We start from the raw sequence: 72,089 nt of genomic DNA, 5'->3' as shown, positions 1-72,089 counted from the left end.
TGGCGCTTCCATTGCCTGGAGGGTAGGGAGAAGTGACCTGGAGACCCAGGGAAGCATCAAAACCTGGATAATTCCTAAGCACGTTGGTGCCTTAATGATTGTTATCAGACAAAGGAAGTGATTCTCTATTGATATTGTACAGCCCTGCTGAATATGATGGCGCTATATAACAATAGATCATAATATGGCTGTAAAGCATGCCAAGTAGTGAAATGTGGCACCAAAAAATGTTACCCCTTTACTACCCTTTGCTACATTAATGTACCTTTTTGAAGCTGGAATGGGTCTTTTTGCATAAAAGTTTAAGAATTTGACAATTTATTTCTTTGATTTGGCACATAATTATTTTAGTCATTCTACCCCTTTAAGAAAAATTCAAACGTTACGTGCAGTAGTTGCGATTTTAAGATTCACTTGCAATGCAGCTAACTTCAATACACTGATTGCAAAAAGCTTAAGTTTCCCAAACCAGTTAATATTAATCAGAGGGAATCTTCAAGTTTGAGTTTCAATCAAATTCAACTTTTCTTGATGAGAACTATTTGAAGTAATAAGATGCAGCACTGAGATGTGATATCAGTCTGCCTTTGGCTCAAAAAACAACCCCCCCCCTTGATAAAATGAAAATATTGTTAGTAAATCTGTGTTATATATTACGATATCGAATCATCAGCCAATGCATAAGGTCAATGAACACCTCTGAGGCTGTACCAGGTCTTTAAATGTCCTTCTTATTGAATATCAATGCTCTTTATATGTAATATATTTTAAAATTCCATTATAGCACCAACCAATTTCAGAACTTGATTCCTATTAACAGTCTATGGAGGCACCAGCAATCATCAATCCCACATTCTCTGCTATAAAACAAGGATGGCGGATCCTAAAATTAGTAATTACATATCCAAACCTTTATTATTTTTTTTATCTATTAAAAAAGGGTGACAAATTCCGTCGCCCTCTACCATAGGGGGTTATCGTGACACCTAAAGGGTAAGAAAACTGACGGAAAAATATGAATAAATGCAGGGACCCAATAGTAGGGGGGGAGAATAAATATGTAAATAATTAAATAAATATGTCATTGTTGGGTAGAAGATGATGGGGTTGGAAAAGCAAAGCATATAAAAGCACCTCCTACACTTGTAGCATCTATTGATATGCATATCATCCTATTGGTTGTGTAATTTGCATTTGATTACTTGTACCTATATGCAAATGAGATGCAACTCAAGATTCCACAAGCGCATATGGGGCTGTAATGGGGGAGGGGTAGTCATTTTGGTGCAATATAGAAAAAAGGGCTTAAAACCCCCAGTAACTAATGCAGTAGTCCTATATGAAGAAATGTTCCATTGATATATATGTGATATGACCAGTTTTCAATCACAGCCTAGTAGATGAAACACAATAATCTGGCTAGAGCTGTGATCAGAGGTATCGATCAGCATTAAGCTTCTGTGGGGGTGGGACATTATTTTATTTATTATTATTATTATTTATTAATTTTATGTTTTATTTATTATTTTATTTATTTTTTTAATTTAATTTAAAAAAAAAAATTATTTGATTTATAACAGCCTAAAATACAGTAAGGTCATTTAAACAGATATGGGATTGGAATATGGCTGTCCTGAATCTAAGACAAGTCCAAGAACTAATTAGTGTTTGAGTCTTTACATCAGGAAAGAAATGGCAGACTAGATGGGGCCGAATGTCATATCTAGTGTCACATTGTATGTAGAAACACTGGCCTTTCTTCTTTGCCTATTTTTTAAGACCAACATATGGGATAGTTATAGTCTAGTTTTTGACTATTCATCGCCATCATTTGGTTTTCTCAATTATCATCACAATACATCTTGTCATAAGCCTATCTACGTGGAAGCATAGCCTATGTGCAGACTCGATACCATTAAACCTTTTCTTTCCCGGTGTGTCTGTAAAATTTCTAGCCATCAATTCTATAAAATGTAAATTGTGTTTTTTTAAAATATTGAACAAACGGGTGCCCCAGTTATGCCACATCCAATTTGTCATAAAAAAGTATAAAAATGAAGAATAGTTGAATGATGGGTGAAATCAAGCTATTAAAGAAACTTTTGTTTTCTAGAAAAAAAAATATTCTTCTTTGTGACACAGTTTGACATATTGTTATCACGCCCTCATAAAAGCAGCACAATATCCCATGGCTACAAAAGGCTGTTTATATAAAGCAGCTTATGATGACAGGTTATTATAAGGCTGTATCGGATGAGCACCGATAAAATGTAGCTGAAATAATACTGGAGCTGGGGGTCTTGTCTTGATAACCACATGTGAAGCCCCAAACGTAAATGCTAATTTTTGTAAAAAAAATAAAATAAAATAAAACAAAACTGAAAAGCAAGAGATTATTTTACCTTTACATTCTTTTTTACGCAGGAATTTTATTCTACTAAAAAATTAGACAACATTGAGTGGACACAAGATACATACCTTCACACGACCCATGATTAAAGGACAAATAGATCTGATTGAAATGTAAAAAATTGACTAAATAGATTTAGTTATAAAGAAAGTTGGTTTGCTCTGCCACCAGCACTTACAAATTATTATTAGTATATCTACTATTATAGTCTATCTATTATTGTATATCTATTTATCCATCTAACTCCCCAAGCCATCTTTTTTATTGTGTGTTTTGTAGACTAGTGACATTAAATTGCTAAGATTTCAATTTGGAAAAAAAAAATACTCACTTTGAAGATGAAAGTAAGTAAAACATAACTGCAAAAAAAAAAAAAAAATTAAACTATACAAAAATAAATTGCACTATTTTGCTGTATATACTGTAAACCTGACCTGTGCATTCACATTCATACGGATTTTAATTTTAATGAAATTTGTCAATTTCATTCATTCGTACAAGTGCCCAAAAAATGGGGAGGGAGCCCCCACAAAAACAAACAGGAAGATCAGAATTTTCCTTTAAATTTCATTTTTATCGCTCACTCTCCCTCGCGCTCTCACACCCAGTGTCTCCCTATCTTGTCCTTCTTCTTTTTGTTCTCTGTTTTGTCTCCCTCTTCTTTGCGTTCTCAGCTCCTTCATTCTTGTTTCTTCTCTGGTGATCCTTATAATGATTAATGCGCAGGTCTCATGATATATCCAATTTGTTATGTTCATAGTTCTTACATTATTTGATATACAAGTGACTCTGAAGTTGTGCATTGGGAAGTTGGCAGTATGAGACTTAATGCATATTTTAAACCTACTTTTCTACGCTCACAGATGGAATGAAGTTAAAAACACACAGTACTACATAAAATACCTATTCCTGAATCTATTTTATGTCATCCAGATATATAGACATTTTATGTTTCACAGGGAGATATAATGAATCCGTTCCTATGGAAGTGACATAAAATGTACATACAAAATAAATTAAAAGGAGAAATGAATTGTGTCATCACGATAACAGAATGTCAACTACAGTAATATTGTATATACATGTAGAAAAGGTGACAAAAACAAAACCTTTAAAAGGAATACAGTGTGCTTTTAACTCTGCATTTGGTAAGGAAAATAGCAAAACATTTATAGTTATAGTAAAATTCATAAATCATTATTTTTTTAGATATTTACAGTTTGGGAAGTTCTTCTGTAAATGTAGCAATCCAAATTTTCTTATGGAAGAAACCTAAACAAATCATACAAACTTTATACAAAATGTATGATATAAAAGAGCGATTCACATCCTCTTTCCGGTGAAGCTCCCTTTGAACTTGATTTCTCCAACCAACTTACTTATTGTAAGTACCCAAGGGGAACCTGTGCATTTTGTCGGTGCAAAATACTATAAAAAAAATAAAGGAAGCTTTGAAGTTTAGCCTGTGAAGAAGGCTGTCCAATCTATTTTAAATGCATGCATGTTTCCAAATGCATCCAGTTTTATAGGACTCCAGCACAACAACAGGAATTCTGGGTATGTGCATGCAAATAAGGTCAACATTTATCACCTTTGCCTCAATATCCACTTTAAACATGGATCCCTTGAAAATAGTTGCTCACTGTACAAGGCAGCTCATGAACAGCTGTTTCATCCTTACTAAGAACAACCAGCATGAGACCGCGTTACTTACTTACCACTTGAGGCTTGGCATAGTACGAGAAATACCAATCACAAAAGTTATGGTGAGTAAAGGTGATGGAAACCTTTCCGCTAAAATTAAAGGGTAGTAGAAGCATTATTAAACACTCATCTACAGACACCAGACAAACCAGAAGGCTTGTTTTTCCCTCAGAAATCTCATGGTGTTGCCACAACCACAAGGGATTCTGGGTAGGCGCATGCAAATAAGGTCAACAACAATCACCGAGAAAATGTATCAACTTCAACATACGTCTCAATTGAATCTTGGACTCATATGGCTATATCCATTTTTCCTATTGATCTTTAGGAGATGGTTCACAAATTGAACAATAACTTATGATGATTTTAAGAGAATATTTATTCTTAGACCAAAGAGTTGGTCGTAACATGGCCATGTTAACCGCTGGAGCCAAACACTCATCCACAATCCTGTTGTGTACCTACAAAGTCAGCTACCCTCATAAGCTTAAACAGATATTGATCCCTTTAAATTAATTAATAAATAAATGCATACATTTTAGAAATTTATACCAAAAAGACCCATGTATTTCCTTTTTAAGACATAATTAGTAAGATGACAGCTACGTTTCAGTTTAATTTATGCAGAACATGCTAAATTTGTTGACATATGGATATAATGTAAATTGAATTAATGAGAACTAAGTAGCTGTGATGGTTTGATTGACTTCCTTGGGAAGGAGACATTAATTGGTAGTCCAAAATATAACACAATTAATTGGATATTATTAAACAAATAAACCAATGGCGTTTTTAAATAAATGGTAAGGTTACACGATATTTGCATATATTTTATGCTTATAAAAACCTATTTGGATATTGGTTCCGTCTTACTTGCCAGAACAGACCGAAAAGGCGTTCGGCGATAAGATTTGTCTTTCAAGTCAACAAGTCTCATTAAGGAATCATTCTGAAATTCTACATCGCCGATAGAGAGGTCAATTATATTAGCATATTTGAAAAGGAATCAGCACGGAAGCTTTAGAAATCACGCTTCTGAAATAATTTCATTAGCGAAAATTGTTTTATAAATCAGTCTTTTCCCTCCTTGAGCTTAATTAAATGAATATTTAAGAGAAAATGATTTAGGAAAGTACTTTTTAAAAAAAAACAATATGAGCATCAGATATGTTAAATGCCAGCAATAATGCCAATATTTTGCTATGGAAAAAAAACTATACATTTGATTGAATTTTTACTTATTGCCGATGAGACCATTGGAATTCTGTCTTATTTCTGAATTAGAGAAAGAAAAGCAAATAATATATGCCATACTGTCCTAGGTAAAGCTATCATAACCTGTCGTTCTCCTCCTTCCCATGACTAGAACATTGTGAAATTAAATTGTCTGAGTCTTTATATAGTACAGATCTTCTCTGTGGGCTACCAATTTATTTTACAAAGAACTGTGCGCATTATTCATAGTGAGCCAGGACAGAGTGTGTCCATAGGGATAACACATGGCTAGATAGCTAGGAGATAGAAAATAACACTGTTTGTTGAAGAAAAACTAAGAAATTAAACAAACGTCAAAAAAAATTAGAATGGGGAGGCTATAATTAATGTTGGTGCTGCTCTGTAGTAACATCAATTGACATGAAGTTATAAGTTGGTGGAAGATAAGTTGGGGACAAGTGAACTGGGATTGTTAATAAATATCTTGTCGTATGACCCAAGAAGATCATGTGGAGAAGCCTTATAGAAACAGCTCACAAAGAGTCAATTTGTGGGACATTATTGTATTTTCAAGTCAAATATATTATGGAGCATACACATAAATGCCACACAGCCAGACATTGTAGAAAACGTGGTTTGGTGGACATTTGGGAGGACAGAGAAGTAGTGGCATGATTATTAATTTCTTTGTTTGCGCCCTAGTTGGTCCAAACATGAAGTCACATCTATAACCATTGGCCAGATCTATGTGTATTGTCCAGTATTCCATTAAGTTTGTCTAATAATCCAAATACTTTGGCTATAGTTTTCCTTGCAATGTAAAAGTTGGTAAGCAATATATAAAAAAAGATTTACTAGAGGTGAGTGGAAAAGGAATTACAGATTTCAATATATAGTTCCTAATGAACTAGGAACTTCCAAAGGAAAGCCAAGTAGTTGTTTCCCACTTCTTTGGGGGGGGGGGGTGTTTGGATAACGCCAGATAGCGTTAAATTAGCTGAGAGGGGAAATAGTTAAAATCCGGTCCCTTGCCCCGGAGAGCTAAGAAAGCAGGGCTTCGCCCAGTGACTCCTGTTCAAACCTGTAGCATTTTTGTTCTACTTTTCTACGTCCCAAGGAATGCATTTTCTGTTTGTTACAAAATATCAAAATGCATTAAAATGCACTTTCTAATAACAAAGCCTATCGGGTACAGCTGCACGGGCCTATATTTATGTAATATTTAGAGTTGTATTAAAAGAAGCCATGGAAAATTAAATTGTAACACCTTTTGGAGTCAACAACAGCTTTATGCCTATAGGCTATTATTAAAATGGATGCAGATGGTATCTACATGCATTGAACAAGAACGTCGAAACTCTGAATCAATAATTGGACAGAATTCGATATAATTCTCTGCCTCACAGTCATAAAACGTAGCATGCAATATAACAGTCTATTTGGGACAATCCTGCGCTCATAACGAACAATGTATGTGTCATTTTTAATGTTGAAATATGTATTTGCATTAATACTGATTTTTCAAGTGACTACATTGCCTTAAAAGCCTTAAAAAATGCAGGCTATACTCAAACTAGAAAGACGAGATACACTGACCTCCTCAACATGTTACCCGTTGCCTCAACACACTTTTGTTATTGCTCCATGTTTATGTTATGTGAACTATTATAATTATGTTCCCCTCTTCCATTACTGGTCGGTGACCATACACGATGGCGAAACAACATGGCTGCCTTCTTCTGACCCTCCATTTGATTGGATCCCTTGCTGAAGTCTGGTTTGTAGGGGCGCAGGATATCTATGGTATATTTTCTAGCAGCACAGTGTAGCCACTATATATATATATTGATGTTCTTCGCATATCCTTAGCCTCCATAATGTGTCAAATCTGGGAGGTTGAGTACATCCAGGTATCTCTCAAGTGAAATAACATCAGTCTGTGCTGATGTACCTAATCTTGTGAAAAACTAATAAAAAGTATTTCACACAAAAAATTAAGGCTATTATTGTTGCGCACGTTAACTCATTTGAATACATTTTAATTGTAATGATGGGGAAATTACCATATTTTTTTCATTAACGCTACATGTGTTATGTGCAAGCTTGAATTAAGGCATCCTCGGTAAATTAATGGATAATGCCTGTGGTATCTTAACGGAGTTACGTTATCCATATGTGCCGTTTATTTCTAACTTCTTATTTTCTTTAGCTAAAATCTAAAATAAAAAGTTTAAACCACCTTACTTATTAGTCCTTAAGGAAGTTGGGGGTGAGGTCCGTCTTAAGCACTCTTTGCATACCCAAAGACTGCAATCTTTGAGAGATGTTTTCTTTACCTGTGCTGGCTCCATCGATGATCAACATAGCCCTTGGGCCTCCAAAGCTCAAGATGGTCATGAGAGCAATGTGTTGGAATAGACTAATCCCATCAACTCCCAGTAGATTCTAAAATGGCGACTGTTAGTGCAGTTCCAAGTGCATCAAGCATGGTCGGTCCGTTTTCTTCTCGTTATTTTGTCATCACATTGGTTGACGCCTCTTATCCAAGCCATAATTCACTGGCTTAAAGTTGTGCATCCTTCTGACTTCCTTAATCGAAGACCGATTTAGGATAGAGAATTCCGGGGAATGTTGTGTTCAAATTTTGTACATATTTTATCATAGAAGTGCAATTTTAATCCATTTTTATAAATTCTATTATACTTTCTCCTTTATCATTTTGAAGGTATCATTGGACCATAACGTAACATCACATGTAATATCATGTCACATGGCCTTGAACACTACTGTGTCTGTAAGTGCACCACATACAATATGGAAACAAGTTTTTTTATTATTACCAACTAAACGATTATGTTTCTATTATATTTTATCTCCCTCGATAACTAAACGCCCTTCCCTTGTTTGGAATATGTATTCCATCCTCCATTGACTATAACGGATCTAATAGACACAAGCACCTGCATGAGAGGACAAATGCTAATTAGGGGTTGCAGTCAACCAAATGGTCTACCATGAAATTTATATACTTCTTAAAGGGCTAAAACGGATTCAAATATTTAGTCTAATTAATATAACAATACAATTCATAACTGTGGGTTTGTATGTTATGGGGTGAAATTCCCAGTAGCCTCATAGCCTACTTTTTTTTCCCCATACATGCATTTAGGTTGCGGTAGAACACGAAGCATTCCCCCCGAAGTGTCTGAACTAAGTTTCATGCTAATGAAAATTTCCATGTCAGAATGAAATAAAAATGCAGGAAGAAATTACGTATTAAAATAAACCAAGCATTATGCTAACGAAGCCACAGGCAAATCTGTTTATAGAAACAGAATCAAAGTATATCAAACACAATAATGCTTTTTAAACAGCTGTAGTTTAATCACATTTCAGGTGCTCCAGGCAATGGTGAAATCTATCGGTTTATTTCATTGTGTGCTGTTGTACTATCGTTGCCCGAAGTAGCTTATTAGCTCAATAACTCTCCAACATATCGTGAACTTAACCCTGATTTGTTTGTCAGCTGCACTTGAACAGGTGTATGTTCCAAATTGCTGGAAACCAAAGGAATCCAAAAGCTATTCAGGCAAGAAACACAAAAAAGGGGAAAAAAAAGTATGGCATGCAGCCCATCTTTAGAATTTTTTGAGTGTTAACAGATTTATATCAATTATATATAGCATGGCCCTGGGACTTTAAGGCCAGCAGCCTCCTTATGACCATCGCTGGTCTGTGTGTCACCATGGGTGTGATGCATTGAGGCACGAACAATTGTCCGTCCGCTTCCCCTTCTATGACATAAAACTCCCACCTAATGATGTCAGCAGGACCACGCGCTGATGTCATCCACGTGCTGAAGAGGCATTTGCCTGGTGTATACTTAAGCAACTTAAGTCGGTCGGGAGGAGATCAGATGATCTCCCCCAACTGGTCCATGATCTCCACTGCCCATAAAAGTAGGACAGTCGGGGAGCTACATGGGATAGAGGGTCGCTGCCCAAAAATGGTGACTGGCCACTTACTCCTAAACCATAACTTTATTTGCTTTTGCATTTTTTAGAATTTACCACGCATTATGTGGTGGACTTTATAGTCATTACTTTACTAATTTTCCCTTAGCAAACATTGAATACATAAAACACATTGTAAACTCACAAGAGCAGAACTCCTTTCTCCTTCTGTATTAGGATATTTTAATGTGGGTTTTATGTGTCAATTTTAAATTGTCTTTGTTAAATGTTTTCAATGCCCCCTATTGTAACAGTGCTCCGGAATCTGATAAATGTAATGTAATTGAATACATTTCACCTTAAATCGTGTAAACACCAGTTAACGCCACATAACTAATAAAAATGGAAAAATCCCATACGCCATTGATCTTGCCCTAATGTGACCCATCTACTCCAGAATGACAGAATCTTTGAGTCTTCGCAGGGAGGGGGTTGAGACATTTTTTATATAGACACAGAATGATTTACTACATACTGGGATCTCAGATCAATAAAACAAATAGAAAGCGCAAAAAAAAAAACTCCATTTGTTGTAATGCTGAAACAGAGGACGTGATGACATATTTAAGACATAAAAGGACTTTGTCTTTGCTGCATACTTTACTTTTTGGTTTTGAACCCAAGAATAAATTTAAATGTACAACCCCCCCCCACAAAAAAAACATTTCTTGATAAATATAATTTTTTTATCCAATTATTCCAAATAGCTTTACACAGACTCACCTAAATCAAAGGTTTACGGGAACACAGTTCTACAGATTCTAATCCCTGTACAGAGTCATTTCATACTTAAACCCCCAAATACATTTAACCCTCACATGAAACTCCACGTATATATCTTTTTTATATATATATATTTTTTTAAATTTATTTATTTTTTAATTAAACTGAGCAAAAAAAAATTTAAAATCAAACATATTTTCTTTCATGGGGTCTTTATTGTTATCTTGTAGTAGAGTGTCCCTCTCAGAAGATTCATTTCTAATAAATTATTTTTACAATGAGTTTTGTTGAGTGATTAAATCCTTTGTTTTGGGATATACATGTATCTAAATCATAACCCCGGTCCAGTTGATTTAACATAGACATTATTGTTTACGTATAACTTCTGGCTTGTAAGTATGATAACAACAAGGGACTTTCATTCTCTGGAAATCTCTCCTGACAATGCTGTCGAGAAAAGCGGCCTATGTTGGTTGGACCTTCAGCGCACCATAATTCAAATGTTTTATTTACATAGTATTTACTGGGTGTGCATTGATTCCTTGCTTTGCTGGATATATTTTTATTTGTATGCTGTTTCAGGGTGTGCTTTTCTTCCTGGGTGTGCTTCATGCATTTTTTTTACGTGTGTGTGTATATAGGTATGTGTGTATGAATGTGTGTGTGAATGAACATGTACATGTTATTCTGTATACATTTTATACACTGTGCACCTAGTGTGCCACCATAATCATTAAGTTTAAAAAACGTACAATAGTATGTAAATGTGAGATCTTTCTCGCATGACATTTCAGCCACTTTCTATCACCGAGTAACGTGGACGGTGATTATATAGAACAACAGGACGAGCTAGTAGACGGGTTCATTTCTGGAGTTTTGCAGTGATATCAGATTCTGTATCCTCAGCTGTCATATAGTCCCTTTTTTCTGTCAATAAAATCTTCTAGGTATGAAATGGGAAACATTCAAGGCAAAGTCAGACAGACAGGATGGGAAGTTTGATGCCTGTCAAGGCCCCGTGTTTGGGATGTCACATTTTACATTTTTTTTTGTCCTTTTTGCTATATTCAGAGCTCTGTGACGTGTTTTTTTTTCTTTACTATCGATTCCAGTGCTGCTCAAACAACTAACATTCTGCCTCAAAGAAGATCCAACGTTAGTATCATCTAAGGGCTATGAAATATAACCTTATTCTATAACTCTATTTTTTAATCAAGGCTTTAAAACTGATGATGAGGAATTTAGAATAACAATATTTAACCTTCTTCGGGCTAAATTGAGTTTTAATATAAAAAATATATTTTACCTAGAATTAAACAAGCTTTTTTTTTGTTATTTTTCATTTGGTTTTTACGAGACAATAAATTCTTCGCTTCTTGATAAGTTCGCAGCGTTTGACTCGGAACTGCCATTGACAGTTGGAATTCTGATGTGCATGCATAATTATCTGAATATTCTTTGCGATATTGGTGTGTACAGGGTGTCCCTGGATTATGTGTGGCAGTCTGCCATAAAAATAAGAGGAAAAAAAAATATGTGATATCATTAAAATGACAAATGATGTGGTAAATAATGGAATATCGTTAAGATAAGGTTGATAGACTTGACTTGCTACATCCCTTCCATTGTGACAGCTCTGAATAGACTAAAAAGCACATTTCTCCAAGCATCACGACTTACTTAAAAAAACATTTTCTGATTGAATGAAAGGTGCTGTCCTGCCTAAATGTTTTCCCCAACTTTCCTAAATGCATAAATTATGAACTATATTTGTATGCATGTTAAATAATCATATTACTGTATAATAATGTAATATTTTCCTGAAAACCTTTCAACAGGGCATCTTAATATGTTCCCTCTGCACTGTTCTGCTCTGGGTGCCTGTAACCCCTTCCCTACCGGGGTTTTTAAGTACCATTAGTACTGTACGATTTTTTTTGTACTTTTTTGTGCTTTTTTTCCAGAAAAAATAGGGCTTTGATTTAAAACCATAGAAACACACAAAAATAATTGTAATTAATTTGTGTATTTTTTTCAATTTTATTAGAATATCTTCTACACATTAGGTGCTGCTAATGAAAAAAATACCCAATTTATGGTCAGCAACATCCCCTGATTACAGACATGTAGTGCTAGGGCAATTGCTGTTCTCAGATGCACTGTTCTCACAATGACACCGTGAGCTCGTTGTATTGCCTGTTTATTTATTTTCATTTTTAATAATTTTTCATTTTTTTACTTTCTTTCCCCTTTGTGGGAAGAAAGAGTAACGTTCTTTTTAACTCTCTTCCCTGCAATCCCCCCTGCACGCTGTGATCAATCTCTTTTGATTTGCATTGCTAATCGCAATGTGTGTGATTGGCCAGCAGTGGCGCAATCGTATATCCCAGCAGGGTTTAGACAGACCCTCCAGGGGATATCCTATCTTCCTTTCTGGCTGACATCACCAGTGACCTATCGTTGAAGGGGATCCCCCAGGCATTCCTGATGTAACCGCGTACCGCATGATTGGGCATTTCTGATGTAAGGGCACCGTTATAAACGTCTGGTCAGCAGGAAGCCAGCAATGCCGACTTCTGGGGGCGGGGGGGGAGTCCAGGTTGTCAAAAAGCCTGATAACCCTGCTGTTGCAAGAAAACCGGCATGCACATGTACATCCTAATTGGCATATTACCACAGCTTTTTAGGACGTACTGGTACATTAGTTCAGACTGCTATGATATAATACATAGAGGAGGCTTTTTGGAGAATGACAGGATTTTGCTGCACTTATCTGGTGACGCAGGCAGCCCAGGTGGAACAGCACCTTAAAACACAACAACAAACAACATCTATGCCATCGCTATCCTACATTATCATCCTTGGGGTTCTCAAGACACTGTTTAGACTTTATCTCTGTGTTTTAATACACTTCTGATCCAGTATGAAGTACTCAAAGTATGTCAAACGCCACCACTCTACCCCCATAAGCTATTCCTGTGATGACAATTTAAAACTTTTGGCCGATGATATTCACAGATACTTTGATTTGTTTCATTTTACATAAATGCGTATTTAATGTCTGAGGAAATTCAAATAATCTCCAACTTGGCAGAGTCAGCTCTATTTTTTGCGTGCTCTTAAACATTGTCACTTTATCCCTTTTCTTGTTCTCATTTTTTCAGTTTGCTGTCTTTTTTTTTTTTTTTCTGGGCCTTCAATATTGTACAGTGATGTGTGAAATTACTTACCTAAAAAAATTGTCTCTAAGCTTTTATTGCAAACTTTTGTCGTTTGTCCAGCACTGGTTTGTTTTGAAGCGGGAATGAACATAATATTTGGAAGTATGACTCGGAATGAAATATTTGCACAATGCTGAGTCATCAACAAGTCAAAAGTTAAAAAGGAATCTGTTTTTTTCAAACAATTGTCGCAGGGTATAGGAAAGAAAAATTAAAGGGTAAAGCTAAGGAATTTGACAAACTGTTCAGTACCGATAGGAAACGCTGATGACAACTGTTTTTGACCTTTTGCAATGAAATAAACCGATCAAAATATTCCAGTTATATAATTTTGTTTCATTCGAAATCATGAATAATGGACACTTTTTTTCCTTTCATAAATATTATTGTATTGGCTTAATGTTTCCGTGATCTCACAAAGTCACAAGTCCTACAGCCAATTATATTAGAGTTTATTATATAATTGTTTAAGTAATTAATTGTTTAAGTCATTTAAGTAAAAAAGATGTGATTTCTATACACAGATTGGATTTCGGTTCAGACAAATTTCTGAGTGCTCTTTCCATTTGTTGTCACTCACCCTCATTCACTCTTTTACACACTCTTATGCTTTCTTACACTCTTTCACACTCTCATTCACTCTCTCACGCTTTCTTAATGTCTCTTAATTTCTGCAGCTCTGCTTGTTCTCTCTCTCTCCTTGTTGTTCTGTCTTCTTTTTTGGTCTGCTTTTCTTCGGTATCAGCTCTGTTAACCAGGTCTCCCTGAACCGCATCAGCTAAAAGGGTGGAGCCAATGCGCACACCTTCTTCTCTGATTGGAGGATGAGAAGCGGACCAAGAATAAGGCAGAAGACAGGAGAACAAAAAGAGGCAAGAGAAGAACCAGAGCTGTGGCAAAACAGATGGGGACATGGAAACGGTCTGTAAAGGAGGTAGAGAGACATTGAGAGAGAGTATGAAACAGTGTGAGAGAAAGGGTTGTAAGGCCAATTTAGAACAATGGGTAATTTAACAGGAAAATTTAATGTTAATTAATTATCATCCAGATCCTGAAAAAAAGATGTTAACATGACTGCTCCTTTGCTGTACTCATTAGTTAGTCTATAGATCTATAAAATGTAGGGGTTAAGAAAATGACAGATCTGCTTTTTAATCAAAACGTTATATCTTTATTTGGGTACAAGATTCATTGAGAAAATTGTGAAACAATTAATAAATCTGGACTTGGATTATGTAAACTTTTTTTTTGTATATTGTGGCCATTTTGCACAATATGGTTCCCAAATTTACCAATATTTATTATTCTTTTTTGTTAAGCTTCCATTTAATTCTTCAAATTTTACATCACATCAATGACATTCACATCATTTGGCTCATTAATTTTCTTTATATATAATTGTATCTTCTCTTACATTTTACTGCTATCTCTGAACAGATTTCTTTTATATGAACGTTCTCAAATTAAAGTAAACGACTGGGACTTTCTGGAGAGGAAAATTACTCTAAAAAAAAAAAAACTCCAAAGATGTTATCGCTGTGAGGACAATGTTCATCCTTTTTTTTTCTTGCTTGGTAGGGATTCTTGCATATGAAATATTTTTAATCTATCATTAAATATATGTTAGTGTCAAGTGGTTTAATATTATAGTTTTTATGGTGTTCGTATTTATAGAACTTTAATGAACTAAAATGTTCTTTCTAATGTCTTTGAATATGACTTGTGACCTACTGGCATTATTTACATAAATAAATAAAATATTTTGAAGAAGATGAAAAATGTGTGTTGTATAGGTAGTGGCAAAAAATAAGGCGGTTATTCCACTTTATAGAACTTTGGTCAGACGTCACCTGGTCTCTCACAGTTCTGGAGATGCCATCTTCAGAGAGTTCAGGTGAGGGCAAATAAAATGATGAATCATTTGCAGGAAAAAAAATATCAGGGAAGACTTCAGGATCTCAATATAGCTTCGGAGGAGAAAACGAAGAGAGAGAATGTGATAGAAATTTACTTTAGATGTGTTTGACCCTGCAGTTTTTAGAAGTGTAGCTAGATATCTATATATACTTTTACTATTTTGTCTTTTGTATTTCTCTTTATCTGGTAGCTTCTTTGGCTCATTTTTGGGGGGTTCCATACCTTTGATCCATTTAATTGTTAAAAATAAAAGTCCTGTACCTCCAAGCTGTGAATAATTTCCTACTTTGAGATTAAATACTTACTTTTCTACACACTTTTTGACTTATCTGTTGGTAGTCCCAATGAACAGGCGCATTGCTTTAACTACGCTTGCTTTTTATGGAGTGGTCCTGAGCAATGAATAAAGGGATTGTACTTTATAAGAGGAAGAATTCCTATTCGATCCCAAAAAATACTGTGCTTCAAAAAAAAAAATCACTTTTTGAAAACGTTATGACTTTATGATATTTATGGTTTGCACTTGGACAACATATTTACCTGAAACAACTTTTATGATATCAGGTCAGAATGCTATTTTTATTTTTTTCTATTTAAAATGTTTCATTTCTCTGAACAATGTCCATGGCAGCTTGCATATTCTTAACAAAGCTCACAAGCAAATTCTGGAAATTAAGAATAGAGTAAATAAAAGCGCTTGAAGGCCACATGGAGACTTTTTTGAATATGCGTTTTTATATTTACAGTACAGTGGGCGGCGAACTATTCTTCCAAGAAATCATACAGTATGGTATAAAAGTTTATTATTGGGGATGAATGGGCTATTATTCTGTCAAAAATGCTATAAATGGGTAAAATTAGCTTGGCTTCTTATGAATAGCATGCAGACCTGTTAAAATACTTTCATGTTTACGTAAACATCTTACCATTTACAAAGCCACATGTCACAGTCGTATTACTATTATGTACTAAATGTGCTGCAATGTTAAATTTACAAATGCAATCATCACCATTGGGCCCTGGGGAATGACATGGTGAGATATATGATTGCGTGTACCAAAATAAATGATGTTTTATGTTGTTTCCTTTTGTTACCTATAGCATGGTATGGAAATAGTGAGTCTGTGTGGTCCTCTCTAAAGGGTCTTGATGGTAGCTTGGATGACCTACTGTGTCTTCTAAGAAACATTGTTGTCATTATCATCTGTAGCAAAGGGACCAGGAACCAAAGGATTTACACAAAATTAAACAATAATATGGACAAGTTAAAACATTCTGAAGGAGAAGACCTCCCTACTCCTATGAGCTTAGAACCCAGAGCCGGAATTGCGATGACGAGCCAGACTTTAAGGCGTTTTTAAGCCAACATAGTGTGTGGCCGGGGTTATATAGCCACTAGCCACATTCGGCAACACCCGATCTAATGCCGAAGAGGTGTGTAACACTGTCGGCCATCAGATGGCCAGTCTGGGCCTGATATAATATATAAGGTAAGTTCAGGCACCTCTCCATCTTATTTTGGGCTGTCATACAGTGTTGCATTCAGATATGTTTCTTATTTGATCACCGATATCCCTCGCACAATAAAGGCTGAATCTTGCTCTGGAGCACATGTTAATTCCTAGCTGAGATGTATTGGAAAAGAATAATGTCCTTCAACTCTAACCATTGTCAAACTGTGTCTAAGAACAAATAGGATGTCAACCTCGTGTGACCCTGCTGAAGATCCATCCTCCAGGAAGCACTCAAAACATCTGTGTTTTTAGATCTTAAGCAAGATCTTCTCTTAATTTGTCCCCTTCTTCCTAAAGTTAATGTGTGTTGTCGTGTGCTTTATAATCTAATGTCAATCACAGAGTTCCATAATGTTTTGTTTTAGTCTTCCATCATAACATGCGGTTGGGTTGTACTACAGCATGTAATTTAGTTTTGCCTGCTTAATTATGGAGAAAGTGACACTGCTATTCAAGTGCAAGTGCATTGTATTCTCTGACAGCCGTGCCATCCCTATCATTAGTAAGAAGAGGCTGTGTCAAGGTTAAGCAGCTTGCAGATGTGATGCCGAAAGGAACTTAGGTCTTAATTGCTGCTGGCATTCCTCAGCTCTGAATGTATAAAGCACTCCGTAGGTCAGATGTTCTACATGGTGTGAAAGCTCGTCAACAACGAACAAGCAAACTTCCATACTACATCAAGTGGTCCACTCAATAAACATTGAACTTGGGGCAACTTCCTGAAAATGAGTGTTTGGCAGATTCATTTATCTCTCTCTCTCTATATATATATATACTGCTTCATACCTAAGAAGACTCTGTGTTCCTCTTTCAAAGAATGAGAAAACTGTTAAAACTGTTTCAGGAATAGCCTCCACTTGGAGTAGGTTGTTGAGAAAAGGCTGTTCTAAATCAATCATATCAGGCTTTTTTTTAGGCTAAAATAGTGTAATGTATAAAAGGTCGTTGAACGTTTTAGCCTAACATATAAAGAAGTTACTTATTTAAAAAACGAAATATGTTTTTTTTTAGTATACCCCTCCTTGATATCAATAACATTTTAAAAAATAAATCTTTGAGAGACTTGGATTCCAGTGGAATAGAAGTCCAAAGTTTGTTCCTGAAACCAGACCCCTGCAGCATTGATGATGTCATCTGTGATATCAAGATATCTCCTCTTAATTAAATTAGGGGATAGATGATAATCTGAAGGGTCCAAGTTCATTGAAGAAAGAGAGTGTTGTAGAAACCAAGTCCTTTAATACTGTACATTGTCTTGTGAATCATAAGGGCTGCTGCATTGTTGTACAAGAAAAGAATACCACTTGTCAGCGCTCCTCGTTTTTCTTTTTTCAATTAGAGTTTGCATAACAACAATGAAATTGCAGGAATTCATCTTCCAGACCTTGTTTCATCTTTAAAGTCCTATTTTTCCTTTTTTTTATGACATCAACCCAACGGTGGCATAAGATGGACCTTGCTCCCTTATTGTCTTGGTCACATCTTTACATAGGGTCACATCTTTAGGGTGAACCCTTTCAAAAAAAAAGTGATGCCCTAAATTTTGACCTTCACAAACAGAAGTTATCAATTAGAATATTGTAAAATGTAATATTTACACATATGTAGACAGATAGATCTATAGATATACTTTATTATTATTATTATCACCAGGAATTAGTGTGAGCCGGTAATGGAATTGAGGGCAAGTGGTCAAGCTACAGAAACTCGCAGCGTTTCTTAAGAAAAGTCTGCCTAATTTTCTACTCAATTTCAAATATGATAGACAATTCTGATTGTAGGAGAAGAGTGCGCCATGTTGGTCTCTATAGATTGCCCCTTTCTACTTTAGTGTTCAATGTAACTGTCTATACCTAGTGGCAGAGCTGTACAATATCTTGGCTGAGTGCTGCCCTAGGTCTACCCCTGCTGCCCTCCGTGGCGACCATCTACTGAGAGCTACCACCCTTGAAACTGCCCCCCTAGGTGAGAATGCACCACTGCCCACTGGATTCTCCATCCATATCATAACATATACAGCGCTATTCATGTATGTTGGAATATCATGCAGAGGAGCTTTAAAGATAATTGAATCTATTCCTAGACTTTGTAAAAGTACTACTTCTACTGGCTTATTTATACTCCATTATTTATTTTTTTAGTAAGATCTGTCAGAACAGAAAATGATTTCTTATATAATGTTATCATTTAGCCAAAACTGGCAGGTTATGGGTACTAAAACTACCCATAGAAAGAGAAGATAATGGAATAGCATTTTTAAACAAGCATTGTGTTACATTGGACATCTGACTAATGCAGAATTAAATTGACTTGAATGCATCTTTTATTGCAGTGAAATGGTTGGGAAACAAAAAAATCTGTTCAAAGATCTCACTTTTATGCTCTTATTGCTTCAAAAATATGTCACATTCACTCGCCGTAAAAGACAATAGCCCCATTTTGACATCTACGGCTGCTCTGAACTCTGAATGATAATCAATTATTTCATAAATCACCTTGAAGTGTATCTTCCTTTTCTACTGAAATAAAAGGGAATTTGAACAGAAAACTAAATAAAGAGGAGGGGAAAAAGACTTTGTTAATAAGCAATTCACTCTTTAAAAACATTATTCTGCTACCGAAACAACGATCAGGGAATTACAGAAATCATTGAGAGAAACAATCTGACATTATTTTGGATTGTTAAGTTGTAAAACAATGTATCAAAACAGAACAGACATAACCTTCACAATGATAACGAAGAACGTGTCAATCAATGTTCCAAATTATTTAGCTCTAAAATATGAGCAACTTTTGTTGGATTCCAAACGATCGCAGGTTGTGCTCGTCTCTCGGGCGTTTTGTAAACAAGAAAATTGTTAATGATTTTTTCCAAAAACATGTTTAATAGACATTTGTCCCGTTGTTTTTGGGCAATTCATTTTGTTCCCTGCCCATTCAGTTCGGCCGAAAGTTCAATTTTTAATTTGTAAATGAAATACGTTGTCCGGTGCCCACATTCACCTTCATTCACTCGCTCACACTCTCGTTCACGCTCTCTCTCTCACGCTGTTGAAATGTTTCCCTACTGTCTCTGCTGACCACTACTTCTTCATCTTCTTATTTTTCATCTTTTCTCTCTAACATTGTTTTATGACACGTGAAAATAGGCCAAATACAAGTCAGACTAATTTTTGGGTTTGTTTTTGGCCCATTTCTTTTTTTTTCAGGTGCATTTTAATTCATAAATTAAATTTGTTCTCTGGTACCCGGATTCACATTCACTCCCTCACACTCTCACTCACTCGTTCACACTCTCTTTCTCATGCTCTGTCAATGTTTCTCTAACTTATCTGCCGACCATTTCTGTATCTTCTTATAGCTTCTCTCTTTGTCCACATCCCCGCAGACAAATCCAGGCAGGACCTTCCGCCAAAATTGGGATATCAGGCAGAGGACAACTCTGGATGCGCTGCCATATTGCCCTCAGTTCAAGTGAAAGAAAAATGACAACTCCGCCATTTTGCCCTCAGTTGGCAATTTTGGTGACTTCCATGTCCACAACTATGCAGCCGAAGCTAGGAGATAGCAGATTGAAGATAGAAGATTGAAGATAGAAGAAAAGACAGAAGAGAAGGAAGAAGATATGCCTCATTTTCGGGGCTTCATACGAATAACCAAATTTACCAAAATTCAGTGAATTTGCAATTCATATGAATTCAAATGCATAAGTATTATGTTTAATTGGTTTTTGGAAAATATAAACCAAAAAAAAATAAAATATAGCAAATAAATATAATTTGACTATTCCCTAATTAGTATAGCCGTTCACATGTTTTGACATTGCGTTGACCCCTTTCAGACATTCATTGAAATCAGTGTAGTTACCCATCTGTTATCTATTAATGTGTTTTAATATTTATTATAGCCTCGCAGTCACAGTATATTGTTAAATGAAACTTAACCTTAAAAGTTTAATAAAATAGACATATCTGAGATATGTTTCATGCCCAAGGGCAAAGGATTTCTTTGGTATTAAGTATTAGCATTATTATGACGGATTAGTTACCCCCTCTCTTACTAAATACGATCTCATTGATGAGACACGCATATTTTTTTTTTATAATACCCTTATTATTTATATTTTATGTTTTTTTTTTCTGTACAAGTTTCATATCAGAAAATTGATGCTTTCGAACACCTAAGCGATGAAATTAATCCCTTATAGATAACAGATGCTGTTTTAAGACTTACCAGTTAATTCTCGTAATACAGTAGGATTATAGCTACATCTCTGCAAAAAAAGGGATGTGTTTTACTGTTTTATCTCTTTGCCAGCAGGCTTATATAAGTAAGAGAAAAAAATATGAAAAGATATTGTTGAAATTGCAGATTTTTAAATTTATCTGATAAAAAAAAGAATGCAAATCAATGTTAAACGCTTTTATACATGCATGTGTAGTTTATTGAATTACTTGAAAATTAATAATTAAAAAATAATAATATAAACTTAATAATACCAAGTATCATCACCCAAAAACTATAGATAAATGAGGACTAAACCCTTAGACCAATAGCTACATACATAGTGTACCATGTGAGATCATGTGAGTTGGGTAGGCTTCATCAGGGCTGGACTGGCAATGACAGGACAGTAGCCCCCCCGGCCATTTGACTGGTGTGCCTGATGGCCAACCTGGACCTGGGCTTCATGCCTCCTCCATGTTAAATTATTAATCTCCAGCCTAAAGTGGGACGCTCTCTGGCTCCCCTGTGGTCAATTTTTCATTATTTATCTTTAAATATTAAAATTTGTTTTTTTTTAAAGTTTATTTTAGTTGTCTAAATAGTGCGATGAAACTTACATTTCACTCTTTTTCCAGCTTGCAAGCAACTTGGGATTTCAACTGTTTTGCGGTCACATTGATGCAGGTGGAGTTACCTGCAGTTGGGTGTAAATGCGGTTTAGCGGTGGTCAATATGTAAGTTTGTCTGCCACAAAATATATCGTATCAAATAATGTAGCGAGGAAATGTTGTACGCGAGATCCATTTACAAACTCTCCATTTATTCAAAGACTTTAGCATTCGAAGAACAAATAACATTTATTTTTTGATTTGTTGAGCATCAGTGAACGCCCTTTTATATTCTCATAATCTGCTGTTTACGGAAAGATATTACACAAAAGGTCCTTTGTTCGCCTTTTATTCTAAGAAAAAAAATATTCCAGACTTTATTTTAAATATTTTCCCCCTTTAAACAAAAAGATGAAACAATAGCTGATGTGCAGAGAACACTTCATAAAGTCAGTTGTTCATTTAGATTCTTTAGTGAAAACCCCAGAATTTTTTTTAAAGTGATTAAAAAAGACTATAAAGCTACATTATGTTTCACTGTCTTCAAATATCTGTATTCTTTATTTCCTTTTAGTTGAGTGGAACACAATAGCGTAGAGCCTATGATCTATATGTTCTACTAGTAGAGGTTGCTATCTATATTTTACATAATGACTTGAGAATTATTTGAGTCATCATTTATTAAAATCATAAAAAATGTGTGTTATTAATTTAGACTTTGTGAGCACGTCTTTGTTAACTTACATTGTTCATCAGCGTGAAGTACTGATTATGTGTATAAGTGCTCTTTCCACGTATTTCCTAAAGGGAAATAATAAAGATTTAATTGCTATTTTTATGGTTTTGAAAAAGTATTTTATTCGGTGCAAAACAACAATCGCTATGTAGAGCTACCAATATCTTCATAGAACATTTTGTAAGGTAATTGGAACTAGGGAAGGATAACGCGGGGAGAACGTACACAAAACAGTCCTCATAATTACAAAACACTGTCCGGCCTGAGTTCCATCCCAATATAGGACAGTGAATCAAATGGAAAACAGGGTACAGGGCCCATTGTAAACTTAAATGTTATAAATGCTGGGAAACAGGTGACTGATATTTCAGCCTTCATCCCTTGCTTTTGACCTTGTGACCTTGAAAATGTTTAGTTTAAGATCCATTAGTGTTTCTTTGGATGGATGAATGGATGGATGGATAGAGATATAGAGACAGATTCTAACATTTGTTGCTAGCCATTTTTCTGATCCACTAATGGCCATGTCCACCCAGAAGATATCCCAGGATGGAGCCCACTGAAGAGTGGCAACAACCAGATTTCGGGAATCAGTTGGGAACTAGAAGTCAAAGTCAGGAGCGGTCTAAGCAGTATAGACAGGTTCCAACAATAGCAAAGCCAAGGTAATATATGGTAGATTCATTTGAATTAGGAACGAATAGGGCTAGGGCAGCAAGAACTGGAAACCCAGTTCAGAGAACACGGGCACAGAATTCCAAGTTGCAAAAGGAGACTTTACTAACAACAGATCAGATCGCCAACCTACATGTGCCAGAAGCTTATATAAGGGGAATTAAAGGACATGGCTCCATTTAATGATCTAGATAGATAGATAGATAGATCGATTGATAGGTAGATATATAGATAATGGATAGATAGATAGATAGATAGATAGATAGATAGATAGATAGATAGATAGATAGATAATGGATAGATAGATAATGGATAGATAGCTAGATAGATAGATAGATAGATAGATAGATAGATAATGGATAGATAGATAATGGATAGATAGATAGATAGATGGATAGATAGATAGATAGATAGATAGATAGATAGATAGATAGATAATGGATAGATAGATAGATAGATAGATAGATAGATAGATAGATAGATATCAGAAATTAATTAATTAATGACTGTAACATATTTTGGGCTCCTCTAATCCACTGGAAGAATAGAAATAAGGCGGTGCTATGTTCTGTTAATGGTTTAACATTAAAAATTCAAGGATTCCTTTCTTATTGTTTTTCGTTCTCGCTTCTTTGACAAAACAAACACCCTTTTTGATAGAAATGAGGACATTCCCTATAAACAATTATTTGTAATCCCCGATGAAGCGAATCAAGTCATTACTTTTCCAAACTTTCTCCTTCCGCTGGAGAATAAGCGTTATGTGTAAGAGAGAGAACGCGCATCCTGGTTTGTGAGAATTCAGTGGGCATCATTAGTAATTTAAATGGAAGAATGATTCTAAATGAAACTGACACCATCTGTCCCTGCTTGTAATTACTAATGCATGTGTGCAATTATTCACAAATGTATAATAACGCCGAGATAAATTGTGATCATTTTGGGTATACATTTGCTGTACAAGTACAAGGAAGATTCAAGTGGTCTCATTATTACGAGAAGGATCTTCTGGGAATCCATATGAAATGATGTCAAAGTTATTATATTTCTCTTTTTTTTTCTTCTTCTTCCTTGTAACGCGTAACAAAAGGAAAAAGATTTGCCTCATGCTTCATTAAAAGTGGCCGAGAAAGAGACATAAACAGCCACACTGGGATTCTTGAATCGGGGTAAATATTCTACAACTATAGAATTACGTGCGGAACTTACAAAACTCCTGCTGTCAGCTGTCCGTGTCCCAAACACTTTAATTTCTTTGTGCATGAAAGAACATTATCTAATCTAATTTATACAAAGATATTTTTTTATCCGACAAAATGCTTTTTCCTTAAAACTTCAATTTTAAGCATTGCCGTGAAAAAAAAGCATTCCTGTCAAGGTAAAGTTCTTACAGAAACGCCCTTCTTAGCTTATTTCAGAATATATATACATTTAACACGTACCCCCTGTAAATGTCAAATTTATTTTTAACCAAATTACTGTAATATATCCCCGCAAATCCAATAACCATAAATTGTTAAGCTGCATTAAGAATAATAAACCAAAGTAGGAATGGGTACATAACTGTTACAAATCAATTGAATCAATTAAAGAATTTATAGTTTTGTGTACAACTCCTCGCGGTCAACATATATATATATATAATATGAATAAATTCATACTCTTTAATGGGTTAATTCACTTATCGTGTAGGGGCAATCACATTTGTGTTTCTTCTGCAAAATGAGCTTGCGTGGTCCTATATAATGTATAGTGAGATCTTGGCATTTACCATACTTGAACTATACATTATGGAGGGCTAGCCTCTTGGCTGGAAAAAAATTGTCATGAATGGCCCTTAATAACGCGCATTGAAGTTTGAGTGGAAATAGCAATTCTAATGGAAGCTCTCCTATTACCTTCTTAGTGAATAAATCCCGTTTTTATATATGACCTATGGTTGCACTGGTTGCATAATGATAAATATACTGCAGGTTTGCTCTTCGAGTAGAAAATTAGGAATCTTAATGGTTTATAACACAGAAGATAGGTGCAGATTCTGGCCTTGAGTAGGCCTAGGGGCTGGTCAGTGGGGGTGGAAGCCCCTGTGCCACAAAACCAGAGGCAGATCAACATGTTGGGCATTTGGCGCCCCCAGTGCACTGTTACTCAAAAGGGGCAATTACTAGGGGGATCTCTGATCTCCCCAACCGGTCCATTTATACAATTGAGGACCAAGCAGACATGGCCTCCATACTGCAAGGTGCGCTGTGCCACATATCTGGACAGAGGCTGCTGAAGAGGTAGCTGGGGGTACCCCCCTGGGTGCGAACTAGGGCAATGGCCGAGGTAAATACATCCCCGCATAGGAAAATGATTAGGCATTCTTTTCTCTACCTAAAAATTCATATCAAGGTGTGTTTCACATTTAACTATTATCCATTCTATTTGCGTGAAAAAGAAATAAGTTAAGAAAGTGATCATAATGACTCTGTAAACACTTTTGGTTTCCATATCTCCGCGTTGAGCGAAGTGTATAGAAGTTCTTAAACCCTTCTTGTTAGGATTATACAATCTGATCTTGTTGTACGCTTTGGCTTTTGACCAATGATTTGAGTACAATTAGCCTTTGAATCGATGCGGTAATAATGTCAGATGCATTTACAGTAACAGCTGGTAAGTGGGTTTCAAGAGATATGTTCAAAAGTTTTCTTGGAAACTGTAACCAATGACATTTGCAATCTCAGATGAATCCTTTCAGATGTCTTCATCACTTGAAGTAAAGCACATAAAAACAGCTAAAAACAGGTATATCTGAATAAGCTATTTATACCTATGTAGTGAATGAACCCGGGTTTATAAGATGAACAGGTGAAAGAATGACATCAAAAATAATATTTAAAATAATAGTTTTCTGTCCGTGACAGCACTTTCTGATTACTTTAAAGTGCATTCTTTAAAAAAAACAGACAATAAGATTACTTAGTTTATGGAGAACCTGCAACTCTCTGCTGATTGGCTGATTAAAGCATCCAATCAGTAACAGGAAAGTGCTCCCACGCAAGTCAATGGAGTTCTTGTTCTTTGGTAAGAAAGTTTAGGAGTCCTATGAGTGTGATCAATGTTAGGTAGTGGGGAAGGGACCCTAGAATACACTGGATACTTTCTACTTGGGTCTCTGTGTTTGACGTTAATTATAATAATAGTAATTGGATGAAATAATAGTTGAATCAACATATGGCAAAAAAACAGGAAGGGGTGGGACCAGAAAGGGTTGGGCTATCGTGTCGGAATCAATGTTGAACCCACACCAACCAACAGGGGCGCCGGGGGAAATCCTGCACCGAGCCGCCAGTGACCCTATCCTCACCCCTGATATTAAGACCTTAGTATCTGTTGCACAGAGTTGCGATCCTCGGTAACAGAGGGTAAAGTCACTGCTATGTCGAGGAAAACAACTTTATTTTCTTTATTACCGAAATAAATTTGCTTCCGATTCGCAGAAGCCTGTAATATTGTGTCAGAGTGACCTTGCCCTGATTCTTAGTGTCTCTACGTTATTAGAACACAAAGCTTAAGAGCTGCTGAAACAGGACTTCTGTCATATATAGTAATATATATATTATATATATATATTGCTGAAACAATTTTTATTAGTCTTGATATTTATTATTAGGAATATGAATTATTTTTGCATTACCAATATTTTTATGTGTGTCTACAAAGTATCTCTATCTATCTATCTATCTATCTATCTATCTATCTATCGGAGGGCAGGGTAGAGCTGGTATGGGAGGGCAATTGCCTGCTGGGCTTTTTTTGGATAGGACTTTAGGTGGCATTCCCAGTATGATTGGATCTTTTTTTTACAACTTCTATGGTTTCCATGGTATGTGCATTCTACCTCTGTAAACATGTTTTGGATAGGATAAGGCGCACAGAGTATGCCCTCTGCCAGATCTTTTTTAGGCCACTTTGTTACTAGGCTGCATGGCTGAACTTTTCCATCTGGGGTGAATGTTGCCAGCCCTCCTCTTTTGGAGACTTGATTTGACTATGACACACCAGCCCCTCTTGCCCCAGGGGCCTGAGGTGTCACTCATAATGCCAGTCTACAAAAATGGAACTTATGAATCATATTAACGGTTACCCCTGGGCAAAGTACTTGAGCTATCAACTTCAGGATAACAGTCTTTAACTCCTATAGCACAGGAGGGGTAAGAGAAAGAAGCCTGGCAAAACTCCAAACCTCACTTGCCGTAATTCTCTCAATGTTTACCGTGTTTGAGGTCGAATAATAAAGAGGCCACACATGCCATCATCTCCAGTATTTAAGAATATTTTATTAATGGTAACAAAAAGATATTTGCTACGTTGTAGCAGATGGGCCTGACTACCAACATAGAGGCGATAATGCTTTAATGCTAGGCAGCTGTCAAGTAACCACATGATTATTAAAGTTTAGAATTGATAGATAGATAGATAGATAGATAGATAGATAGATAGATAGATAGATAGATAGATAGATAGATAGATATAGAAAACCAGATAATAACAAAGTAAAACTATGGTCTAAAGTTATTTTTGTATTTCAGAATAATATAGCAGTATACTTATAAACTCTTTGTTGTTCCCTATGAAAAGTTTGTTGTCTTGATAGTGTACATAAGGCTCTTCGGGGAAAGTTTAGCGAGAGGAAGACTGCTGATACAGTATGCCATTGCCGTCTTACTCATCAGAGTAAATTAGATTCTTTGTTTTAGAACTAATCATAAATTAACCGCCAGATGTTGGCATCTTTTGTATGGAAAAAAATAAGCCTATCTAGTGTAGATTAAATAATTTCCTTTCCTTTTGGGACTCATTTAAATCTTGCAAAAGGGGAAATTATGCTTTTGAAAAGCTAATTCTATATTTTTGAACATTATAAAGAGGGTGGAACGGGGATTTTACATTCATTTTAAGCTAAGGTATACAAAATGACAAAAGCTTTTTTTATACTTCTATCAAATCCCAATTGAATACAAAAACATTTAGACAGATTCAAATCTTGATATGAACCAAAAAGTGTAAGTAATTGAATGTGACATGTCTTGTAAGCCAATGTCAAAGCATTTCCACATATCTAATTTGTGTTAAATGGCAACAATAAAGGGGCACAACCTATTGCTTTGATGAAATCTGTTCTTCAAAACCCTGACGTAGTGGGATCTAAAGCCATTTAACACATTTGTCCTTCAGAACAAGGAAAAGAAGGCTCCAGATCCTAAGTAGACATCGACTGCTCCAAACATGGTCCTTCCACATTCTAGTTCTCAAGACCCAAAGACACATACTTGAAAACATTTTTATATAATTTGTGGTGCCATGGATATTTTAGTAACTTTCCTAAACAATCTTGTATATATTGTTCCAGGTTTTTCTCATGAGTTCTAAACTATATTACAAAAAGATGGATCCCTATCAGGAAGAGCATGGTAGGTACCTGCTAAGAAATGATATCTTCTCAGCAGAGTATCAAAATTACAATTTCGAGGGGGACCTACACTGAGTAATAGTTCATTATTCATGTCCCCACACTCTGATGACCTCCTCTGAGACTGAAATATGTGAGCAAACGGGCGACATTAAGCCCGATAGCACAAAAAAATGACTCCAACAAGACTAATGTAGTCCAGCCTTGCTCAAAGATTTGCTAAAGGCAGAAAAAGATAAAACCCATAGAAGAGAGTACCAAACGCTTAAAGACAGGTTAGATATTCCACCAACTATAAGTTAAAAAGTCTTCTAAGTTCCTCTAGTGGACATATTTGGAACTGCAAAATAAAAACAATTAAAAACTACTGGTAACCAAATTCTTCTGATCGAAGCAATTTAGTGCAGCTGTTGTCAGCAATTCCTTGGTAAAGCATAAAAGCATTAAAAAAAAAATGATATATTTCCTCTTCCAGTTCTATAATCAATTATTAACTGTAATTGCCGAGGGTTCTAATTGGATAAATATGTAAAACCGTCTGCAAATGTGATTACAATCAAAACAAGCGTAGACCTAGACAGCTTGTCAATGTTTTGACTATGACGATTAAATATTGTAAAATATTAATGTTATGAGGTTATTGATGCGCAACAAATGGACAGGCCTGATTGCGATACAATTAAGCATTAAAAAAATCAATTGGCAAAAAAAAAACCCAACAAAATAAATAAAAACAGCAATAATATTTAACCCTTTATGTACCCAAATATGTGCTGGTTTGTTTTATTTTTTTTTTAAGTCGGGTTGGTTACTCATTATCAGATACCTTTAGAAAAACATTTATGGGAATTTATGCAGAATAGGACTATTGCCTTCCATTTGAATTACGAATGCAGATAAATAGGCGGCCGGGGTTTACAATGATTTGTGCAAAGTCAAATCACTGCAAAGCACCCAAGTGATTATGTTATGCCCGAATCTTTGACTTTTCGCTGCCTGCAAAGCGGCATTACAAAGGTTCTTTGTAGCTATTAAATTTGCATGTGTCTGGCATTGTTCTAACAGTTTGGATGGTGCTTCCAGATTAGCATGTTTGGCACAGGCTCAACTCTAGGGATAGTTGTTTATTCAGTGTCTGTAAATGAGTGTATTTTGTTTCAAATAAACATGCTAATTTAAAAAAAAAAAAAAAAAGATTTTAATTCCCAGTCATATAAATCTCGACGCAGGTAGCAGATCCGTGCCACTATGTATATACCTAAAACCCACTCTCTATGCTCTGCTATTTACGGAATAGATTGTATCGGTAAAGATGCGGGGAGCAATGAATGCATATAACAAATACAAACCGATTCCCAAGTTGATGACAAGACTTGCTTTGGAGAGCAGTAGAAAATAAATCGAAAGTTGAAACCAACGTACATCTGCTGTCACTGGGAATGTTTAAAATTAATGTATCATCAAAGGCAATATTCTGCTTCTGAATGCTTCGCCGGGTTCCAAGAATAGTAACCGTAAGGCTATAAGTCTTCTCTAATTCTTGATGGCAGACCTTCAGCAGGGGAGGGCAAAAAGGACCTTGTGGGATAGAAGGCAAAAACAGAGCCACCAGGGCCACCCCTAGTGGCCTGGGTGATCCATGTCTCAAGTGACCCAATCTAGAGTCATTATGTACAATATCTTCAGCAAAATGGACCTACTTTGTATTATTAGAACATGTTAACCCCTTAATGACAAAGCCTGTACATGTACGGGCTCAAAATGCATTGTTTTCAATGGGTGTAGGGACCTTAATCCTTAAGGGGTTAATGGGATATTCACAGGCATTGAACAAAAAAGATGATGGGTAGCAAATTTTGCTGTGATTTCATGATTCCCTTAATACGTTCAAGTCCTCCAGTACCCCAGGCAGCAAACCATTCCCACCACATTGCCGATCCTCCACCATATTTAAGGTAGGGTGTTCTTTGTCCTTATAAGCTTCATTTTGTGACCATTTTTATTATTATTATTAAATCAAGTAACAAATAGCAAGGATAGCACTTAAGATATTATGTCCATCTGCAAAAAAGAACAAAGGTTTAATTCATGTTTTCAATTAATCCGTGTTGTGTTCATGCTGCTAGGTGCGTGATGGAGTAACATGTTGCGCCTGTTTAGCAAATAAATTGGTTTTATTAATTGACTTCCTATTTCATGTATATGAGATTTCCTTCGAGTCTTCCGCTTGCCTTATTACACAATTTATAGTTAAGCCTGGGGGGAAATAAGGTCCAAAATCAAAAAGACTTTCAGGCATCCGCTATTGGACTGGAGTTAAGGATCCATTTAATGTATCGCCTGCATTGTTACTTGTGTCGCAGTAGCTAAATTGGTGAAGAATATTCTGTTATAAGTAAATACCAACAAAGTAATTACGGAAAGTATAGCATGTAGAATAAAGTGATGCTTTGCACAGGAGATAGTAATAATTATGTTTTTTTAGTAGAATAAACTTTCTTATAATACTTTCTCGTAGAGCGCATTCAGAACGTATCTCCCATTAGACTCTTGAACATGGAAAAGAGCTTTGAAGTTTAGTGTATTCCTTTGTTGTATTCCTAAAGGCAAGATATCGTTAAAAAAAGGTCCATATTGTTCTATTTCAGCACATTTTTGTATATTAGCTAGACGTGTGATTTAAAAATACATATTTTTTAGCCAATTGAATCCTTTAACTTTTAATTCAATTTAAAAGGCCTGGGTAAGGATCAAGTAAGGTGGGCGAATCCACTTTCTCCCAAAACTAACTTAGAGGTTCTCTGTTAAAACAAAACAATGCCTCTGTATGTGTATATTAATTAGACAAAAATCACAAGAGACTCATTGTGATGGCAAATAACCAAATAAAGAGAATATACTGGGGTTACCAGTCTGCCCCTACTCATCCATGCCCCTTTACTTAGTATGTGGCAATGAACATATTTAGTGGAAAAAGGTAAAATGTTAAAGATGAATATTTTATAAAATAAACTGAATGAAGCATAAATAAAATGTATGAAGCCCACGATGGCTGTGTTTGCTTAAGATGCTCTTGACAAAATGGTTGACTGACAGCTACCGCGAGCCCCGTGTGACACATTTTTGATAAGTGTACAGAAAACATGCCTCTGTGTTCGGGGTGGATAAAAATCTAAGAATAAATCTAGCCAGGTATAAGTAGATGAGTGAGCCGATATCCGTGCGGAAGCTTGACTCATGCGCGGATGGCTGAAGCAAGCCTTGGGTCTGGCTCAGCCCTAGCTTAGCTTTTCACGCACAAGGACCAGATCACCCATACAGTATCTATAGCCAGTAGTAGTTGCTGATCTTCCTTGTATGAACATTCTATATATTCTCACAGTATATATTCTCTGTAATGTGATTCAGAATCATGGAAGTCCGACTTGAGCAAAGAACGAGGCACCTCGAAACGTCTAAATAAATAACACCTTAAAAATATAGTACTATATCAGAAATACTAAATCATTTTGGTGTGAAATATAGAATTTGGTCAAAGGGCCCACTGAGCCCAAAAAAGGGTCTTTTTCGTTTTCCTCTAAAGCAAGATAATTAGATATACACGAAGAAGAATGTTTACTGGAATAAGAAATATAATACGTAGTTATTACATGTTACGTATATTTTAATGGTTGCGTGAATGTGACAAGCTGCTATACAGAAGGCTACGCAGATGTTCTCTGTGTTGTAAATTTCAGATCTTACATCCATGTCACTCCCAGAATCTTGGATAATCACAGTCAAAAATCTCATGTAATCCCAGGCTATATCCAGAATGTGCATTAAAATGCAGATAATACATAAGACTTAACTAGAAGCACAGACGTTATCATTTGCTTGGCCGTACAAATTTATATATCAGCTGACTAGAAGCACAGAGCAATGGACGATACGTCCGAGACTCAAACGATAATTCCTCCAAGATTCATTTGGACAAAAATAAACCCTTTTACGATCCTAGTAAGAGCCGCTATTGTCCTGGTGCTTCTCGGATCCTGGTGGAGACGCCATGTACTTAAACGTTAGAGTATAAGGTGACCTTGAGTAAAAGAGGAGGTAGATTTAAAAGAGAAGGTTTTACAAATACACGTACAAAATAACTATGTAAACTTTTTTTCCAGAAAATTTAGCTTTAAAAAAAATCATATTTTGGCCATTTAAATTTGTGTGTGTTATTTTTTTCAGAAAAATAAAACTTGTTTTCAAAGATAGATTGATTGTTCTGCAAAGAGCATCTGCGTCATAAATGACTCCTTTACATGGGGAAACAAACGTTACGGCATAAAAGAATAGTTTGGAGCGTTGTTCAATGCTATCGTGATGCATGCACTGCAAAGCTAAAGGTTCTTTACATTAACAGAAATAAGAGGTATTAAATATGTTTTACTTTGAACTTTTCATTGAACTCAAGGTCATATCACGAAACAGCATATTCTTATGATATTCTTATGAAATCTGGTTGCCGTAAATTAGTTGTGCTTAAGTTTTAAACCTTTGCCTTGTAAATGCACCTTTTAGAGCCACTTAGATTCAATTTGATATATAAAATGTGAAGGCTTCTCTTACATATACATTCAAGCTCTATTACCTACCTGTATAAAATAGCCATTAGGCACGGGGTTGGTATCAACACGTCGGCTTGAAATTTTACTCAGGATAGGGGAAGGCTCAAACAAATGGACCAATAAAATAGCAATCCAACAACAATTGTGGCACACGGACTACCAAATCACAATGTAGATCTGCCTTTCATATACAGTACATATTGGCGCTCACTAAAACTGAATGCCTAAATAACCCATGAGAGCCACTCTCAAAGTTAATATCCTAATCTAGAGACCTTCTGAGGATATAACAAGCCAAAAAAGCTTCCCAGATTGAACCAAATGCTTCTGCGTATGTAACCCGCTGGTTGGTGACTCTACATATGAATATGGCAGCTCATGGTGGCTGTTCTTGACCTATGATGGTAGCATAGGAGGTCTACCAACGTGCCAATGGAAACTGATGGTGGATGCTGCAGTTATGGTTACATATCTGGGCATAGCTATGGGTAACTCTGGGCATCCTGGTTATGAGGATGGTTTTAGGGCAACCCTTCCAAAAGGTGCTTCACTTACTGTCATAGTGTTCTCAAATTTGAATAACTTGTTCCGCATGCTCTGGTATTGGAACCATTTGGTTACCAAAAATACTCACCACATGGAACATTGGTCTACTAAAATGCTTCATTTAGGAAGGCCCCCCTTGAGAAAACGAGGAAGGAGAGAAGGGGAAAAAGAATGAACATATATATATATATATTTAATATATATAAAATCTTTTTTTTTCTTCACTATATGTATTTTGTCACGATTTACAAAGAATTTATAGCACTATGATTTATACATTCAGCTGCACAATGATTTACAAACATAATGCAAGCCACACAATGCTGATTTTTTTTCCTTTTCCTCTCCTTCCCTTCTTATCTTACAATATGACATTTCATGTCTATAATTTCAGAAATGTAATCTGGGTCTATGCCGTTTGCCCTCCATAATGAATTAATGATATGAAATTCGACTTTCGGCGCCTACACACGTATGTGCCTTATCGTGTTTTTGATAGGACTGGGGGATGATTCCGAATGGCTCAGAGACTTGTCTCTATAAACCCCCTGGGATTTAACTACCCCCACAAACGCTCATACCTTCATGGAATGCTTATACGGGAAAAAATACAGAATATGTTTCACCCAGGAACTCAGCAAACCCCAAATACTGGAAATATAAGAAATGTCCTACGATATATATACTTCTAGTCTGCAGACAGAATTTAGGAAGGCCCCAGAATAAACGTGCCCAAAACACACAAAATGGCATACCAAGAGTTAAGAAGAACACAAAACATTTCTATAAAAAGTTCTATAAAATGATTTTAAGAAACAAGTTTCTTTTTCAGAGTTGCCCACTCAGTCTTCCAACAGCTGTGTCTTGGCCTCTTGTGTTTTTGTCAATAAAGTCTCATTTTTGACAGAACCATTTTCATACAAAACAATATCCTTAATGTCAATAATACCAAATAACCATGCTTTCGATGTTGTCCGTGAATATATCATAGTGTTCCTCTGGGATTATGTAGCTGATGTTTCTTGATGGAATCAATAATTCCTAATTGAAATAAATGTCACAAAATAGTTTATTTTGTCATACGCACTTTAACGCACCGTATACAACATTATAAATTAGTTTTTGTAAAGTCAAGTTATAAAAATCATCTAAGGTGAATAGGGAAGGAATCGATACGGTTTTCTTCATTGAACGACCCTCATTTGTTTTAGAAAGACAACTGCGAGTCTGTAAAGACAAAGCGAAGAACATAAATTTACTAAAAAATAGTGCATTTTATGGACTTACTTCAGAAATCTCTCATCCATGTAAATATTTTCAGGTTAAGCTGTTCACAGACCAATACATGGGACTTTTTTGGGGATAAGTTGAGTCATTTTGTTTATAGATATAAGAAAATGAAAAAAAAAATGATGTAAACAACAAATTAAATAATGGTTCTTTATTTCCCGATAAGCATAGGCAGCAGCATATTGTGTCTGAGGCCTAGGCAGCCTAGGTACAGCAGGTACAGGGGCGGCAGTCCCTCCGCAACTAAACAAGAGGTCGCTGGCGTCAATGGACCAGTTACATGGGAGATCTCCTTAACCACTTCATGTAATGCATGTCAGGAACGACAAGGTACAATGAGCACCAAAATTACAACTACAAGGGAAAGACTTCATTGTTTAACCCCTTCAGGACCGGCGTTTACATACTGCGTCTTCCCTTGAATACCGCAGTTTTTTTTTAATATTTTAATTCCGTGCTCGTGATTTGCTTCAAAACCATCTTATATAAAATGTAATCCAGAAGGAATGTAGAAAGAAGGTACAATCAGGCCAAGGATTCTTCATCCATTGAGAACCAATGTTTGGATACGAGGGGGGACGTCCTGCAAAGGTATAAATGACAAATAACTCCCCAGCTGCTATTGTCTATCCCTACATCTTACAAAGCTTTCATTTTGGAAAAATTGGGCTCATGTTATTACTACACTGAATTCGTTTTATAACAAAATTACAGAATTAATTAACAGCAGACATGAAATCCAATGATACATTTTTTAAAAAAAATAAATGACTTCAAATAAATTAAAATGTAACTTTTAAGGAATTACATTACTAAAAATACTATGAATACTATACGGGACCTTCTCCAAGAGCCCATGTCTTCGAAAAAAGTTTCCCAAGAATCCTATTTTTATTTAAAAAAAAGGATTTAATATTGAAATATAGGGAAGGTGGCAACTGCCCCAAGTACTCAATACTTCATATAGCCAAAGAGGGGATATTAGATATTAGAAAAGAGGGGCATTGGGGAGAAAAGGGGGGCAGAGGGATTCAGGTCCCAAAGAGGGACATCAGGAGATAAAGGTGGACTGTCTCCCCTAAAAAGGGACAATTAGGGAATTTACTTCCACGCCATCAGGTCACTGACAGGTAATCAATAAACAATTTATTGTCAATCTCTTTCTGTGTCTGAATCTGTTACTGTGAAGCCAAAAAACATAAAAACACATCTTTTAAATCGCGTCGAAACGATAATATTTGGCTGATACCGGCAATGGCCTCGTGGGATACCGCAGAACCTGGATTATCATTTTGGTAAAGTCATTTCGGTACTCCAGGTACGTGAAGGACGATGACAGTGACAAAATAGTGACCACGCTAAAAAAAAATCAATCCGTTCTCATTCTCTTTCATCAGTTTTCCATCTTTCCAGTAAAATAGTAATTGTAATTCTGCGGCAACCAAAATGACACGAGATTGGATATAAAGATAAACTGAGTATGAAAATGAAATCCACCTTTAATGCTGGAGTTCAGCAAAGTGAGACTCATACATTTGCTATAGCGATAACTCATCCTCGGATTACTGCAACTTGTTTGACAACCAGCTCAGAAATACTTATTATAGTGACGAATCTGTATAAAAAGAATATTTAAATATTGTGTAGCATGGGGCGGTCTGCTTGCTTAAATGCGATTACTGCTTGTTTATTGCAATTTGCTCATATTACATGCCTCATTTGTACCTTGATAGCTCATCATCAAAGATGTGTTGCAGAATTAGAACTGGACATTCAGCTGTTTATTGGTGGGTTCCTTAGTAGAATGCAAGAGGTAACCATGAAGTCCAAGATAAGATTATTTTATTACTATATTGTAAAAGGTGATATGTATTGGTCTTATTGTTGTCTTGCCTATCAAAGGTATGGGAAAGGTATGGGGTAGGTATGGGGTAGGTATGGGGTGGGGTTGGGGTGGGTATGGGGTAGGTATGGGGTGGGGTTGGGGTGGGTATGGGGTAGGTATGGGGTAGGTATGGGGTGGGGATGGGGTAAGCATGGGGTAGGTATGGGGACGTAGAATATGTCCTTAGGAAAATTGTCCTTAGTTTGTCCATTTTAATATGGGATTATAGTAAAAAAAAAAAAAAAAAAAAAAAAAAAAAAAAAAAAGAAGACATTCTAATAATTTGTTGGCCCACCGAAAATCATCTAATCCTATTACCTACTGCTGGCCAAATATGTTAATATTTTATTTTCCTTGAAAAGTGAAACAACTTCTTTGTAAAATGTTTGTAAAACCCGATACTAAATAATGCGCCCTTGTTCATCTCTACAAATTAGTAAAGCGCTCATCAAGGGGAACATCATACATACTCATTCTCTGTTCAGCTGGGGCATAGAAACAGAGAATTTCACTCAAAAACCTTAATCAGTCTTTGGTCTCATTTAAGATTCAGAATAGTCACTGCATTAACCTCTACCACCTCTGCTGGGAGGCTGTTCCACGTTAAAGACATAGTAATAAAGTAAGATTGACACTGGCAGAAATCAATGAATGATATACAAATTGTGTTGGGTTATGCTAATGAATGAAATTTAGTGCAGAATTTATTTCACTGCATATTTCATTTTTCTAGAAAGTCTGCGAAAAAATAGTTCAAAGCAAAAGTAAATAATTAAAGGAAAGAATTTCTGAACACATTAATCTTTTATGCACTAATCATCTTATCATTGAGAAACAGTGGAGATGCTTAATGGGAAGTACATTGTTTCTTCCCGGGTAGTGGTCATCTTGTACTAAATGTGAGAATACAGACTAAAGTAGATGTCTAATAATTAATTCTTTATTCCTCTCTAAAGCACAGCTTGCCCCCAATTATGCTAATCTATTCTATGGAGTATGTGATATGTTAGTCATCTATAGAAATTGCGATGTTCGTGCCTGGAATCGGTAGCAGAATAATAAGCATAAAATGCCATTAGCCAATCAGTACTACAGAAAAAAAATAAAATAAATATATATATATATATATATATATATATATATATATATATATGCCAGCTGTGACCCGTTAAATTATAGTAGTTACCTAAAATAAATATATTACTTATATACAATTTAATAAGCACGTTATGGTACATAAAATAGCATTTAAAGTAGAAAGTTACTAATTGTCTAATTTGTTTACCTATAGACATATAGGTATCTTATTTATATAGTTGGGATGAACGGATACATGGCTGTCCTTGGAGTCCAGTTCCCATTAGCCTCAGCCAGGCTGTTTCTTCTTTAATGTGATTATAAATCCATATGTGCTATACTAGCACTGCAGCAATAAAATGAAATTGTAATAATGTAATAAAGAATAATAAAGATCACATCTGTCCAGCAAGAGATTAAGTAAGTGATCGTTAATAGCTAATTTTGGAAAAGTGATACTTCAAGGAATATTGTTAAATTATATGATATTCACTTATTTTTCTTCATAATCAGTGCATATGATATAAAATATGAGATTATATGATTCTCCTTTACTGAATTTGGACATTTGGACATTTGGTGATTAATTAATTAACCCACATAATGCCTTGATAGAGTAGCTGTATAGGAAACAGATGTATGACCCCGGTGCTAGGTGAAATAAAGTATAAAACAATGGTCTCTAAAGTCACATCATCAGAAACTCCATCAGGCAAGCAGGGCTCTTGTCCTCGGCTCTGTACTTTGGAGGTCCCCACTTTCCATCATGCTCATGGTCTTTTGTGGTCTGAAATATTAGGCAAATGGGCCAAAAACGATTCAGACACATTTTTCATTTTGTTTTTGACCCGTTTGTTTTCAGGCAACAAATTTCATTCTCCGCCCATTCGGTTCGGCCAAAAATTTGGAGGTATGGATTGAAATCCGTTGCCCAAATTTAAGTGGAAGGGTTTTCCCATCACCTTTACCCACCATAACTTATGTAATGGTATTTCTTGGCTACCCCAAGCCTCAAGTATTACAGCCTCATACTGATGAGTCCTATTAAGGATGAAGCAGCTGTATATGAGTGGTGCTCTGATTACTGCATCTCCTACCCGAGCAGGCAATTACTTTCAAGGGATCCATGTATAAAGCGAGGAGATGAGTGGAGTTTGAACGATACCTTTATTGGCTAACTGAGTAAATATAGATTGCAAGCTTTCAAGACCTCCCGGGTCTCTTCATCAGGCATGTTGTCTGATGAAGAGATAATAAGAGATCATTGTTAACCTTATTTGCATGTGCCTACCCAGAATCCCCTGTGGCTGAGATTACTGAGGGAACAACAAGCCTTCTGGCTTGTCTGGTGTCTGTAGATGAGTGTTTAATAATACTTCTACTATACTTTAATACATAATAATACACAATTTTAATACTGGTCATTCTATTCTAGATAAAGGGAATCAACAAGGTAAAGGAAGATAGTTTATTTAAAAGGAGAAATACTACCACAACAAGAGGACATAGCCATAAGCTAGAGGGGCAAAGGTTTAATGGTAACATCAGAAAATATTACTTTATGGAAAGGGTAGTGGATGCATGGAATAGCCTTCCAGCAGAAGTGGTAGATGTAAATACAGTAAAGTTTTTATTTGCAGGTTGCAATCTTTGCCAGTGGGTTGGATGGTAATTTTCATGTGCTTATGGGTACATTGGATGGAGGCTGTATCTCTACCTGGCTAGCAAAATTCACGGTGCTGGTTATAAACTCTTTTTTCTCTGAAGCTTGAGGTTCAAGCATTTCTATATCGATGTGGGGTGCAGCAAAGTACCCTAGAGTAGCCACAGTGGATAACTGGATCCCAAATCTTCTTCAACCCCCTTTATTGTCCCACCGCCAAAAGACTTGCTCGAAAACCAGATCTTCTTGAACCTCTCCGAAATGTGCAACCACTTACGTCTTCAAGAGGAGGCAGAAGCCCAAAACGACAACCGACATCTCCAACCAAAAAAAAAAGCAGAATCTTCAAGGATCCGGCTCCTCTGGGCCTTTTCAGTGCATCAAAAATACAAAAAGATGTGCATCGGCTATATGGTTTTTTTACTCCAATGGCCTATTTGCATGAATATTTCACTTTAAAACTGCATGTGCAGAAAGGATTTAATAGCCACCAAACAATAACAAATCCCTATTTTTATTAAAATGAATAAAATCTCATTTAGGTTAAAAAAAAAAAAAGGAAAACAATGTTCTAGCACTGGGAATATGATTAAAGTTCTATGCAAATCGTACCGCTAAGAATGTCAAGGATGAGAGGTTGATACAGCGTATTCTAGTGTTCTGTTCTGTAGTCATGAAAAAAAGATTAGGCAACCAATGGCTTATAACAAATATATGTTAATTTCTTTGTGATTTGGCTTTGTCACATGATGCATGTTATCTTTAAGTAGGTCTATGGCATGATATGTGAGCGCGATACGCCCTAATGCTGCATTAATGGCGTCTGTTATGTCATTTGAATATTCCTATTCTCTTAAATGAATCTTTCAGAAGAATAGTTAGAAAACTATTTCGGTCCATCACTGCCACTTTTACATTAGTGCTGCCGCTCTGAGCATTTACGCCAATTTGGTAGAAGTGCAAAAGTTATTACCGTTGGCTCCTGAACTGCAAAAAAATATCTCGTAAAGTCAGTTAACTGTGCAGAATATTTTACAATATCACTGTCTCTGAATTTTAAAGACTGTAGCCCCTCTGTGTTTTGATTATCTTGAGAAACAGGGAACTGTTTTAATTTGCATAATGGCTGAAATAAAAAAGTAGTTATGTCGTACACCTATGGCGCACTTAAGCTCTTCAATCACAACGCACGTGACTCTTTTTTCATAGACGGTTGCTTTCTGCTTCACAGCAGGCGATCTGCGTTATGCGCTACACATGTTCTCAATGATAAAGCAGACGTATTACGGTCCTCGGGAAAGGTATTGCTTGAAAGCGTCAGTTTTTAAAGGATGTAAAAATAGTAATAATAGGTCATTGTTAAAGTAATTTGAAAATGACATTCATTTTAAAAATAAGCAAGAATACCCTTACGAAAAAATTACTGCAGTTTTTCTGAAGTAATACTGCAGTTTTTTGGACATGAAAAAACTGCAATACTGCACTTTTACTGCAGTATTACTGCACATTCACTTCATGTACTTCACTGTACTGCAGTTTTACTGCAGTTATTTTTGTACGGAAGTACAAATGCAATAAAGCTACAGTACTTTGAAGTACAACTGTAGGTTTGCAATATAAAAAAAAAAGTGCGGTAAATGTGCAGTAATACTGCAGTACAGTGAAGTACAAATGCAGTAAAACTGCAGTAAATGTGAAGTAATACTGCAGTAAAAGTGCAGTATTGCAGTTTTTCATGTCCAAAAAACTGTAGTATTACTTCAGAAAAACTGCAGTAATTTTTTGTAAGGGTATTTCTAGCATTTAACGATTTATTGCAAATACAAGATGATTTGGAGTTAGATTGAAAAGGGTTTTTTCACCACAAATTTTACTGGGAACTTTGGCCAGGTTTGGCTGTTCTTTGGGCTCTGGAAGAAAGCGCCATGTTGTGAAAAAGATCCTAAAAGGCCAAGCAGAATGTGTAAGAATAGAGTGGTGGCCATAGGAGAGCAAGGAACGCAGAACAGAGAGCTACGAAATAACGGAATTTCATGAATATGCAACTAGATCAGGAAGCCACACGTGGAGTTTTAGAGAATAACAAGCCAATTACCCCCCAGGCTGGTCCCTGATCTTCAAATAAGTCAGATTGGCCAGTTGTGCAGAAATTAAAGCATGATCTAAATAGGGATAAGGCTGTTATCAGTCTCCGTCAATTAAGGGGTTATCCTGTCTTGCCATCCTCTTATCTCTTTTTGCTCTTGAAAAAAAAGAAAAGAGACAAAAGGTAAGAGAACAGCAAAAACATAAGCGATAAGAGCAAAATGCTCACCTCAGGTTTTGCTGTTCTATTCCATTCTGTCTCAGTTCTTTCTGTTCCTTTCTTTCTCCTCATTTACTTCTCTCTCTTCTTCTTTTCTCTGTTCTCTTCCGTATTTTCTTATTGCTCTTCTACTTTCCTTTCTTCTATATTTTCTTCCTTCTTTCTTCTCCTTTCCCTCTTTTGTCTTTTATCTCTCTCTTTCTTATCTTTCCTCCCTTTCTTCTCTCTCCCCTCTCCATATCTTTGTTCATTCCTTTCTCTCTCTCTCATCTCTCTTTTCTTTCTTTTCTCTTTCTCTCATTTCTTTTCTTTCCTTTCTATCTGCTAAACCAAACATTTTCGATGCCACCAATAAAACTATTCTCACACTCCCTGACACCTCCCCTAGACCGCAGCTCTTCAACAAACTACCCTACTAACTTTCTCTTTAGGGAATAAATCCCAATGGGTTGAAAGAATTATGCAAATTTTTAAAAACAGCAAGTTAACACTTTTTGTTATGTTTTTAGGTGATTACATTTTCAGTTACAAATAAAATGACAGATCTTTGAAGGTTTATTCACTTGATTTACTGGAGAGGGCAATAGAAGTTTTGTGGGCCAGCACCATTAATCAAGGAATCTGACATAAGAACACCGCAAATGCATTCTTTATAAAAAGTTGCCTACAAGAATTCTTAGAAACCACATATTACCTATTTAATATTTTTTTTCTTCCAATAATGTTCACATTTCAATTTTGCAACACAGCCTTACAGTGAATTGGTCCTCGTTATTTTTGAATGAGCTCCAGAGTCCAAAATTTGCATGGTCTTTAAAATCTGCAGCTCAAAACTTAATGAAAAAAAAATCTGGATTTGAAGTTTTTAGCAGCTAAAATTTGTGCATCCACCGAGGCAAAAATCACTGTCCCTATTTGCTCTATGTATAGTAAAATTACATTTAACAAAGTATTGATTGAGCCCTTTGCCAGGTCATATATTTCTCATCAAGATAAATATTTTTGATGCATTGACTAAATGGTCCACCTTAGTGGACTAGTAAGGTGACATCCATAGGTTTCATATCAATTTGTATCAATAATGTGTGGTTGTATGGTGTCTTGATTTACCTTACCATAAAATGTTGTCATAAGCAGATGTAATACTAATAATATTATTATATATAAGGTAGTCTAACAGTAGTTTATTGTAGGCAACAACTGCAACAGATTGAAGCAGGAAAAGTCACTATTATTTATAATTATTAGAACAGCAGATTTTATTTAAAAATAAATAAATGCGTGATATATTTAAATAGGACATCATTTGCATAGAAAAAGTTTTGAAGTAACCTTTTAGGACTTTAGGGGTCCCTTCTTCAGGTATGAAAAAATATCCCTAAATAGTAGCTTCTTGCAATGTACCGGCAATAATCATTCTAATGTGATTTAATTACATGTTAAGAAGAGAACTCTGATGTGCCTACACCTTATGTTACTATGTATTCTATTCCAAAATGTATACTGGTTATTAAAATGTATCACAGATTTGTAAAAACGGACTCTATTTGAGAGATATGCCTGTGTCCATTTTTGTTGGATGAGTTTTTGAGCTCCACCTTTGTCCATCAAATCCTCCAATTTCTATGGTCGAACTGTAAAGGTCACAGACATTTAGTGCATTCAAGAAGTCTAGGAGTAAATGAAGTTAAGGGATAACTTAACAACCTCAATAACATGCCCTCACATGCCTTCATTCTGTGATTATCTTGTATATTCTCTTACCATTCAAGAGAGTCTGCGACTTTAAATTTCACAAATTTTAGGCGAGAACATGCAAGTTTAATGAAAGTTTGCATGTCCTTGTCTGAACCTAGTAATATTTTTTAAAAATCACTCAGCTACCCTCCCCCAGCAAACTATATATATATATATATATAAAAAAAAAGAGAAACTGGGGTCTTACATGGCTCCAACTCACCAGAAATTAAGTCTATGGAAGCCGAGTGTGATTTGTTTTGGACACTACCATGCGCTCACATTTAGTTAAAATACCTAAATGAGTCTTAACTCAAAATGGATAATGAGAAATTGACTGATTATCTCTAAAGATGTATACAATTCCTCCCGTAACCTAGAAGAAGTAAAAATCCGTGGGATTGTTAGAAAACGATGCTGGACCTAAGATGGGAGCGAAGGAATGATTAAGGTTCGAGTCTTTATAGAGAAAACAGTGGGTAGATCGGATGAGGCGAATGGTTTTTCATCAAATTCTTCAGTAAGTTTCTATAAGAAAAAAAAAAATCACATTCTAACCTCACGAAGAATACGCATCATAGATCAAAAAATATACAGAGAATCTGGAACCCACAAAAGCACTTGGCTTTTAATTACATAAATGTCTTCTGTTAACCTTTGCAGACAATAGATGTATCTGTCCCGTTTAAAGGAACATGTATCCGACAGTATTTTCCTTTACACTAGCAGTGATATTTTGGAAGTTGACCCTTAATAATTAATCTGTACCATTCAGCAAGTGAATGCAGCAATATGAGATCTGAACAGCAGTGTAAGGACGAGGTCCTTTGGTGTATTAACACAGCATGCTTTCCCCTAAAAGCATTGGGACTCCTGTAGATGGTAAAACACTCTGCTTTCAAATTTCTTCACCACAATCACTTTTTTTTGTCTCTAGGTAGGAGTCGAGAAAGAAATCAATATAAAATGAAAAAATAATAATAAAAAAAATATATATATATATATATATATATATATATATATTGTTTAAAGTCTCCTAACAACCTTGAGAAAAATTATAGTTGAAGTTAAATCTAACTACACAAAAATTAAAAAAATAAAATAATTGCATTGTGTATAGCCAAATGTGAAAATTAACCAAATTACATGATTTTTTATATATATATATATATACATATATATATATATATATATTCCCTTGATGCTGTTTTTAAAATCATGAATATAAAGAGTAGGATAAGTCTATAATTTGCTTTATTATATAGATTCTATGTAAATTTGTCATTGAGGTTACGCATAGTACAGGACTAACTATGAAAGCTGAATTTAAAATAGATCTGTGGCAGGTTAGACTGTTGCCTCGCTAATTGGGGAAATGAATATACTTTGGATTTTTATTTTAAGACCATTATAATGGGTTTGTTACAGGTTAGGGACTATTTCGCCTAAGCAGCCCTCTGCTTTATTCTTTCTAGTGAATATATGGTCGTAGTAGTATAACGAAATGAATAATAATTTGGTTTTAAAAACTGCAGATGTGTCCATTCACATTGCATAATTAGGGAATGATAATCAGGAAAACTGGGTCATGATCATGGGCGTAGGAGCCCCTAAAAATCTGGGGGGGATAGCATTTTTACTGGTAGGGTATACCTGGCCATTTCACCAACAGGGACTTTATGACATCACATTATAAATACAGACACATTAATATGTAGTTGGCCCCCCTTTGCAGCTATAACGGCTTCCACTCTTCTGGGAACGATTTCCACAAGATTTTGGAGAGTTTCTGTGGGGAATTTTTGCAACCATGCCTTTATGGACCTTGTTTTGTACACTGGGGCACAGTCATGATGGAATAGAAAAGGACCTTCCCCAAAACTGTTCCCACAAAGTTAGAAGCATAGTGTTGTCCAAAATGTCTTGGTTTATCACCTTCAGCTCATAAAACGTTCTACTGGATGAATGGGAGAAAATTCCCACAGAAACAGAAAAATCTTACAACCACAGATGGACCCAGCCACAGAGACTACTATGATGTATTCAAGGAACCATCTAACACGTCATGCACACAGGAACATATCCACACACTTAAACACTTGAATAACATACACACGCATGCACACACAATAATACACCCCAAAAGATTCCCACACTAATATACCTAGACACATGCCCACTATAACACACCTGGAAACATACTAACATACCCATAAAAACAGATGTGCACAATAACATACCCACAAACATACACTATCACACCCAGACACGCAAACACATCCTTCACTTACTCTGCCTACCCCTAGATTTAACACGTGGCGCTTTGTATTAGTGATGGCCTAGACCAAGTGTCCAAATGCTACACACAGTGACACACACACTCATTTTAACCAGAAATAGGCCTGGATTTAACCCTAGGTGCCCCTGAGTTAAACGTGTTACAGGGAATCATTCTCTTCCCTTTAACACACACATGCACTGCTCTTACGCATGCCTGCCCACAAAAACAGATATCTACGCTGCAATTGCCTGCAGATACACACTTGCCAATACTCACACATATGCACTACTCTTATACACGCCTGCCCAAACATACATAAACTGCTCACACACACACACACACATGCCTCCCCATAAATATACACTGCCCTTGCACATACTTACACAGACGTATACACTATAAGACAAATACACTCCTTATATACACACATATACACTGCCCATACACACGTACACATATACAATGCCCATACACACGTACACATATACAATGCCCATACACACGTACACATATACAATGCCCATACACACGTACACATATACACTGCCCATACACACGTACACATATACACTGCCCATACACACGTACACATATACACTGCCCATACACACGTACACATATACACTGCCCATACACACGTACACATACACACTGCCCATACACACGTACACATACACACTGCCCATACACACTGCCCATACACACTGCCCATACACACTGCCCATACACACGTACACATATACACTGCCCATACACGCTGCCCATACACATATACACTGCCCTCATATGCGCGTGCCCATACACACACATATACACACATATATGCCTGCCCAAGTGCCCATACACATTCATAAACATTGCCCATATACATGCCTCACCATATGTATATGCACACACACATATCAGACCCCCCCTCCGTTTTGCACATCAGACCCCCCCCTCCGTTTTGCACATCAGACCCCCCCCCTCCGTTTTGCACATCAGACCCCCCTCCTCCGTTTTGCACATCAGACCCCCCCCCTCCGTTTTGCACATCAGACCCCCCCCCTCCGTTTTGCACATCAGACCCCCCCCTCCGTTTTGCACATCAGACCCCCCCCCCTCCGTTTTGCACATCAGACCCCCCCCCCTCCGTTTTGCACATCAGACCCCCCCCCTCCGTTTTGCACATCAGACCCCCCCCCTCCGTTTTGCACATCAGACACCCCCCTTCCCCCCCTTTTTGCACATCTCTTACCTTTCTCTTCCTCTTTGCCCTCTGGTTTGCTGCTGACTCTCATTGCAGTGCGGCTGCCCACAGCTGTTTATTCTGAGCGCCGGGGCTGGGATATAAACGTCATATCCCGTCGCCCGGCGCTCAGTGACTGGTAAGTGTTACTTTAATGTTGGACTGGTTAGGGAAATCCCCAACCAGTCCTGCACGCTGCAGCTGCTGATCGGGCCGCTGGGCGCAGACGGCATTCACCTCACACAGCCCTGGGGGGGATTTCTCTATTATCGGTCCCCCCCGCATGATTTCCTGGGGGGGATCCATCCCCCCCGTCCCCCCCGGTTCCTACGCCCGTGGTCATGATGGATGTCCCCTGGACTGTGACAGTTTGGGTAGGTTATATAGAAACATGGAATTTGACAGCAGATATGAACCATTCGGTCCGTCTAGTCTGACATTTTTTCTTGATGTGAAGACTCAAACCTTAATCAGTGGTGGGTCATGTCTTACATTTAGGAGCCATATACCTATCCCATTCAGGTTCAACTTCAAACGCTGTATTAGCCTCCACCACTTCTGACGGGTGGCTGTTCCACTTATCTACCACCCTCTCAGCCTCTTTTTAGATTTTGATCTCTTGCCTTGGAATAACCCCCCCATCTGTTTAATCCCTCTATGTATTTATATGTTTCTATCACATCTCCTCTCTCTTTTCTTTCTTCCAAGATATATAGTAGTAGAAGCATTATTAAACACTCATCTACAGACACCAGACAAACCAGAAGGCTTGTTTTTCCCCCAGAAATCTCATGTTGCTGCCACAACTATGACTTTTGTAATAGTATTTCTCGTGCTACCCCAAGCCTCAAGTATTAAGCCAGTATCCCAATCTCATGCTGATGAGTCCTATTAAGGCCGAAACAGCTGTCCATGAGTGGTGCTCCGGCTACTGCACCTCTTACCTGATTTTTATCTAAAGGCTGTCTTGTACAGAGGGCAATTACTTTCAAGGGATCCGTGTATAAAGTGGATATAGAGGCAAAAGGTGATCATTGTTGACCTTATTTGCATGTGCCTACCCAGAATCCCTTGTGGTTGTGGCAGCACCATGAGATCTCTGAGGGAAAAACAAGCCTTCTGGCTTGTCTGGGGTCACCTTTACTCACCATAACTTATCTGATGGTATTTCTCGTGCATCCCCAAGCCTCAAGTATTGAGTATTGCAACCTTATGCTGATGAATCCAATTAGGGATAAGTGGTGAAATTGTTTCTTGGCTAAAATCAAGTATAGTACCTTAGTGGTTGGGGGTGGGACTTGATTCTCTGGATTTAGTGCTGAGGCAGTATGGAGCCCAATGTGTGCACGGTCTGCATCTCCCACTACGGATATGGTTTGCACAGTGAAGTGCTGAAGGCCTCGCCACTAGAGCACCTCCCTTTACTTGACCCTTATGGGCTTGAAAGTGGATCATTTTTTTTATTATTTCAGCCAAGGAAGGATGGCTGAGCACCTTTATTTATTTTCATGATTTGCACTGATATGTGCGCGTGTGCCAATCAATCGGGTCTCCAAATCAGGCTTTTTTGAACACGGCGAGGATTTGATTTAGTTTTTTGGATCATGGACTTAGCACTTTGAATGAGCACTGCACTCCATCAGTGGTGCTGGACTTTTTGTCCTGGCAGGTAGAGGTAGTGCGATGCCTCGTGGCTCCCTACCTCTTCCATACAGTGATCCTTCTTTTTGGAGGTGGACCAGAAGATCCGGCCCTCCTGCAGGCCTTATGGCCGGGGAGGGAAGGAATTGGGTCTGACATATCCCCACGGGGAATGCCAGACGAAGACTTGAAAAAGTATCAGGCTTCTGCTGTTTTTATGCACAGATGCACGCACTGAGAAGCACGGCACCTCGGGCTTCCAAGAAGAAAACAAACAAAAAAAAAATACCTGTCCATGAGCGGTGACCTGGTTATTGTATCTCTTACCTAAGTTTTGTGTAAAGGCTGTCCTGTACAGCGGGCAATTACTTTCAAGGGATCCATGTATAAAGTGGATATAGAGGCAAAAGGTGATAACTGTTGACCTTATTTGCATGCGCCTACCCAGAATCCCTTGTGGCAGCACCATGAGATTTCTGAGGGAAAAACAAGCCTTCTGGTTTGTCTGGTGTCTGTAGATGAGTGGTTAATAATACTTCTACTACGCCCTTCATTTTAGGTAGAAGGGATTGCCATCACCTTTACTCACCATAACTTATGTAATTGGTATATATATGTGTATAATTTACATTTTAACAAGATTAGCCAACAAAACAAATGTTGTCCCCTACTAACTCCTATTCACAATCTCAGTTCTGCAAAGGGCAGAACACAATGAATGGGCTGGTTTGATTGATCAGGAATTTGCTTTGTAATTCAGGCCCATTGAATAACAGTGCTCCTTGCTTTGTGTCAGCGGGGCTGCCACTCCTAGTGGACCTGCCCTCTAGACCAGTATAGACCTCATCACTCCTCCACGTCAGACAGGGGAGCTTTTTTCGGTGACGTTACTCCCTGTTCAGGTTCTATCCCGCTCCCAATCCTTTTCAAGTAGATTTTAGGGCAAGCCTGACCCCTGCGTGTGGTTAGCCCCCAACACTTACCAACCAAATGAATGGGAGAGCTTTCTGCGCATGCACACATGGAGATTCCGCTGGAAATCTCCTTCAAACCAAACCCTCTGTCTACTTGCATGGAACAAGAGGTAAAATATAAGACAACATTCAGCTATCACATGCATATACTAAGTGCAAATACGAATAATAAAAACATGATGCCTGAAGTTTTACTTTTAAGGGGTCAAGAGGAAGAATATATTTCCTGAGATGATATCATATGAAATAAACACTTTTAAAAGAAATATGTACATTTTATTGCTTTGTTATCCCTGATAAAATATATAAATTACAAAAAAAAAATCAGAAATAAATGTTTCTTAAGACTAGTAAAATAACTAAAATGAAATATTCAGTGCCACAGAGCACACATTAAAAAAGTAAAATATGAGGACAAACCCACAATTATATCATATATCATAATTTAAGCAGAAGTCAAATAGCCAGTAGAAAATGATATCATTAAAACCCTTATCTTGTATCACAGTGGAGACGCAGCAATGGTCTAATTGTTCCAATCCCAGATAGATAAACGTATCCAGACAGAACATTATTTAAATGATGAAAGCCATCTTTCAGTGAATGTAAGTGATTCGATATCATGCAATACATGCCATAACTCGAGATTTAGGAAAATAACACAGTCATTGCGGAACATACCGTTCTTTGACAATAAACCTTTGGCTATTCGTCTAGACGTGGAACAGGAATCTTACAAATATACCGCGTAATAACGATATGTTATATACCGAAGAATAGGAAAATAGAAAAAAAGTGCATAAAATGCATAGGACAAAACACAAAAAACAGCACGAAACGGTGCATGACAATAAGGTGTATAAGCCTTTTCTATTTAATGAAAGTTAGTATATTTTAATACCTGTACGCAGAACGTTAACTTTATGTTATAGACTCACTTTTGCCAATACAAAGTTTTCTTTAACCCCTTAAAAACAATGCATTTTGAGCCTGCACATGTACAGGCTTTGTCATTAAGGGGTTAAAAATGTTGTTACTGTTTTGCTATATGCCCCGGTGGGGCCAAACACCCCATCTTCCTATGGCCCAAACTCGGCCCTGAGGCCCACTGATCTTTGAAGTCTCTGGGCCAAACTAGTTTTTAAGTATATTGGGTATCTGGGAACTCTCTGAGATTGACCCGGAGTCTCCGGGTGAAGCAGTGCTTTTTCGGCCCCCTGGGTCTCTCTCTTGTTTTTCTAAAGGTTAGAGAGTGGCACTTAGCCACACCCCTAATTCTCCTGCCACTCACAACTCGTTTAATGTTATCTGGGGCTAGCCACACCCTTAGTCACCTCCCATATGTAGCCCCACCCCCCATTAAGCCACTCCCTCAGGTAGCCTGCCGCCTAAAGTTCCCAGGTATGCACGTATGCAAAAGTTTGATGCAAGGGTTCTATTTTGGTTGGCCACAAAAGTGGAAAATTTGCAATTATGCAGATATATTTTACTTTAAGTTAATGAACAAGAGAAAAGCAGACGGATGAGTTCTATATAAGGAATTTTAAGGTCATAGAGTAACTGAGCAGAATGCATAAAGAGAATACAAATTAAATAGATTAACCTTTAAGCCATGATGAGCAGGGAAATGATATGAGCATTGATTAGACCGATCATTACAGACACAGAATACCAAATATTTTAATTACTCACTTGGCACTTGAAATAAACAAATACATCATATTACTTCCCTCCGCACCCTTTATTTGTCTGTATCGAATATGTTTTTGATAGCCCCAGACAAACACGCTCACTGAAAATGTGTAAGATTTTCTTAATGTAATCGGTTTTAAATATATTACCATCTTCTTTCTCATTATAAAAGCAGGTTTCAAATATTTAATAACACAGCATCTTCAAATTATCAACGAATTCATAATAGAAATCAAATGATGGATGGGTAATCACTCAGACCTATTCAGCCTATGACGGCAAAGTATGGAATATGATAGGGCACAGCTTATGTCAATACTCTAATTTATTACATTTCTAATTATTCCGTGATGGTTTAACGTCTATGGCTTTACATTTGTAAAGTATGGCTATAATTTATATAGTTGCATTTTTCCTTAAAAGTATTTGCCCCTTTGCCCAACTCTCAGATAAATGCCCCGCAGGAGATGCACCTCCGCTGAGATTCAGCTCTGGTTCTGCGAATGCTGCGTGCGGGGATCTGTTTCGACTCCACTGGGCATGTGCAAAGTTCCCTCATTGTTTTCAATGGTAACACTTTCCTGCCACTGATTGGCAGCTTCACGCAGCCAATCGGTGGTAAGAAATGTCGGATCATGAAGACAGAAGGTGAATTTGCCAGGTGGCTGCAAATTCTGTGCCAGGTAAGTGCTTTATTTAGTATTTATTTTTTGTAAGAATGCATATTAAAGTACTCACAGAGGGTTAAAGTTACTCGCAGGGTACATTAATATGCATTATTCTATAATAGGGGTGTCAGGGAAATTATACGATCCCTTTAAGGCAACAGAAATCACTGTAATTCTAGCAAATTCTAGCTTTTTTTTTAATGGTAATACAGAGAATACGGATATTAATCAACAGATCCACTGCAAAGATGTATACTAAAAAATAAAGAGATATTTATTTAGGTTTCTGGTGCAGAGCATCACATAAAACCTCATTTTGAGCATGTGTTCGTGGAATCTAAAGGAAGCGGCAGATGGACGACATAATAATAACAGAAACAAAGAAATAAAATATTTTTTTTCCAGCTAGTTAAGGAGATTTTGGCTTTTAGGAGCATGGATTCTCGTAAGAACTGATGAAAACAAGGAAATTTTAATCCTGCGGTGCCCTGATTAGATACGTCTCTGAAGGACAGAGACCTGACATAAATATTTCCAGTTAATCCAACACTCTGTTATATCACAATCCATTATCCCCTCATCCAGTTTTACACTTGTTTACATCTTAAGTTTAGAAAATTGCTTTTTTCGGAAAGTGTTCAAAGATTTCTGAAAACGCTTTGTAGAGAAAATATCTGTAGATAGAGCATTTCGCTTCAGGATCTGTTATTATTATTATAACGTCTAAAAGAGATTAATATAAAATCAAATCGGTAGCTGCATTTTGTTATATGCTTCACCGTGGACTGATTTTGAGGCCTAGTTGCATTATGAATAGAGAAATAAGGGCGGTTTGGGTTCCCGGCCCTTCTTTATGTGTCTGGAAATGTGACAATGATTAAACACAGCTTCCATATGCATTATGAATTTATTGGAGAAATCAGAATCACTTAGCTTATCTCTCAAGTAGTGGTTTTTTAATCCCTCTTTGGGACCCAAAACCATTTGTCCCTCTCTCCCCTACTCTTTTATAAAGGGCTCAGAATGTTTGCTGGGTATGAGGGTATCACAATGTTCTACAGCCTTGAAAGCCACACAAATGTGTATAGAATAAGCATGAAAATAAATTATATTCCTAGTCTTCTATGGAATTGGTTGCTGTCTGAATTTTTGGGGTATTTTTGTATTAGGGGCTGGTGGCGGCTGGTGGCGGCATGGTGCATACTGACAATCATGAGATTGTGACGCTGTTGATGATAATACTCTTGAGCCCTGTCTCCTTTCTTCTACCCTTTCCTGTGTCCCTGTCGGCTCTACGTTTTCATAAATCTCTATTCATAAGTTAAACATTACTGTTATAGAGCTCTTTCTGGTCATTAACATTGGTCCTTGACTTCCACTACGTCCATGGCAGACTTCCAGGCACCACTACCACTTCTGCTGAATGTTTTTTTCATGAATATACCCTAATCTACCTTCCTCATCTAAGAAATATGGCTTTCAGGTACATTATCCAATCACTTTCTATGCATTCGGATGATGCTAGGGTATCGTTTTTTCATCTTTCTTCTTAGCTGTTCCCTTTTCGAGGTTCTTTCCTGATAATTCTTATTCTGTAAGCCATGCACTATTTTATTAGTCGTTCTCCGGTTTTTCTCTTATTATAGCTGCATCTATATTTATGAGCTCTCCAGCACTTTACACAATAGTCTAGGTGAGATCAGACTAGTGAGCGGTAAAGCAACAAGATCATCTCTATCGTACGGTTACAAATGCCTTTCACTATGCAATCCAGCATTCCCTATCGGTCATCAGAATCTCACCCACGACAAATCACTTTTTTTTTTTTTTAAATTAAGTGTCTTGCTACATTTTTAATACATTCCATGGTAACGCCTCGGCTTTACCTTTCATTTCTTCAAGCAGTGGGGCACATCTTTAAACTCATGGTCCTTGTAGGTAACGTGCATGCTTTCATGTATGATAATCAGAAATGCTGACTTTCACAGATCAGGATTTTCCAGCTGTACTTCTCTACAATACATGCAAAGAAAGCCTAATACTTCTAGTCCTGATGGACCCATGAATGTTTAAATTCATGTTTAAATTCAATTTAATGATTTCGGTGCCAGAAAAGATATGGATCCTTTGACTTATTCATGCAGTATATGTACCGGTACTACCTTTTAATATATATATTTTTTTTTTTTTATTTTTTTTATTACACATTTGACATTTCCTTATAGAATGTTGGACCCAAAGACAACAAAAGATGTACATGCTGATGGCACTCATATTTTTTGGATTTCTACCATTGAGTGGGGAGGATCTCAAACAAGATGTGTTCCTTTTTTATTCTATTTTATGTAAGCCGAGTTTGTGTAATTCTCCAAATGAATTTACTAGCTGTTCTGCAAGATTACCGATGATGCGTTTCAGAATTATTCAAATTAAAAAAAATCCATGAAGCAAGATGGAGGAGTTGAGCCTGGTACAGGGGTCACCTGAATGGCATTTCACCCAAGCATCATTAGCTGGGTTTCTTTATACTAATGTGCTGAAAGTCAGAATTATCTTTTCATTATATACCTTTTAATCGTTTGATTGATCATACGATCAGGTTTTATGCACAATTTGCTCTCGTTCTCTCTAAAGCACCTTATACATAAAATAATGGGATTAACGTATTGGATGATAAGACTATTCTGATTTATACCATAATCACTCAAGAAAGGTAATACAAAGTGACACAATGCATCGCATTTGGGTTATAAAGCCCAAGCCTTCATTACAACCTCCATTAGTCCACAATAGTGTGGCTACTATATCCTCATTTAGTAAGGAAATTGCCTACAAGAGCTTCTCTAATGAGTGATGCAATTGCAGAATGCTGCAAGCATCAAAGTCTGATTAGTTTCAGAAGGGAAATGAAGACTTGTCCCAAGCAGAGCATAATGTCTTGAAAGACACGGTGACTTTGCCGTCTTCATAATAAAGCCAAGAATAATGAATAAAAGGACAGAACCGTTCACATCTGACCTGGAAATTATCAAAAACATGGCTTTTCCGTGACAAGAAAAAATACATCGGGGACTTGGTAATGTATGAGTGGACAATGAACGCCCAGGAGAGAAGCAGATCATAAATAACTTCACGTCTTCCTGCGGGGTGGTATAACAGAGCAATACTTCAAAAAGGTTAGAGCATTGTTAGAAGGGGAAAAAACAAAGAGAGAAGTAACCGCGGTGCTTTATTGTCTGCCTGTTAAATCCTTTAGTTGTATGAATGGATTTTAAAATATATCCCGTCCATGAGTGAATACGGCCATGCTGTTTTTATATATTAATATATATATATATGATATATTTAATGAAGAAGTAGGTAATTTGAAAAATACCTGTTCATTCGCGAAAATCATGTGATCTCCACCATAAAAGACGTACTGCAATAATGTATCGACTACGAGGCGAGACAAGCTGAGTGGTTGAGCGGGGTACCAAGTGATTAGAGAAGTAGGTCTGTGGCTGTCTCGCATTTATAAATGTTCACCAGCTGCTGCTTGATTTCAGCTGCTTTTTCTTAAAAGGCCACTAGAATCAGGGTAATCATTCACCTTTCCCGTAATAGTAAATATATGTAGGTGAAGAAGGGTTTGTGGATTTGTTTAATTACCATGGAGCACCTTCCTCACACATGGCGCCATTCTTCTCCTAGTGTGCAACTGGCGACAGGCAAAATAGGCAAACCTTATGTGACGTAAAGGTGACCGCTATGTAATGGAGAGATGGCCCTGATAAAAAGAGGTCATTGATGGATAGTAGTGAGCTGGTAAATTATTTTTGTTTATTGAAGAATCAGATTTAGTGCGCATTTTACTTAAATTATTGCTGTGATGAAACTGAAATGTTTACCAGTTATTTGTACTCTAAAAAGTGCCTTTGATACGTATGTTTGTAGGACAAGCCATAAGCTGGCTGTACCAAGGCTGTCACTAGAAGCCACTATAACAATAAAAGTGTTGCCCCATTGCTGAATATGAGTTACAGAACTAAGGATTAAGTTGTCTCAAGTTTCAGGAGAAATTCTACTTGATTCAACTCGACGCAACTCAACTCAACTCCTGCTCTCTCAACTCTTCCTTCATAGTTGAGTTATCATCTTGTTGGCTTCAGCAAATAGCCAATGAATGAATCATATATAATGAAAATACAATGCTTATACTAAGATAGTTTATGAATAATAAAGCTCACCATGGACTTTTATATAGAAAGATACGTACGGTACATTTTCACAAAAATCATAGTCATTTAATCATTCACAGAACTGACCCTATAATTTACATCATTATACATAAATTTATTTTTTAGTACTTTTTTCGTAATTTTTAATTAGCAAAGTGTGAAATCAAGTAAAACATTTCAGAATGGGTGTAGCACATTGAGCTATGGAAAAAAAAAACAACTATATCATAAGAAACTATAGAAATATAGAAAATCCATGTGGTCAAATAATGCCTAGGTATGAATACAAGACCCGACGAGCTCTTATCTTTTCAAGAGACATTTAACCGATTAAATGTACAGGATAAAAGTAAATGGGATTATAGTCATTGCATAGAATATTGTTGCATTGAATGTTTTAAAGGCCAGTCACCAGGCTTTACTCTTCATAGGAGTAAAAGAAAACATCATGCATTTTACACACGTGAAATCGTCATCATCATCATCACAAGCGGTTGGAACGTGCTCCCAGGATGAATTGGGACACCAGTGCTAGAAAGTCAATAACCTCTATGAAATAGCTAATGTCACTAATGTATTGTACTAATTTTGATTGATGGAGTCTTGTGATCCTACTGTTCGGTGTTTCAGTCCACACGGTGTCCTATTTGTTTTATTGATCCGCTGACTGACAAAAAAAGAAAAATGGACATCACGGGTAACAAAAGAGAAAAGAGAAAGACGGTCTTTTTTCCCTGGGATAATCTGTTATCTTTATTCAATCTGCGAAGGTCATTAGTTGTTTTCTATACAATGGGGCTTGACAATGCTACATTTCTATTTCAAACTCTTGTTTGATAAACAGAATTAATACTTCATAGCGACACGTCTATTTAATGGAATTTGGAGTTTAAAAGGCAAAGCTCCATTATTTTAGGAATCCGGATGTAACCCTGCAGTTCCTATTTTTAAGAATTTGTATTGCCCCATTCTAAAGCTGGTCAAGGCTTTTTGGGGGAAAAAAGTACTTTATTAATTATTTACATATTTGGTTTGGTATATATTGGAAAATAACTGGGAAATAATACTATTTATTGTTTTTGTGTATTTGTATCATTGTGACGTCATAAACATAGACTTCCATTGGCCTTACAGCTTTCAGGCTGGTCATGAAAGATCAGAGGATCTCCTCAACTAACTGGCCAATTGCTGACACAGGTACATTGTCAATACCTAATATTGTTTATTTTTAATTAATATGGTCAACAAATGAAATAATAATAAAAAAATACTAGCTTTCAATATTCTTCAGAATAAAATAAATATAATAAAATATAATAAATATAAGTTAGTAGTTATGTTATCTGGATTGAATATACAATCACACTCTTGTCGCTAGACATCTCTTAGCTCATTTAAAAAAAGCAACCCACAGAAAATAAATGATTATTAATTAATTAATTAATTTTAATAAACATGTATAATTTTAACTCTATTTTCTCTGAGTTTGGCCTTTATTATGGATAAAAAAAAACCCAACAAGAACCAAGAAATCTTTTAAGATTTCTATTCATTGTTCTAAAGGAAACCCATCTGGCAAGTAATAAGTAGCCTGAATTTAAATTGAGATAAAAGGCTCATTGGTCTCTAATTTATTAACCTTTGTAATACAAAAGCTAATTACAAAATGTGCAGGAAACGAAATGGTCCTGCCCAGCTTCTAGAGCTATAAAGATAATTAAATTATTGGCTGGAATCTTCATTTGGGTTATATTGAGTCAACAAAGCAGTAATTTAACTTAGTTTGCCGATATAAAAAGTTACACTGTTCAATCTACAAGATAAACTGTAAGTATGAGAGTAGAATTGTTCAATAATCACCCAGCCACGTTTACCCAACTTTTTTCCTTTTATTTGTATGAGGTTTGCATCAATAATATGTTACATAGAATTTGACTAAATAACACATTTTCTAGTCTAACCCTTTCAAGTCAAAATAGAATTCTAAAAAACATTGAGACGTTCCATGCTAAATTTGTTCTAAATTAGAAAAGGGCTGATGAAAAGTAAGCCACACGCGGCTGGTACATGTCAGGCTCTTCTCTGGATGGTCCATGAGCTTCATCGACATTTCTTTGACTAGAGATAAGTAATAATTTTAGCAACCATGGTAGTTTAACCCCTTAAGGACAATGGACGGTCCCTAAACCCATTGAAAACAATGCATTTTGAGCCCGCACATGTACGGGCTTTGTCATTAAGGGGTTAAATAACTAATTTACAATCCCTAGATCAGATATTTATGGCTTGTTCTCAGGAGAGAATTAACATATAAATGGATATTGCCATATTTGATTTCAGAGAATGTGATGCCATTTAGATGACCAACATTCATAGAGTAAGCTTCCAAGACTTTCAAGACCTCTTTCTCTCACAAACTTTAAGGGTTTTATTCACTAAAGGAAGAGCTAGCAGGGGAGTTTGCAGGACAGTTGTGGTTCCAGCTTCCTTGCTTCACTATTCATTAAGAAGGACCAAAACTGGAAAGTTCTTCTAGATAGAAGGACTGCGCTGGCACTGTATGATGTAGAATTTAGTGTGTTAAGAGACTGAAGAAACCCTACTGGTTTAACAATACATTATACAGGGCCAGCCAAAGTCTTCCTGCAGGAGAAGCTTTATTGTATAGTGAAGTCAAGGGACTGAAACCATGCAAACCCCCTCCTGTCAACACTCACCCTAGTTAATAGATCCCAGTAAGATTAAAACATCATGAAAGGAACATTCTAGCAATTATTTTTTTACAGAACTATTCCTTTAAGGAAATGCCTGCCCTCTCTAAAGTATTCCACCTTTTTTTGGCTTGCAATGGATGGAAGTCGAAGGTTCTCGGCCATGCCGCTAATGGAGATAGCATTGGGAGGGAGCGTTTATGAGCTGTTGACCTCAATAATGCCCATAAAAGAAGAAAAATATTATTTTACAGTATGCATTGTGGTAGGTCTTTCATTTACAGTCTTTTTATTGGAATAATTTAATGATCTTAAAAAGGCGGGTAAGAAATGTCTAGTCTACTCCGTCTTGAACTCTTCATCACACTCATCATTCTCAACTGGTCTTTGGCAAGTCTGGGATACTGAGCCCCGCCAACAGCTAAAAGACCAGCTGGTGTCCATCCTTGGAATTTTCTCCTGACCTAGAAATCCCAGTGATTTATAACTGCATTTGACATGTCAGATTCTAGTATTCTTCTACTTGTTAACTCTCCTGTTCTCTGTTAGATTGAAGAAGCCTTTTAAACCTGTATTTGTGGCAGCACCAACAGATGAGGTGAGGCAGTCGTTCACCCCCGAGTAGCCATTAGGCTTATAACAGCAAAGTAAAAAGAGAAGAGGAATTCAAGGCGTATTAGCAGAAACAGTTATTTTTTTGGCAGACTTTTTTTTACAAGCATATTCAAGCATCTCTGTGATATATTACTAAAGACGTGAAGATGTAACATTTAATTATGTGCAATATCACACATTATTTTTTCCCACTAGACTTGTATCACTGATACTGGCACATTATCTATAGATAAAGTATTTTTGTAATGACGCTGACATAACTGAAACCATAGTGATCAGTTAGAAAATTAATTGCTTATTTTTTTAAGCCTCCCCCAAATAAAAATGTTCATTTAATGACATTTATTTTTTTTAAAAAAAAATACTCCTAATCCACCAACCACTTTTATCTGAAATAGCTGTTTGTTTCTACCGGAAATATTTTGTTTTGCCGATTAAAACAGCAACTGAAATCCACTTTGGACCTGTGGCAAGTATGCCTAGTTGTGGCATGCCGGGCAAAAATGTTAAAACTGGAAGCCTAAAAACCTAAAAAGACCGGGTTGTAAGAATAATAGAAGAAAAAAAAATTAAAGATGATGAGATTCCCGCAGGTCTATTCACTAATCTGCAACTGTTGGTCAGTTGGCTAAAAGTACGACAAACGCACAACTTAAGTTGACCCTTCAACTTGACTTAACTATTTCAATTCTTAGTGGATAAACCCCAAATTTAATAATTAGGGTTTTTGTTTGACCACAAATTGACCCTGTTACAGAATGGATGGAACTGGACGACTTAGTAGCTACTGCAGGTGCCGGAGTTTCCATCTTACCTGGAAGGGTAGAAACACTGATACATACAAGAAGCTAACTGAGCATCTATTGACCTACATGAAATCAATGAGCCTGCGGCAGTTGGTTTCACTTACAGAATGTTTTATTATAGGCACCCAATGCATATAAATCCTGCCCTGAATATAGAATTTCCTCTTTGCTGTATTCCGCACAATGTTTCCTTAATTAGGGAGGTAAGGGATAGTATTCTGTTCCCTATCGTCCAGATTATAATACACGGTGTCTGAACTTTTTAAAAGCGGGTTGATGCCTATAATCAGGACCATATGACAGACAGACAGTTCTATATCTATGTAGATAGCGTCAGACAAATTAATGTTTGCATTTGTCTGTTTCTACACATCTGTTTCTGCCTCTTGTTATTGTGACAAGCCACGTGCGTGTCTGTTGCTAAAGCGTTGGGTGTATGTAGTCTGTGAGGATTTCCGAGACCGGTGTCGTGCTAATAATGTCATTTATTGAACATGTCTGAACAACGCTGTTAATTGTCACCATTAACATCACAATTGTAACATACTGAGTTATTTATAAACATAAGGAACCCTTGCTTTCTCCTCTTGAGTCTCAGTCTTGTTGATCATTCTAGAGACACATTTTTCCTTCTGTTCATAAAACTGCTTGTTTCGATGGTTTAATCATTTTAGGCCCTGGAAAGTACTCATTTTAAAGATTAAAGATCTGCATGTTTTCCTAAATAAGAAAAAGGCATTAATTTTTAGAACATAATTTCACAAAAGTCAAGTTAGAACACACATTATTTTATCATCTAATAAGCGTCCATCATATTTTAGCCCATGTAGCAGTAGACTCATTTCGCCACCTCAGCTGTTTTGTGGAATGGTGGCTATGGTGGTGACTGGCGGGATGTTATGATTAATTGTCTCTTTATATATGGTTACATTTATGCTTTGTGAGTTCATGAGGAGGTACATGCACGTAGACTGCACACGAAGCCAATGCGGGTAACAATATATAACATATCATAGGGTAGAAACACAACAATCATTTCATGCCATAATGATAACAAGGAATCTAGACATGATGCCAATCTATGTGTAATTTGGGTACTCTTTTTTGTGAACCCATTAAATAACTACTGTCTCAATGTTTTTAGAGCTATTCTAAAAACGTGTCTATCACGGCCGGGTGGTCGGCTGCCGACATCCTCATGCTACACTTTTGTAACAGGGGGCGAATACTAATCGACTGGACCTACTGCATGAGAGGCCAGTTTTCCAGATGGCCAGTCTGGGCATGGTTCTTGTTGCCCTCAAAGACGTTATGGCATGCCTCCTAGTTAGTTGGGAAATGCCTTCTAGTTAGTTGAGAAATGTCTACAGTGTTTCAGGTAGTGACCCGTGGAGCATGAGGTCGGTGCTGAAGGCTTGCAGAAGCAGACAGCTGAGTCTTGAAGTTGATAAAGGCAAAAGAGAAGGGGGCTTTCTTCGTAAGTCTTGTAGAAGCACCGCTTCCAAAATAACAAAATGACCAACAGAGACACTTTTAAAAGGTATAATAAGAGGCACGTTAAGGGACAGGGCATCACTGTTGCCCCTTTTTTTTAAAAAAAAAAAAAAACATTTTTCTTACATTTTCTGAAGTTTCTATACACATTATTGTTGCTTTTAGGGCTGTAGAACACCGTAATACCCAGCAAACATTCTGAGTTCCTAGAAAAAAAGGGACATCTGGGGAGGACTCTGTACAGTTCCCCATACAGAGGGACATTTTGGAGGTAGGCTATTCACGTTAACTCTGAACAATACACTCACTTAATATGGGACAAAAATGTTGTGTCAACTTTATAGGTAATGTGCAATTTAATGATGGGATAAGATGATGCTCCAGGGAGAAATTGGGTGCTGCACTGAGCGGCCATCGTCCGTGCTGTACAGTCAGTCTGGGCATGTATTGATGTTCAAAAACCTAACCAATTAAACTTTACATTTTAACGGGCAAATAGAAAAACATTTTTAGAATTGACCGCAATTGGATTTTAAATCTTTGAAGTTAATTAGAGTTACAAGTTACCTTAGCTCACAGCTTAGTGAATAAAGCCTGGAAATTTAGGTATAGTTGAAGAATATGTGGCGTTGCTGCAAACTGGATCTGGCACACTTTGTTAAAATAAATGGTGCATGTGAAATGAATGAACGCTAATGGACGCTATATGAAATATTACTCCAATCCTGGCACACGTTAATGGCATTGCATATAATAATGAATATTGAATCTGTAGCCTGATGCTTTGGCGGAGTAATAAGTAATTAAGATAAGGTGCAATTAGCATGTGGGATGAGCTGTTTTAAACAAATAAGCAGGGAATTATGAGAAACAAAACACATTCTGTGTGTAGATGTAATAATGTACAGACATAGCCAAGTATAATACTGTGATATACCCCGTTTCCGAGCGGACAAAGCTCTTCTACAAGTCACAAAATGTACAAAGGACACAAAAACCTCATAAATGACATATTCTATAGTTAGATATTATATTAAAGGCTGCTGATCATATAGTATTTACAAACGGATAGTTTTTTCGGATGTCACTGTAGGAGAGTTTGTGGGCTCCAGTGATCATCAATCATGGTGGTTTAATATAAGGATAATATAAGGTTTTGCATTTTAGAAAAGTAGATTTTGAAGAATTTGTTGACGAGCCAGCAGAACATTGCATTAAACTTGCTAGACTAAAAGAAAAAGGAAACCACTGCGAAACCCTGCAGATCTGGGAAATATATTGAAGGAGAAGCTTGTTTTTAGGATGGGAGAAAATGTAAAGTTAAGAGAGATTAACAAAAAAAAGGGTGACAAAATTTTTTTTAGATATATAAGCGAGGTAAAAAAAGCATAAACCAGGAATAAATATGTAAGATCTAGCGGACTGCTTAAATATATACTTCTGTTCTGTGTTTACAGAGGAAGGTAAAGGTGAGGGGGCCTTGTTGGCAGAGAGGAATAGGGGGACATGTAAAACACAGGAAGAAGTTCTACTTAAAAACTCTCCAAATTCAAATTCAGAAAAATCCATGGGACCAGATGGGATACACCCCAAAATTAATAAAAGAGCTTCGGAGTGTCCTATTGCCAAGAGTTGGCAACTGTTGCCTGAAGTTGGCAACTGTGGTAGGGAAGACTCAACAAGCTACAGACCAGTAGGCCTTAAGCCAGTAGTTGGCCAATGAATGGAAACCATGCTAAAGGATAAAATTGTTAAATATCAGCGAGTGAATGGTTTGCCCGATCAGAAACAGCATGGATTTACTACCTTAGTAAAAAATGATGGTTTTGACTGGGTAACTAAGATAAAAAACCAGGGAGGAGCTGCTAATACAGCCTATTCCAGTCATTTTGGATATGAACAAATTAGGACATTCATCCCTAACTAGGAGAGGGATAAGTGACCTGGTCAATAAGTAAGCAGAGATATAATTATGTCATGATTATAATCATTATACTGCGTTGCGCTAATATAATTACATTAATATTATATCACAGTTTACCAAAAAAAAGTTTTTAATACGGAGTATCTAGTCTGAATTATGGTCCTAAAACTGTGCGAATATCAGTCAATCTCACTTGTCATATATATACAGTAAAATATTCATTGAAAATGTAGAATTCTTTAAATTGTCTTGAAATTTAAATTAGGCATGTCTGGTCTGATCAATTTAAACAGAGCCGAGCTAGAAATAGCATATGTTCTTCACTTCGCCGACAGATATGTGTCAGTATAATAGTGTGCAAACGGATCGCTATCTAATAAATAAATGATAACCACCACTAATAGTTTTAATATACTGGACTCATTCATTCCAAAATGTGTGCCATTTTAAGCAATTAAGCCTCAAAAACCCCCGGACAACCTTAAATGATAACATGGTGATTTTCACATGATATCTATAATGTCTAATTATGTTAAATTGCAAATAACAGGGTCACATTTTCTCTGGATTTTTTGTTCAAATAGGGAAAAATTCCATTGTAATACTGTTCACCAATATGAGCATGCCTGTTCTCAATTCATATGTATGGATAATAAGTAGAAATGGGATAGATAACGAGGACTTTACATATAGAACTCCACCACCATCTCAATGGCGGAAAAAGCAAGCAATGTTTTCTGTGGTTCTTTTTTCTTACATTTGGAGAAAATCAAGAGCATAGCTCCAAACAGTCCTGTTTTTTGCTTTCTGGGTAGTGGGGATCATGGGACTCTTCAGCAAAGGAGGGCAGGCCCAGGAGACCACTTCTTGCCACACACCCCAACACAGGTGTCCTTATGTGGACATCTAAACGATTGGGAGGCATGCAAACTTTCCATTAGAGATCAAAGTAAATTGCATTTTGGTTATTTTTACAGAATGTTGGAGTCCATGTTGAAACCAAGGGGGAAAGTCTTCCCCTGGCTGCTTCGACTGAAACCGGCTTACACTACTTCCTGCACATGCTCAGTAGAACTCCAATGCACTGATTTGCTTACAATAAAATGTATTAACGGCCACAAAAAAATGGATGCATTTAACGTTGGAGGAGAGGGGGAGGGTCTGATCACCATAAAAAATATTTTTCCTTATTTTGAGGCACATTCGGAGAAAGCTTCAATGTGGGTTTTTGTTTCTTCTGGATCAACAGCAAGATTAAACTTTGGTCTTTTGCAACCTAAATAACTATGTTACTAGATGACCCTCAACACAGCTTGACGAGCTGTCATCAAATTGTAGACAGGGGAGAAAGAAAGAGCAGGTCCAGATTGGCCATCTGGCACACCAGGCAAATGCCCGGTAGGTTGCTGGCCGACAGCGCCATATACTCATGCTGTAGCTTGTGCCCAGTGGCTGGATATGGCCGGCTGTGCTCTACACAAGCTTGAAAAAGTCGTGCGCGGCCACGTATCCAGCTTTCAACCTGACTTACGTCATCATTCGCCTGCTGGCCTTAAAGTGCCAAGGCTGCCCCATCATTGCTGGTCTGGCCCTGTATGAGAGGTAAAGTATAAGAAATACAAGGGAGAGAGAGAGAACAGAAGGTACAAGAAGGATTGTACAAAATACCCGTTTTTGAGTAAAAAACAGAATGTGCAATAGCTAAAAAAAAACGAATATCAGACGCTTACGCTACAAAGTAATGGTAATATAAGTTGTGTATTTTAACAATAAGTGCTTGTGTATGAATCTGAGGATGTAATTCTATGTACAGTCATTTGTTACATGATTAGTTCAGGATGTGGATAGAAAAAAAAATGAGCTGAATGATGGCTGTGCAAATTTAAGTACTTAGCTTTTTGGTTAAAATGTGGAAATAAGACTGGAAAAATCAATGCTGCCACTTGATCTGCATGAAGCCTAACATTAATAATAAATACATAACCGCAAACCAATCAAAGGGGTCTTTTTACTAGTTAACATATCTGGCTCCACAATCACTTATGAGTCGATAATTGATGAAAAAAACAGCAATTATAATGTCATCCGACAAAAGTAGTGTACACAATACATAAAGGGAGTTTAAAGAGATATTACACAATTATGTTCAACGAGCTACAAATAAAGACATTTGGGCCTATTTGCTAAGAATTTCAGTGGCCAGCGAGTTAAGGGTTAATGTGACTGCCCAATATCCATTGGGGATGCATAAAAATTTGCAAAGCAACCTGTATACTCTCGAATATGCTAGTTGTTTGTGAAGTAGGAATAGGATGACTTTCATATATTTACATTTTTTTATGTTTTCGTTTAAATGATTCTCAAATGCGATAATAAAAAAAATAAACCGATCAAAGGAATGACAGTAATATCAACAAATATATGAACAAAAACAGGAGCTAAGTGAAAAGGATTCAAGTGTCATTTTTAAATTACAATATTTCTCATGTTTCCATTTGAAATTGCTGTATTACATTTTAAATTATTCATCAGCAAAAAAAATAAATAAAAAAAGATTAAAAAGTTTACAGGAAATAATATGCATAATTAATCAAATTTCTTAACTCCCTGCCAGCTGGAGCGATGAGTAAGCCTTGCACCTGCTCTATACAAAAGGAGTTAACTTTCCAAAATGAATAATTTTATGCTCTATACAAAAAGAGTTAACATTCTAAAATTAATAATATATTTAGAACATATATTTACATATATATTATATATATATATATAAGACCAACCTTTCATTAAAACTGCTCCGCAATCTCTAGTTGAACCCTTTGAAATAAATAATTTCGTTTGAGAACGGCCTTTGTGTTACTTTTATGACATTACAATCCTAGAGTAATTCCATAATCCTAGGATACCGAACCAAGCCTATTGTATTCAATGGCTGTCAGCTGCCGGTAAATTTTAACAATCGCTCCGAGAGCCGAAATGAATACTTTAGGATTGATTTATGGAATGAGTTTAAACTATTATACAATTGTTATCTGTCCTCAATTCTGTATGCATGAGGATTCCTCAATCGGAGGACATGTCTGTATGACTGGAACTGATTTGAAGCTGAGTCCTATTTTGTCAAATATGTGTTTTTGTTATAGAACTGAATAGAACAAAAAAGTGATTTACAAGGAAAATATAAAAAAGCCCAGGGTAGGCTTCATTGGAGCTCTCCCTCTTCTGGGAAAGTAGCTTAATGATGAGGTGGGTCTGGTCTCACACAGGAGTATGGAAGCAGGCAGACTTTAATGTGAGGGATCTGGGCAGGAATTAGGTGAAAATCGGGTGGAAATGGGCAAGGTCGAACTCTGCTCACAGGCCAGGAGAAAGAAGAATCTGACCCTGCGACCCAGGGAATCAGGGCTTCATCTGGAGACTCCCAGTATGTTGATGACCCTCTATGTTTAAACTGTGATCTCATGTCCTCACATTTCTCCTTTTTGAAACAATGGCGCCAAGACAGGTAAGATGCCTTCAAAAACTAAAATATGGCTTTCAATGAATGTCACCATATTTCTCTGATACCACATTGTAAATAAGCAATGTAAAAAAATGAAACACATGTAAGAAGACAGGCAACTAAATATATGGATATCTATGACAAGAAAGAAAATTAGAATTAATGAAACATTTCCATACTTTGTATTGCTTATTGATTACTTGTGTGGCAAATACCATATAGTTATCTATAAACATTGAGCTTACCTTCAACTATGAAGTGGAAAAATAAATCATAAAACAAACAAGAGAAATTAATGGGAGGAATAATAAGGCAAGAAGTATTGAAAAATTGCATCGATTTCCCATGTGGATTTTTATCTGGTCCAGATTTAGCATAGATATGGCTCCGTATCACTTCAAATATAATTCCATGTTCTTCTCTGCCAACCATAGAAGGTCAATGATGTGGTTCCTGGGGACCGTGGCCTGCCAACGTACCAGATCTTACTTTCGCTACAATTGAAAATAAGTACTTATATACATGCATACAAAGCCGGACTGGCATTGACGAGGCGGCCTTGTCACTTTAAGGCCGGCGAACTGCCTGAAGACCGAAGGGCAAAGAGGAACTGTTTCTCTATTAAATGATAATGATATTAAAGTGACAATACGCCTTTATTTGGTTGGTGATACTAACAGCCTATAAATCTAAATGTAATGTATAAAAAAAAGATATTAATCAAAAAATATAGTATTTCAACTCAAATAAACAATATATGATCCCTGTAGAATGTCCATGAATGACAAAAGCTAATGCAGATATCTACACCACAGAGATTAATAACATGGAGATAAAAATATTATCTACAAGACAGACAGCATGAAAAACAGAAACAAGGAACTTGATGGCAGATAAGAGCCATTCCGCCCGTCTAGTCTGCTGTTTTTACTACTGTCAAGACTCAAACCTTAATCAGTCGTGAAGATCGGTCTTGTCTTCAGAAGCCATATGTCTATCCCATGCATGTTCACATACCTTTTTTTACCCCTACTACTTCTGCTGGCAGACTGTTCCACCTATCTACCACCCTCTCAGTAAAGTAAACCTTCCACCAAGATGGATAAAAAATATATGTTTTTATCGATACTAATTGAAAACAAAACATGACAAATATATCGCAAACGGATGTGAAATGTGCCAACCCTACAAAAAAGCCAATGAGGCAAAATACTGACAATATATTGTTTTCAGCGTGAGTCTAAGTGAAATGAAAAAAAAGGTAAGAGGAAATAAATAGCCGGTGATAAACGGAGTGTGGTGTCTCTGTTTTTAGACCGGGAAAGCGAAGTTAGCTTACAGCTCCCAATGACAACTTTCATAAAATAAAGTTGATGGCTTCCCTTCATAAATGGGACCACAGTGGCACATTTGCACATTTCACAGTAATACTAAGAAAGTAATTCAGATGATATAAAGTTTTGACAGTTTGACATTCTGACTGTTCAGTTTCGACATTTGACATTTTGAGCATGATAAAAATAAATGATGGATAATTGAAGGCGAGATTATCTTGCCAACCAGAGGTTCGGAATCCACTATTGTGTATTGTAAAAAAATTTAACTTGATGTGGTAAGTACTTTAGCTATCATTTCTCTCCGAGCATCGATATCGGGTTCCTTACACCGTTGAAAAACACCATTTGTCAATCCCGCCACCAGGATGTACTCGCAGCTATTTAAAAATATAAAACAAAACGCGGCGTATTTACAATGACGGATTCTCTAGAGAACTTAGCTTCCTCTATGCCATCGGTGCTTGTAACTCATACGGATCAGAACACTGAAGCTAAATGCTTTTAGGGTTTCCAGGGAGGCAAGTGAAAGGATTTGCCGGGGAGGGGGTGTATTTATGACTCAAGTGGTAAATGTAGTTATCTCCAACGAGGGGCAAAATCATAGATTACTCGCTGAATGATTGATAATAAATTATTAAAAGGGAGAATGATGTCACAAAACAAAGATCCAATCATTAAGAGTTATTATAATTTCAGTTCATAATCTAGAACAGGCCCGGTGGTGCTGTTGGCCGACAGTGATCCATACTCACCCAATTGGCCCTCAGCTCCGAGTATCCAGCTTCCGGTGGCCCTTACGTCACTGGCCAAAAAGTGCCCCAGCTGCATAGTCATCCGACTCTTCCCTGTCCTGGTCTTTCTTTAAAATTTAAACAGAAAATACAACTTTATACTCACGCACTTAAATAAATGATTGAGTGTAGATGGCCATAACTCCTATCATCTCATTCCTGACCTGCATCATATAAACTGACTTTTATGTTTGGACTAATCTTGCTTTATGACCATACAGAAAACAAGTAGCCCCATGTGATTTATCGCATGGCAATCGTAGTCATCTGCCTTGAGCGCTGCAGAGTAAGGGCACGGCTATCAGCTCCCACGGCTCCAATTCATTTTTTTTATTATTATTATTATTATTATCACCGAATTGCTGTGTGTTTTTTTCAAATACCTATATGCAGTAAAACAGATTAATGTATGTGGTAAAAAAAAGGAAATGGTGTATTTATATATATATAAAAAAATCCTAAATGGATCAGGGACTGGATTTTTAATTTTTTGAATTATTACCATCAATGAATAAATATTTCTGCAATAATTTTATTTCCTATAACAAAAATTCCCCCAAAAATTGACATGTATTTTATTTGATGTATTGATATGTATTTTTCTATATATATAAATAAGTGCCATGATTACAATTATTTGGAACAGGCATCTCTGTCTATATTAATAAAAAAAAAATGTAATTAATATAAATTGTAACATACCAGATATAAAAAGGGCAGTAAATAGGAGATCCCATTACCAGGGTCTGTCGATATAAGAGGTTGCAACGCCCAATGTATTGTGGCATATTAACTATTAACGCACATTGATTGCAGCTTCCTGAATTACATAGAATGGACCTGAACAGCCTTCCAACCGTGAGTCACTATGAGCTCAAGGGCTTCTGGATCCCAGCCAGAACATAGCAGATAAGAGCTACGGGAAGCATTGATCTCACCACGTGTGTACTCGGCTTGTCTGTAATTACTTACAGTCCTTCAATTTAGGACAGAAAATATACCAGAGCGACAATGGGAACTAAATGCTCCCACAGCGCAATTCTCTGCACTACATACGAGTGGCCCGGTGAGGCGGCAGGCATTATTCAATTCTGCTGCTCTTATATCTGGAAATCCCAGACCTTCTACAGACCCAAAATCTACCGCCAACAGCGATTAGCCGCATATAAAATAAGCAATAATGGGTTTACAGAAAAATCAAAAAAACTTGAGCCAGGTGCAACAGGGTCTCCTATCCAATTAGCCTCTTCGTTTCCACGGTGTGTAATATTTTAGGGGCCCGATTGTTTTCTGCAAAACCGGTTGGTTAGAAGGATTGATTAAACGCTGCCTTCACTGATTTTTTCATCATAACTAAAGATATGTATCAAAAATATATATGGTGTCTGCTTGTTTCCCCTGACAGGAAGTAGATAATGGCGAAGTGGTGGCAAGACCAGTCCTGGGCCTAGCCACCCGGCTTCTTACCACACCCCTCCCTCAAGCTCATAATCACTACATCACTGAGTGAAGCTCTAAAATATGATGTCATATTCTAACGCTCAGCGACGCAGAGACTACAAGCTCGTAAGTCAGCAGGACCCCCCCACTTGCCCCAGTCCCCACAAATTCTAAGGCAACCTTGGGCAGGACTATCATTATCTGACTCTTTATTCTCATCACTTACAAAGGCTGCCTCAACAACAATCAGCAAGTTATCAGAAATAAGATAATAAGGTGGAATAATCATAAAGATTATAAGCCTTGAAAGTTAAGATGGTTCCTGCCCCGGGTAGGGGTATTTAAAGTGAAATTGTGTATTCTAAATTCTGTGTTGCAAATCAGGTTTCATGCTTGCTGAGAACATCTATAGCTACCAAATACATTACCCATACTATTAACATTCAGTCCCTCCATGTAAATCCCAGCTAAAATCTTTATTTACCGTTATTTACCATAATAACATAAATACAAGTGGAACCTTTCTTTCAGTAAATGAACATGATTGCCGCTGTGTTGTATATTAGTTTGATGTCATTATAATGCAATGTTCCAGAGCAATAAATATTAGTACTAAACGGAACGGTAACATTTCCACATCATCTACGTTTTTTCCCATTAACTGCTTAACATCATCATTAGTTTCCCACAGACGACAGACTCAGAAGTTTGTTTGAAGAAATGTCTGTCCTGTACATAATAGACAGAGCTGTCTCCAAAGACCCAACGTTCCTTCCCGGATGTATCTTACGGCTTAGCTTGTGGTGCCAAAGAGGATATTATCTGTCCTCATGCGATTACTTCCCTATGCACAATGACAGCACATCATAATAACTTCCTATTAGATACAGACACACAGATATTATCGGTTAAGGCTGGTTACATTACAGACAATAGGATTTCAATTATTACATATGTCTTGCGGACGGTAAAAAAAAAAAAAAAAATTTAAGCAACGATACAATCTTCACATTAACAAATACGTATCGCAGCCTTTGTGGTATTGTATTATATCTTTGCCATGGTTACCAGGGATAGACCTACAACCTCGGATACAGATATATTTGGAGATAATTCAGAGATGTCTTTGTTTACACTGTGTGAATTTCATATTTCGTTTTTTTTTTTTTAATTTCAGCAAAGGGTAGAGCCATATTAATTTTGCTGGAAATGGCAGGACATGATGAGAAATGAAATCATTGAT

Source organism: Spea bombifrons, chromosome 8, assembly GCF_027358695.1.
Source record: "Spea bombifrons isolate aSpeBom1 chromosome 8, aSpeBom1.2.pri, whole genome shotgun sequence".
Taxonomy (NCBI): domain Eukaryota; kingdom Metazoa; phylum Chordata; class Amphibia; order Anura; family Pelobatidae; genus Spea; species Spea bombifrons.
This window is presented reverse-complemented; position numbering follows the sequence as displayed.